Source organism: Schistocerca piceifrons, chromosome 3 (assembly GCF_021461385.2).
Source record: "Schistocerca piceifrons isolate TAMUIC-IGC-003096 chromosome 3, iqSchPice1.1, whole genome shotgun sequence".
NCBI classification, from domain to species: Eukaryota; Metazoa; Arthropoda; class Insecta; order Orthoptera; family Acrididae; genus Schistocerca; species Schistocerca piceifrons.
The window spans coordinates 827548431-827620519 of record NC_060140.1 but is presented as its reverse complement, the minus strand read 5'-3'; the positions used below and the strand labels follow the sequence as shown (position 1 = coordinate 827620519).

Sequence of the window (72089 nt, the reverse complement as noted above, 5' to 3'; positions counted from 1 at the left end):
AAGAGGGATTGTGCCACTTGGACACGAGCGTACATTCCTTGCCAGAGGGTGAAGACAGGACACAAGCCGCTGTTAAGGAGCTTCCCTGTCCCGAAGTGCCATTTTTGCCACACACATACAGATTTAGTGGGGCCACTACCTGAATCTAATGGATTTCATTATATCCTATCAGTCATCGACAGAACGACTCAGTGGGTGGAGGCTGCTCCACTCAGGGACATATCAGCGGAGACAGTGGCGAGATTGTTCAACGACCTATGGATAGTGAGATTTGGCTGCCCTGAGTCACAAAGAACTGATCTGGACAGACAATTCAAATCGACCCTGTTAAAAGAACTGTGCCTCTTCTGCGGCTGCCACTGATTCCATACCACAGCCTACCATCCACAGTTGAATGGTCTAGTGGAACGGTGGTACCACATGCTGAAAACAGCACTGATGTGCCATGATAATGAATGGTCAGAGGCCTTACTCTGGGTGCTGCTGGGTATCAGAATGGCCCACAAAGAGGACCTTGACACTTCACTAGCGGAGATCCTTTACGGTGAAGTGATTAGCGTCCCAGCGGAATTTGTCACACAGACAACAGACGAAGGCAACGAGGACCTCCCAGACATCGTACGACGGCTCAGAGAATGGACACGCAGCATCGAAGTCCCACCGCCATCATGTCACACAACACCCACTGTATTTGTGCACAAAAACCTGAAGACTTACACTCATGTAATGCTATGCACAGACATCATTCAGCTAGTGCTACACCCATCATACAGTGGACTGTATAAATTACTGGGATGGGGATCCAACACATTCGAAATCATGCTAGCCCGAAAACCCACAACTGTGTCCGTCAATACACTGAAGCCAGCATGGACATGGGAGGAGTCGCCGGGAAACAATACCGCCCCTTTGACCTAGCGCCACAACACAACCCCCTTTTCCGTCACAGTCAAAGTCAAATGCTACCTTCCAGAAGATATCACAGTGTCTCTACATGACACAACAATCGTGGTATCTGCCACGTACGAAAAGCAACAGGTGGGCAACAGCATGGTGTCACGATCATTGTACCGCTCCACACTGATACCACAGTCAGTTGATACAGCTGCACTGTTATCTATGCTATCCAGGGCCAGCATCCTACATGTGTCAGTCCCAGACCACAACACATAAAACCGAACACAGGATCAGCCTACATCCCCACCACAGGATCACGTACAACCATCGGCGGGCGACCTAATGAGGGCACCTCCAGTACCACCTACTCAGCCAGTACTGGCATCATGAATAGGCAGACTGCTGCGCCAACCGAGACATCTAGACGAGTACAAGCTAGACAGCATCTCCAGAGACGACCTGCACCACAACTTCAGTATCTCTGGATCTTGGGCAGTGTGTTCTGAGATGCCAAGCATTTAAGTTGTATCTTTCTATATAATGTGTATAAATAAATACTGTGTATGTGAATCGGTAATGCTGACAGTCATTACACATCATAATCACGTTCATTACCAAAATCCTGCACTCATTACAGATAATGCAGCAAGAAATGAGTCTAACTGATGCAATGGCAAACAGGGATGAGGTTCTCCAAACTAAACGTGAATGATGATGTCAGAGTTCCAACTGGATGATGTCCGTGTAGCACGATATAGCGAAAAGGATCCAAATGCAAGTTGCTGTCTGGCTGTCACCAGCCATCCTGTACTACGGTGGCAGACAGCACCCATGGTACAAAGCCGCTGGAGGCATCACACAGCGTGCGTGCTCCATTGGGTCTGCCATGTCTTGTACGGCCACTGTTGGTGTCTGATGGGAGCTTGTAATTTCATTACCAACTTTGATGGCTGTGGGGTGGTATTCATAAGTGATACCACACAAAGAGTTCTGAACAAAGCTGTCAGTCATCATTCTAGAGGGAACTAATTACATGTGGTGGTCTACAGGGTTCCATCTTAAGGTTCTTACCTTTTCTGGTGTATATTAATGGCCTTTCTAGCAATGGAAACTCCAGGTACGAACATCAACAATATTATGAAAAGGATAGACTGCTGCTTAACATAAAGATGTCATATTGAGTTCCTGACAGGCACAATGAAAAGACTATTACATATTTAGTATTTTGCCAGAGCCTCCTTCAGAAGGGCAGAAGGGGGAGGGGGGAAGGGAGGAATGACCTCTATGGCCAGAAAATTTTTGTGGCCAGAGATGGCAGAGTAATGTGTCTATGAGGTGCGCTTGCTTGTGTGAATGTATGTGCGTTTTCATTTCTGAAGAAGACTGTGGCCGAAAGCTAGATGTGTAACAGTGTTAATGGCCTTTCATTAGTAACATTAGCAGGTGCCAAGTTAATTTTATTTACAGATGACACACACTTTGCTATAAGTAGAAAATGAAGTATATTTCTAGACAGTGTGTGTAAGAAGACACAGTAAATGAATTCAATAAAAATACAGAGTTTATTCAAATATGTAACAGCTTACACTCAATGGCGGATGATAATAACGCACAACATTAACATTTGTACCACTAATACCATCCCTCAATGTTAATTATTGGTGGTACAAAAACTAAATTACAAGCTGTAAGTAAGTCTAAGCAAGGCTCTAAATTTTTCAGATTTTATTTTACCTAGTGGCTTCGTGAAATCAGCTTGTTGCTAATTTGGGCTAATGTGCTTTAACACAACTTTCTTAGCCAACAAGTAAAATTTTGACAGCTATAGGAATTTTGCTGGAAAAGCTGAGACAGAAACTGGCCTGAAAATAAGTTCTGAGGAGTGAATAAGCCAGTCTTTGTTGGAAACCTTTAGTTATGTGATGAGCTCGATAAGAAATAATAGTATCTTTCTCATCTCGTTTGTGCCTAAAAATCAATTTGGTGTTATATCATTGCAATAATTTCATTTACACACAAAAATTCATGTATTACCGGTATTTTCTTCCAGGGCTTGAAGCTGACTTGCTATAACATTTTTCAAATTTTCAGTATCACTACAAGACCCTGCTTCAGTGTAGGTGCTGGGGCCATCATTCACTACCCAACTCATAACCCTCCTCTTAATTTGGGTGTTGAATATTCCTCTTGGGGTCTCAGACTGCATGTCATCATCATCTATATTTTCCTCTGCATCCTCAAAAGAATCTTCTCTTTTTTTCTCTGTCTTCACTGATTTCTTGTTCCTCTGTAAGCCACAACCTCAATATTCATTTCTTCTTTCTGACCCGCTGATCCTGAAATTTTATTTATGTTCTCTTCATCACAATAAACAGTATCTGATCCTATTGCACAGGAATATGTTTCCTTCTCCCTTTCAGATATTGCTGGCAGAAAGAAAGTTACATCTTGGTGAATCTCAATTTTCTTTGTGGAAGGTGGAAATACTTTTAAAAAATGCATTTTAATCATCGGGTGTTTTATTTGACCTCTATATCATCAACCGGTATTAGTCTTAGATCGTTACTAGATGTAAGGTAAAACAGATCAATTAAAAATATTTACGATTTTCGTTTTAGGTTGGTACAACATTGAGATTGTCACAGTGAAACCATCCACATGACTATGGTAACTTGTCTTTGAAATACTAATGAACATGTCTCACAATGCTTCAAGTCCAATAGACAGTGTACCATGGAAGTATAAATATTCTGTACCGCTTCACATCATAAACATAACCCATAAATAAACCTATCTTGTTTTTGGGGTTTAGTTGCAAATTTCTTCTTGGAGTGCAAGGACAGACACATGAACCCCAAATACTTTCAAATCTTCTAAGGTTGATTCTTTGTCAAAAGGAGTTTTACCTCTGACAGTACTTGGGATCAGTTTCATTTAGTAAATCAAACTGGTTTAGCCCAAAAATGTTTAGGCATTCCTGAAATCACTGAAGAGCAAGGTGTGCATTTCTCTCTCAGCTCTTCCATTTTTCTGTGGTGTGAACTTGGATCTTCTTTGATGGATTATGCCATTTTTACTCAAAAATGTACCTAAATCAGTATTCAGAAACTACATTCCATTATCACTCCTCAGAACTTATTTTCAGACCAGTTCCTCTCAGCTTTTCCAACAAAATTCCTGATCAAACCTTTAACTTCATCCTTCTGTTTCATAAAGATATTATGCAATAATATGAGTAGTCATACTTCAAAAACAAAAAAATATATTGCTCCTCCAAATGAATGCATCTCGATAGGTCAGCAGACATCTGCCTTAACCAATTCAAGTGGGGCCTAGCTATTGATGAACTGAGAGAGAGGGGTCAGCAAAGTTGTTTACCTGCCAAACACTCATCACAGGCGACGAAGTCGTCAATGAAATTCGCTCCTTTATGTGACAAGAACTTTCACACATGCATAATGCTCTGATGGCACAATTTTTTGATGTCAAATTCTCAAGTTTTCATCATGTTTGGACTAATCTACCAGACAACTATCAATACTGACCAACGAAAAGCCACCAGTGTCATTACCGTCAAGCAGAGAGCATTTTATCTGCAGGGGGCAGAATTACCATTGATAGTTCTGACTGTAATCTGTTCAGGGAAAACAACAATACAGCAGAAGTAAAGCTGTGGGTACCGGGCGTGAGTCGTGCTTCGGTAGCTCAGATGGTAGACCACTTGCCCGCGAAAGGCAAAGGTCCCGAGTTCGAGTCTCGGTCGGGCACACAGTTTTAATCTGCCAGGAAGTTTCATATCAGCGCACACTCCACTGCAGAGTGAAAATCTCATTCTGGGAACAATACAATACATTTTATTGGCACATTTGGATAACACACAAATTTCATCTTCACTGTTCAAAATTCACAGTTCCTTGTTTGACATTAAACACATACCTTTGTCCACAACAGTTCCTACCAAAAACAGATTGAATTTCACTTCAAGTATACGCAGTGCTCCACTAAGTACTGTTTTAATAAATCTAATGCCGTTGCCTGCAAACAGATTTACAGTACTGCACCAAATCATATCAAGAAGTCTACCGACAACCACAGTAACTTTCATTGTTTACTTCTGGGCCATGCTGAACGGAAATGTTTATATCTCTCTGGCAATGACACAACACCTTGGTTATTATTTTCTCTGAAACTGTGTCACCCGCTTGCTTCAATTTAGTGTTGATTTCTTCTATTTTCAACATAACTGTTATTACTGAGCCATCACCAAATTGGAGCAAGAAAACTTTTGCTGAAGTTGGTGAATGCTCAGTGCAGACACACTATCGTACATGGTCTTCAGTTTAGTCCACATGCCAGCTGATGTACATGAAAGTAGGCGAGTGAGCAGTGCCACCTCCATCTACATCACAATGTTCTTGTGCTTTTGCAGCCCTGTTTCTTTCTCAGCTTCTTTCTCTTTCAGGGGCTCAACAGCTGTGCCCCTGATAATATATGAAGAGTCTTTTCCTCAGAATATTTGGAATTCTCACACTGCCTGATTTTCCTTCTAGACAACTGCAAACACTCATGCATAACTGTTCCATTACACCACATCAAAAAATGGCTCTGAGCACTATGCGACTAAACTTCTGAGGTCATCAGTCACCTAGAACTTAGAACTAATTAAACCTAACTAACCTAAGGACATCACACACATCCATGCCCGAGGCAGGATTCGAACCTGCGACGGTAGCGGTCGCACGGTTCCAGAATGTAGCGCCTAGAACCACATGGGCACTCCGGCCGGCTACACCACGTCATCACTATGCTGGAAATGTCAAATTTGCCATTACTCGCAATATCACCAGAAACTCTGCCACTATGCTGAAAAACAGATTTATGTATCTGTGCCCATAACTTATAATCAGGAACAGTAAATGAAGCTTGATAAAGTCTCTATGTACAGAGTTAATTTAACTATGTAATAGCTTACACTCAGTGGCAGGTGACAATAAAGCACACAGGAAAAAAAAAAAAAAACTATACTCCATCTGAATCGTGCTTGGATGGCCCAACAGTACCAATTAACTGCCGTGTCTCCCTCAGCCAATAGGTGTCAGTGGATACAGATACATAGGGGCATGTGGTCAGTACACTGCTCCATTGGCCATTGTCAGATTTTGTGACCCAAGCCGACACTCCTCAGTTGGCCTCACAAGGGCCGAGTGCACCCCAGTTGCCAATAGCACTCAACAGACCTGGGAGGTGACCCATTCAAATGTTAGCCAAGTCTGACAGTACTTAACTTTGGTGATCTGATGGTGACCAGTGTTACCACTATGGCAAAGCTGTTAGCCAATGCACACAGAGGAAAATGGGAGTTAACACAAACTGAAAGGAAAACAGTGCTAGCACCTTAAAACAACATTAATGTTGTACGACTAACACAGTGGTTAATGAAATTTTTATGGACATTAATAAATGATTCTAGGCAGTTCATTGTCACTAATCTTAAAAAGGATACACAATATGCAGCCCAGAGCTTGTAAAAGATTTCCCCACCATAAATAAATCGTAAAACCATTGTGTCTGTCTTTCTCTGAACACGGGAATATCCAAAACTACAAGACGAATTTTCATGGTGTTTTCACAGGTAACTTGAGTATAGTGTGGGGCACCATAGAGGCTAAAGACATCAAGACATTACAAAAATGCCTGTCTGTATGTATGTCCCAAATCGCCTGCAAAACCACCAGACTTATTTCAGCCAAGCTTGGTGCACATCATCAGTTACTGTCTGGAAATTATCACTGTGGGGCTACAAACCACTAGCTTATCAAAGGGGTAGCTGTAGGCCACGATGTGCAAAAAGACCAGATTTTACTCGTCCAATGTCTGAGAACAAGAGCTCATAGTGACTTGCAATGAACTTAACGCATAATTTCAAACCTTTATGAAACTTTTTCTTGCTGACAGCTCCCCAGAAAACGATGAAAGCGAAAAAGTTTATCACTCACTACATTTTCATTGTTCATCTTCACATAAGGCATGATGTTTCAATGTACACTCCTGGAAATGGAAAAAAGAACACATTGACACCGGTGTGTCAGACCCACCATACTTGCTCTGGACACTGCGAGAGGGCTGTACAAGCAATGATCACACGCACGGCACAGCCGACACACCAGGAACCGCGATGTTGGCCGTCGAATGGCGCTAGCTGCGCAGCATTTGTGCACCGCCGCCGTCAGTGTCAGCCAGTTTGCCGTGGCATACGGAGCTCCATCGCAGTCTTTAACACTGGCAGCATGCCGCGACAGCGTGGACGTGAACCGTATGTGCAGTTGACGGACTTTGAGCGAGGGCGTATAGTGGGCATGCGGGAGGCCGGGTGGACGTACCGCCGAATTGCTCAACACGTGGGGCGTGAGGTCTCCACAGTACATCGATGTTGTCGCCAGTGGTCGGCGGAAGGTGCACGTGCCCGTCGACCTGGGACCGGACCGCAGCGATGCACGGATGCACGCCAAGACCGTAGGATCCTACGCAGTGCCGTAGGGGACCGCACCGCCACTTCCCAGCAAATTAGGGACACTGTTGCTCCTGGGGTATCGGCGAGGACCATTCGCAACCGTCTCCATGAAGCTGGGCTACGGTCCCGCACACCGTTAGGCCGTCTTCCGCTCACGCCCCAACATCGTGCAGCCCGCCTCCAGTGGTGTCGCGACAGGCGTGAATGGAGGGACGAATGGAGACGTGTCGTCTTCAGCGATGAGAGTCGCTTCTGCCTTGGTGCCAATGATGGTCGTATGCGTGTTTGGCGCCGTGCAGGTGAGCGCCACAATCAGGACTGCATACGACCGAGGCACACAGGGCCAACACCCGGCATCATGGTGTGGGGAGCGATCTCCTACACTGGCCGTACACCACTGGTGATCGTCGAGGGGACACTGAATAGTGCACGGTACATCCAAATCGTCATCGAACCCATCGTTCTACCATTCCTAGACCGGCAAGGGAACTTGCTGTTCCAACAGGACAATGCACGTCCGCATGTATCCCGTGCCACCCAACGTGCTCTAGAAGGTGTAAGTCAACTACCCTGGCCAGCAAGATCTCCGGATCTGTCCCCCATTGAGCATGTTTGGGACTGGATGAGGCGTCGTCTCACGCGGTCTGCACGTCCAGCACGAACGCTGGTCCAACGGAGGCGCCAGGTGGAAATGGCATGGCAAGCCGTTCCACAGGACTACATCCAGCATCTCTACAATCGTCTCCATGGGAGAATAGCAGCCTGCATTGCTGCGAAAGGTGGATATACACTGTACTAGTGCCGACATTGTGCATGCTCTGTTGCCTGTGTCTATGTGCCTGTGGTTCTGTCAGTGTGATCATGTGATGTATCTGACCCCAGGAATGTGTCAATAAAGTTTCCCCTTCCTGGGACAATGAATTCACGGTGTTCTTATTTCAATTTCCAGGAGTGTATTATTTCTTTACTACTAACTACGTTCGCAACGCATACACCACTGAATGTGCCTGCAAAATTATATCACAGTACAACATATAATTCAGGATATATGGTGTCATAACAGAGATGCGTAAGAAACTGTCACATCATGCATAACATTTAAAGTTATTATTATTAACCCGCTGAATCCATTTTATATTATATGGATGCATTGTAATTGTTCTTTTGGTCATATCGAAAAGAATAGGCAACACACGGCTGTGATATATAGTTTGCAAACTGAAGTTGGAGACAGGAGAAAGAAAGGAAAGGGACTATTGATGTCAGCTGCATCAGGACTTTATGTGGAATCAGCAGCAGCGAATAAACTGTGTGCCAGACTGGGATTTGAACCAATCCTGGTTACTAAGCAATTGTGTTAACCACTGTGCTACCTGGACACAGAGTTCATTGCAACTGCACACACTATCTTGTCAGACATGCAGTTGACCCACACTTCCATGTAACGAGAACTATCCGCAGTCCCTGTCCATGTTCTCCATGCTCACTACTTTGAGATTCCCATAGGATGTCGAATGTAATTGTACATCCGCACTGAAGGTAGTGGATTCATTGCCCATTGAGATGAATCAGTTATATGAGTGTGTAGCATCTGTTCCTTCGGGCTGTGGATAAGTGGGAGTGTGGGTCGGCCAGGGCATGCCAAAATATTGTGTGCACGGCAAACACTGCACCCGGATGGCACATGGTTAACACAGCTGCCTGGTAAGCTGGCTATCCTGGTGTCAAATCCCATTCCGGCATACATTTTCACTCATTACTGTTGATTCCACATAAAGTCCTGATGCAGCCGACCTTGACCTTTCCCTTTCCCTTTCCCTTCTCTCCTCTCCACCTTCAATTTACACGGTATGAACCAATTTCAATGAAATTTGGTAAGGAGATAGCTTGAACCCTGAGGAAGACCATAGGGTACTTTAGAGTGTGTAATACAACGTACTTATTAATTTTAAGAATATTACACCAATTAGGGAAAAATATTTATTCTTTGAAAAAGCTGCTTACTTTTTGACTTTTGAACTATACCATATCTATGAAAACGCTTTTATTGCTCGATATGTGCTACGGGATATAATTCAAAGTAATGAATATAATGCTTAAAGAATCTTCAATGTGTTTAATCCACACTATTTGTTGCACGATGTAAATGTTGTATAACATAGAGCTACTTCAATAGCATGATGCATACGCCTATCCATGCCCTTCCATGTGCACTGCTTGGCAGTGATACTGTGCATGCCAACCCATTGTGCACTGAGACAGCTTCAAAGTGGAGAGAGCAGGTAGCACATCATGAGCTATGCTTACCCAAACAGGAAGGCACATGCGGGCAGCTGATGTTATTGAACATACAGTGGCTTACCATCACTCATCATAACAAAACTGCTAATATGTGATCACAACTAGTTTAAATATGATGACAATCAGATGGAAGAGGTTGACAGTATGAGATTTTCACTCTGCAGCGGAGTGTGCGCTGATATGAAACTTCCTGGCAGATTAAAACTGTGCGCCCGACCGAGACTCGAACTCGGGACCTTTGCCTTTTGCGGGCAAGTGCTCTACCATCCGAGCTACCGAAGCACGACTTACGCCCGGTCCCACAGCTTCACTTCTGCCAGTATCTCATCTCCTACCTTCCAAACTTTACAGAAGCTCTCCTGCGAACCTTGCAGAACTAGCACTCCTGAAAGAAAGGATACTGCGGAGACATGGCTTAGCCACAGCCTGGAGGATGTTTCCAGAATGAGATTTTCACTCTGCAGCACAGTTTTAATCTGCCAGGAAGTTTCATATCAGCGCACACTCTGCTGCAGAGTGAAAATCTCATTCTGGAAACATCCCCCAGGCTGTGGCTAAGCCATGTCTCCGCAGTATCCTTTCTTTCAGGAGTGCTAGTTCTGCAAGGTTTGTAGGAGAGCTTCTGTAAAGTTTGGAAGGTAGGAGACGAGACACTGGCGGAAGTGAAGCTGAGAGACTGGGCATGAGTCGTGCTTCGGTAGCTCAGATGGTAGAACACTTGCCCGCGAAAGGCAAAGGTCCCGAGTTCGAGTCTCGGTCGAGCACACAGTTTTAATCTGCCAGGAAGTTTCGAGGTTGACAGTGTTGAATTCTTGGGATTATAACTTGATAATGGATTCAGTTAGAAGTTCATGCGATAGAACTATTGAAGTACCTACACAAATCTCTATTTGCAATGTGGACTGAACATAACAGCTGATCAAATACATGTAACCATAGATTCCAACAATACCAAATGACAAAAATACAAAACAGCCAAACATGAGTAAAAATCACCTTAGGGAAATATTGTGGAAATTATGCTAATAATGTCCGATGTATTGAAATGTACTGCTGACATTGGTAGGATTATCAGGTGCTTTTGTAATTTGCAAAAATATAATTCAATGTAATTTATCAAACATTATTACCATCATATTTCAATGTAATATTAACCCAAATGTACTTCTATTACATTTTCTTAAACTTTTCACATGATCAAAACTATAGAAACAAGTTTATATGTTAAAACTGTTCTGTTCATGATGAGGGCTTTATCAAACAACAATGTAAACAAAACTAACTTTCTGATAACCAAGACATCACATAATTTTTGTGTATGTCACGAAATTCTATATTTAATTTCATCTCTCAATATACATTAGGAACTCTTTTCATTAACTAGTTTGGATGTAAGTAAAGAAGGAAATAATTTGAGCAGTTGTTAAATTGAACATCTCATATTTTACTAAGGAAACATAAAAATTACTATAACCTTTGTATTTATAAAGATCTACCTGTAAATTACAAGTATTGTGCCATCCGAACTGTCAACTCAGTGTAAAATTTTAATTGTAGCTCAATGTCTGACTGTAAAAATTAACCCATCGTAATGTTTACTATAAATACTGGTAGATTTTTGAAGCCAGCAAATCAGTCTTCCGTCAGATGTTTGTTGTTGGTCCTAACAATGTGACAGTAAAAAGTATTAATTAAAATGGTGTGTCTGTAAACTTTATTATTATACATATCACACATAAAGTCTGCAGATTGGAAGAATTTCAGATTATCTGCAAGAATCAGCTGTTGTGGCAAAGTAGAAGCTAAGTACTTGTACTTTGCTGGATTTACACTCTCGTCTGATGAACTACTCACAACATTAGCTGTTGTTATGAACAGCAATAAATTCTTTTACACTTAAGCAGATTTTGAAACTGCTTTGTGTTATAGGATGTAGTCAGATATAGATGATAAGAAATAAAAAATGCTTACATTAATTCACATACTTCCATTCCACATTATAAGGGATCACCTTTTTGGGTAACTCATCAAGCCAAGAGAAAGTGTTCAAGAGTTCAAAAACGAGTAAAATGCATTATTAGTAGTGTTAACTGAACAACATCCTTCAGACACCTGTTCAAGTCACTGTGGATGCCAACTACAACTTCCTAAATATTTATTTCTTAATGAAATCTGTCAATGTAATCTCTCTCCTCCTCTCTCTATCTAAGCCCACAGCTCAGTACATGGAATCAGTACTAAAAATAGGAATAATGCATATAAGAATTTAAAGTTTGTCACTTTGCTTAAGAAAGAATTCCATTATTCATACATCATTAATAAAATATTTTCAATAACATGGCAGCGCCCAAAAAAAGTTTCTTATCTCCAGTTTCTCTCAAGTAGCATAGCCTAATTGCCACAGTTCTGTCTGACTGACCATCTGAATCAGTCTTTAAAACAGAACTACAAATCACCTCCAGCAATGGCTATAACTCTTCAAAATGGTTCAAATGGCTCTGAGCACTATCGGACTAACATCTGTGGCCATCAGTCCCATAGAACTTAGAACTACTTAAACCTAACTAACCTAAGGACATCACACACATCCATGCTGGAAGCAGGATTTGAACCTGCGACTGTAGCAGTCACGTGGTTCCAGACTGAAGTGCCTAGAACCGCACCGCCACACCGGCCAGCTGCTATACCTCTGCCATGATAGGTAATATACAAGGTGTTCCATTTATCTGACAACTACCTGCGTGGCACAGTAGTTGCTGGACAGCGAGCGCTCTGTTGCCCAGCAATCAGATGCTATGTCACCCGTCTACTGCTGCAGTATGACATGACTACAGTTAAAATATAAGCAAATACATTTTGTACTCACCCATGTCAGGCAACAGAATGCCAGAAGTGCCTGCCATTATTTTCCACGCATTTCTGACATCTCTCAAGAAATTATTAATCACACGATGTAATTCTCTCAGAGATATTGAATTAATTGATTCATGGATATTATCCTTAAGTTCCTCTGTCATGTGAGGATTTGCTGCGTACACTTTGTCCTTCAGTGCATTCCACAAATAAGAATTTCAGAGAGTTAAATCAGGACTTCTGGCGGGCCAGGTAGTGTTACTAATGACTGTTTCATTGAACACATTGTGAATTGTTTACCATAGGAGATCTTGTCAAATCCTGTTGAAAAAATGAGAAGTTTTCAGTTCATTAAGAAATGGTTGCAAAATGTTTTGCAGATATCTTTCACTTGTAACTGGATCATTAAAAAAAAATCGCACCTATTATTCTGTCACTACTAACTGTGCACCTCACTCCTATTTTCTGATCATGAAGGAGTTCATCATGAAGCACAACAGGTTTATCTGTGCTCCAATGTCGACAGTTTTGGGAATTAACATACCCATGTAAATGGAACCAAGCCTCTTCTGAAAACAAAATGAGGTAAGGATCCATTTCACCATCATGCACTTGTTTTAAAACCCATTTGCAAAACTTCATCCTGTGCGCAGTATCACCATGTCAAAGTTCTTCTTCTAATGATTCTTTATAGAGCCTTAGCCCAAGCAGCTTAGCACCTTTTTGTACAGCGGTGAACATTATTTGTGTTGTGAATTTTAAAATTTTCCCGGCGAATTGACTGTTCAAACAAATTTCGGGCTTGCAGCCGGTCGTCGTTCAATACTTCGCACGATATTTCAACTGGGCACCTGCCAGTTGCTCACCTGAAGATGACTGGCAGGTGCCCAGTTGAAATATCGTGCTAAGTATTGAACGACGACCGGCTGCAAGCCCAAAATTTGTTTGAACATTATTTGTGTTTACTGCAAAAGACGTCTACGAGGCTTTTCAGGAGAATTTTCCAGGCAGTGGAGATTCTGTGAGCACGTGTTGTCTTGAACACTATGCATTTCAGGAAATTTATTCATTAATTTGTGAACTGCTTCATGACTCTGAACACAAATACCTGGAAATTTCTGTTCAGAAAATCTGCGAACAGTATAACTGGACTCTGTACACACTTACGAATCATAAATAAACACTTGTTGTGGAATTGAATAATACACTCTTTCCATTGTTGGATTCACAAACTTCAATGTAACACTCTTAATGCCTGTTTCAGTGCTTGAATGACATTGGACAACAAGGCACGTATGTCTGTACAGCCTGGGGACCCTTTCAAATGGCATGCGCAGCTTCCATGCAACGCCCTGGGCAGGCTGTCATCAGATAACTGAAACACCCTGTACTACTAAGAAAGAAATGTGTAAAATTACACTACTTCTGCATGCTGGTCAACAGAGATTCAACCTTTGCTGATCATCTTTTCGCAGAAAACCATTCATCTCATGTAGAATGTGGAGTTTTGCGTTCTGTCAAGAAAAGCAGAAATATGATGCTGCTGGAAATCAACAAACATTCGACATAGAATGCCGGCTTAGTATTAAATGATCAGTCTTGATTTACATTTTCCCTTTTATTAACTTAAGTTTTTGCTACAAATCCTGGATTCAAACTGAAAATCCATCTTATTTCCTCATCAGTTGTTAATTTATCTCCACATAAAAACTTTGTTAACCCCCTTTTTTTTTTTAGATAATGTAATTATTTCCATGTGACCAAAAGGTAAAGTTTTCCTATTAAAGACAGTTATTTCAGTATCTTCTGACAGATAATATCCGTGTAATTACACATCGCGTTTATCTTCGTTTGAGACATTCCGTTGTCACCTGGAGATGGCCCGAAAAGCTGAAAGCCAGTTAGTGAAAAAATAAATATAATTTTGCAGACTTCAGTGCTTTTCCTTTTTAATACATATATTATCGCATGCTTTTAGAACTTTCATCAGCAGTAAGTTTATAGAGAGAAACAGGAAGGTACAGAGTGACAGGTGGAGTCTGGGAGGAGGAGAATAATATTAAAGGGAGATTTACACATAATAGATGGAAGTAGTAGTCATTCTACATCCTATTTTAAAGAGGTACAGCAAGTATTAATAAGTCTTGCTTCAAGTCCTGCATTACTAAAATAGGGCACAGCCAAGCCCAAAAGCAGTAATAATAAACAAACTAGCACTATATAAAAAGATGAGGAAAGAGCAAAAAGAGTTCGACTGTAAGCAGAAAGAAAGACTGGGAGACAAAAAATATGGAAAATACATAAGGAATCATATTTTAGAGGCAAAAGGTAATAATAAGATAGCCATACAAAACGAGAATAAAAGATGTGGAAGATAAAATGACAGAAGGGCAAACAAAGTAGTTAACTTGAGAGCAGAGTGATTGTGAGAGGTGAGTAAATGTTGAAGGATCTCTTCTCATTTATTTAATTCAATTTGTAACTGTAAGTTACCAGATGATAAAATATCCTGGGTTCGCAAAATTATCAAACCATACATTCAGTATGTTGCCCAGAAAAGCAGTTTGTCTTGAGGCCATTACTTCTTACTGAGAAATAAGTGCATTTGGTGCTGAAATGTTAATGGAAAAGGAGAATCTCTCAAAGAATTGGCAAGGGTTCAAAATAAACATAGTCATGTGAAGTGCAGGTAATTCACAATTGACTTATTCTGAGACAAATAAAGGAAACAGAATGGATGCAGGAGTAAACTTCAGTGTACTATAAAAACTCTGCCAATCTAAATGGTATGAGCATGTTAGATTGGATAAACCCAGATAGCCACAAAAATTCCTCAAAATGACTACAAATTGGAAGAGACATGTTGGACAACCAAGGAGAAGACTGTCTGACAAACATAAGAAAGATGTTGCTGAAACTATCTCCTTTAGGATAGGATCAATGAGGAAAGAAAAAGTTTTACAAGGCTCATCACCATCACATGGAAATTGGTGCTGCAAGGTGGCTTTGGTGACCATCATTTAAATACCACAAAGTGATATGAAACTGAACAAACCTGAGAAATGTTTACCATGGAAAGCAAAACTAATTTATGAATAAATTTCGTGAAATGCGAAGTGATCAAGACAAGAAGTGCTCACAGAATCTCATCTCTATGACATTGCATACTGCCTGTAAAATTTATTTGGAGGATTCAGGGCAAGTGTAACTCGCCTGTAAAGGAAACTGCATACAAAATGCTTGTTTGCTGATGCTGTGTTTTGAGTACTTGTCAATAGGCATGACACAAGTCAAACAGAATTTAGGATATGCAAAAGATGCTAAGAGAACTCAAATGGGAATCTCAACACCATTCTCACGAAAAACTCTTGGGTTAATTTACAGAATCGGTATTTGAGGAAGACTGTCTCCGTCGTATATCATGAGTAAAAAACAAAAAAGCACTCCATCTTCAGGCCATGAGTGGCCTACCAGGACCATCCGACCGCCGTGTCATCCTCATCCTCAGTGGAGGATACGGATAGGAAGGGTGTGGGGTCAGCACACCACTCTCCCAGTCGTTATGATGGTATTCTTGACCGAAGCCGCTACTATTCGGTCGAGTAGCTCCTCAACTGGCATCACAAGGCTGAGTGCACCCCGAAAAATGGCAACAGCGCATGGTGGCCTGGTCACCCATCCAAGTGCCGACCACGCCTGGCAGCGCTTAACTTCGGTGACCTCACGAGAACCGGTGTATCCACTACAGCAAGGCCGTTGCCATACCATGTGTAGGGAGCATGAAAATATACTAGGGTGTGTAATGAGATGTACAGGCAGTCACTTTTTGCACATAAAAACCATGGAAAAAATGGGGTTAGGAGAGAAAAAAAAACTAAAACAGCTTTCATTGGAGAGAAACTGTAGAATTACCTAGTCAAAATGGACATTACCTTACTAAATAACAGATTCCTGTTCATTGCAAAAGTGAGGAAAGAGCATAATGAAACAAGACTGTGCACAGACACAGAAACACATGCCAGAATGAACCTCACTCAACAACACATTAAACATTAAACAGTCACCAGGCCACACAAAGGATAGCAAACAAATTTACTTTTGCTTATTTCCACTGAAACCATTTACATAGTTTTAAATTTGCCACAGATACCATTCACTCTCCATCTGGGGTCCAAATACTCTGTCACTGCTTCACAGTCTTCTCACCCAATCACCATTTTTTAACAGGTCATACCTTCAGCAACTCACAAACTAGTAATCTACGTTACTATAGGGTTCAATAACTTATTAGTTGTACACCTTTTTAACTGCAGTTTTCAAAGCTGCCAATAGGTGTGTGTGTGTGTGTGTGTGTGTGTGTGTGAGAGAGAGAGAGAGAGAGAGAGAGAGAGAGAACACAAATACACACTGTAGTTTGGACTAAACATTAAAGAGCAGGTCTACCTGCAACAGGTTGGCTGAGGTAACTACCAGCTGGAAGGAAGGGAAGAATGTGTAAACTCAGACGAAAATATGCTTAGTACGGCACTTTTGTGCTCTAACTAATTTTCAGATTGATGACTGGTTTACTTCTTTTTTACATCTGAATGTTACAATTGCTGGTTATGGCCATCAGTACTTCCTTAATAATATAAATAAAACAATAAGTTCAGAACAGATTAAGGAACAAAATGGAAGACACTGTAAAGAAACGAGATGTGATCAAAAAGTAACAGAAATTCTTTAATTTCACACGCTTTCTACACCTGACTTGCAAATCTCTTTATCTTGTTGGTACACATGTTCCTGATGTCCATTTGCATTTTCAGCTGCTTTGAACATTTAGTTTATTGATGACAGTTGAAAAGGTTGTGTGTGTTTTAGAGTGATGAATGAATTTTTACTTTTGAAAAAGATGGATCAGCAAATTTACATTAAATTTTGCTTGAAAAATGGAATAAAGTGCAGAACTGCATTTGAAATATTCACTGTGGCTTTTAGTGACTTTACTATGAGTTAGACAAGAGTTTATGTGAGGTATATACTTTTCAAAGAGGCCGAGAAGATTTTGAACATAACAGTAGACCTCCCAGCAAATCACTTATGGACAACAATGTGGAAGAAGTAAAGAAAGTGATTTGCAAAACTGCCGAATAACCATCCGAGGGGTTACTGATGATGATTATGTCGAAATATCCTTTGGCTCATGACCAGCAATTTTTTCAGTTCTCTTGGGAATGAAACATGTAGCAGCAAAGTTTGTTCCAAAATTGTTGAATTTTGAGCAAAACTGACATTGCATAGACATCGCTCAGGAATTGCTGAATGAAGTCAACAATGATCCAGAACTTCTAAAGAAGGTTACAATAGGTGATGAAACATGGGTATAGGGGTACAATGTCAAAACCAAGGCCAAATTGTCCCCATGAAAACTACCTGATGAGCCAAGACTGAAAAAAAATTGGCGAGTTCCATCACAGGTGAAGGTTGTTCTTGCTGTTTTCTTCAATTACAATGGGATAGTACATCACAATTTGTTGTTGTATGGTCATATGGTCAATAAGGAATACTTCCTGGAAATTAAGTGTTGTTTGGGTGAAGCAATCCAAAGAAAACGACCAGAAATGTGTGGAACCACTCATGGAAACAGTATCGCGAGAATGCTCCAACTCCCAAGTCACACCTTAATGCTTGTTCATGATTTTTTTGGCAAAAAAACAAAACTGTTATGTTGCCTGAACCACCATATTTCCCAGATATTGTACCATGTGACTTCTTTTTATTCCAGAGTCTGAAGAGAATTATGAAAAGACATGTTTTGCCACAAATGATGAGATAAAAACAGAACTGCTGAATGAGATGAACACCATAATGAAAGTGAGTTTCAGAAGTGCTTCCAAGATTGGACACAGCACTGGCACAAGTGTGTGATATCTGAGGATAATTACTTTGAAGGGGATAAAGTAGTTGTAGAATAACTATTCTTTAAGAAAAACAAGAACTCCCATTTTTTAAAATCACATCTCATACATAATTAACTGACAAACAATTTGCTTCCAGTACTAGTACACTTTTGAGTATCAAGAATAATTAAGCTGCACTTTTAACTCTCAAAACTAAAACAGCATTGATATAAAAATAACATAAATATTTAATAAACTTCTGTATTGAAATTATTTTACTACTTCTGTTTAAAATCAAACTGTATTAAAAAAAAATACAAGCCAAAATAAGAAGTGTATCTCTTAATTTTAGACACTAGATTCTTTTCACAGAACTGAACAGAACTAGAGGGTGAACATAAAATCTAACTGCTACTACGTTATTTATTTCAATTTGTTAAGCACGGAAAGTGTTCAAGAGGATGTCAAACATTTACATTCAGTCATAGTTTGCATTAGATAGCTGTATCACACAACACAACAAAACTGATGAATGGCAGGTCTGAACATGTTTGTAATCATCTAAGAACATTGGATAAATAAAAACTACAAACTGTTACTGCCACCTTTCACAACATTTCTTTAATGCTGCAGTAGAATCGGAGTGATCTGTTACAGTGTCAACTCAGCAGAAATATAAGGCATATAAACAAATATACATATGCTACGATTTCAGGGCAATGAATGAGTTGACACCATTCCAATGTCAGTGTTCCATTTCCAATGCATTCAGTTCAGCCTCAAGAGCCTCCAGGTCTTCATCATCATCAAGGAAAAGACTTTCATTAATAGGAACTGCTGAAGCCTCATTGTCACCTGTGGAAGAAGTCAGTGTTTGTTTAATATATTTTCATTATGAACACATAAATGGGGGCAAAATAAACAAAACTTAGCAAATGGTATAGACCACTGCTAAATAACATGTCAGACAATACCACAGTAACAAAGCAACTGTAGGAGAAACTAGATACAAGCACCAGGGTTACAAGTGGGTATATCAGCAACTAGTCATGGACTTATTCAATCAGAAATAAGGAAATCATCAGGAATGCCCCAGGGAAGAGTGATAGGACTGCTTCTATTCATTATATACACAAATGATCTGATGGTCAGGGTGTGCAGTCATGGGTGGCACTCGCTGATGGTGCAGTGATGTACAGGAAGGTGTCATTGGTAAAGTTAGACAAAATTTCTAGCTTGTGCAATGTATGACAACTATCTCTAAAGGTAGAAAAATTAAAAGAAATGCAGATGAGTAGGAAAAACAAGCCCACAATATACAAATACTGCATTAGTAATGTGCTACTTGACACAGTCATGCCAATTAAATGTCTAGGCATAAAGTTGCAGGCAATGTCAAATGCAGTGAGCACATGAGGATGGTAATGGAAAGGTGAATGGCTGACTTCCGTTTAATGGAAGAATTTTAGGAAATGTTTCCAGAATGAGATTTTCACTCTGCAGCGAAGTGTGCGCTGATATGAAACTTCCTGGCAGATTAAAACTGTGCGCCCGACCGAGACTCGAACTCGGGACCTTTGCCTTTCGCGGGCTAGTGCTCTCAATTTTAGGAAAGTGGTAATTTGTAAAAGAGACAGCGTATAGAACACTAGAGTGAACCATTCTTGAGTACTGCTCAAGTGTTTGGAATCCCCACAAGGTTGGATTAAAGGAAGACATCAAAACAATTCAAAGATGGGCTGCTAGATTTGTTACCAGTAGGTTTTATCAACATGCAAGTATTATAGAGATGCTTTGGAAACAAATGGAAATCCATGGATGGTAGATGGAATTCTTTTTGAGGAACACCATCAAGAATATTTAGCGAACTGACATTTCAACTGATTGCAGAAAGATTCTACAACAGCCAACATATATTTTGCATAGAAATCATGAATATATGAGAAATTCTGGCTTGTACAGAGTCATATAGGCAGTCTCTTTTCCTTGCTCCATTTGCAAGTGGAAAACGAAAGGAAGTGACACGTAGTGGTACAAGGTACCCTCCACCACATACTCTATGGTGGCTTGCAGAGCATGTATTTAGATGTTAATACCCCAGCATCCACTTTTAATGAATATGGAATACATAGAAAAACCTGAATATGGATGAGTGGATGGGGATTTTTTGAATGGAAGAAAATAAGTAAGTAAATAAATAAATAAATGAAGTATTTCTCACAGAAGAGTGTGCTCCACTCTATAATACCTGAAAAGACACCTTGTTAATTTAAAGGAAGGCAAGAAGAGAAAGAAATCACAGTATTCAACGAACAAAATATTCACCAAGACAAGCTGCAGAATGAACAAAAACATTTTATTCACTATCAGTTTTGATCCTACAGATTATCATGCAACATTCAATGTCAATCCAACATACCTAACATAGATAATACTACGTGGTGGTTTATTATAACCAGTGATGAAAGATCATAAGACAGCATGACTATGTGAGTCATATGGTATTGTCAGTCTGCGTGAATCACATCTGAAAGACTGAAACAATACAAGTGTCACAGATGTGATGCTATGTGATATTCCATCAACGGTTATGACTATTACAGAATCCAAAAATTAATATTTTACTATTGATGGCATAGTACTATATTCAGTATGTATACTGTATTGACATTTTACGATGACATGACAATTGTAATTTGTAATAAATCTTTTTTTTTTTGTTCAATCAGTAGTTTATTTCTGAGATGATGATGTTCTTTAAAGTTTTGCAGGCTGTGAGGCACCACCTGCTTATTAGTTCCCCAAGAAATGACGAAATGGTTTTGAGATTGTTATAAAAAAATGTGTCTGGGTACACCTGCTACTAGTCAGTACCCATTAGATGTTCTAGTTTTCTTCACTGTAATACATCTGCCTGTCTTCTGGTGGGGAGGATGCGAGTTCAGTTTGTGAAGTCTTCGTTTCCTGTACGGAGAGGACAGCTGGCCTTTCCTGCCCCCTCACTGGGTACACAAAATTACCAGGCAGGTCCTTATAATGGTTTGCAAGGAAATTTATTACTCCATGAAAGGGGTTGCTTATAAACCTGTGGTTTCACCGACTGGTGAGTATGGTTTGTCAGTCAGGCAGGGACCCTTACCATGTATGATTAATAAAGGAGACAGAAGATACAAAGGAGAGGATCACTGAGATGAACATCCAATTCTATTGGATGAAGCTGCGAAAGGGGTACTGGGCATCACTCAGATGTTTACTGTTAAAATTTATCAATTATATATCCAAGATGATTTGAGCAACATATTACTTCCTCCTACACATTTCTCATGTACAATAAGAGAAATTCGAACAGCTATGGATGCCTGATGATGGTAGTTCTTCAGGCACTTCATTTGCGAGCAGAACGGAAAAGGAGGGAAATGGTAGTTGTTCTTAAAGTACTCTACACTAAGTTTGCTTAAGGAGCACGAACGTAGATCTTTAGCCCAATTACACCTTCCTACTACCATATCTGCCACTTTTACACACTCTCTTCAATTCCCTGTTGATAAGTAGCAAAATCAGCCTTTGTTTCCATGGACTACATTGGAAATACAATTACCTAGTTACCACAGTTTCACACATCAGAGGTGATACATATATTTTACCAGGTAGTTGTGTAACCTACAGAAGAGGACGGTGTACTGAAAAAACATAACTAAAACACAAGGCACTTGGCAGAATTCAATGAATCCTTTAAAAGCTGTGATCTCTTATTTCATAGGCTAACTAGCATGTGGGAATAAACTACTGGATTCACTGTGCTTCAAGTACTCTAAGAATAAAAATTTCTCAGAAATGAAACTTTCATCTTTTCTGTAACTGTCATGCAATTAGGAATGGATACCTATTCTAATTCTCCTTAAACCACAAGCAACCAGCACCTTTTATCATCTACATAAAACAACCAGGATACAAATGGACTTCTGGAATCACCTTAACACTTACTTTACATGAGGTAGCAAATTTAAAGTGTTTTAGTTGATACTGAAAACCAATCCTGGATATTGTTTATTCAATCATAATGGTGTTTCACAGGAGAAAATGATCCTCCTAGCTATTTAGAAAATGGTCAACTCTGACTGAATTATAGCTTGAAATTTTTTGACTACCAAAATGATATAAATTTTGTATAAATTGGACTCAATGATCTATAAATACCTTCATTTATATAACCATTTGTAGATATGTGCTCTGCAGCAGCCTGCTTCAGCCTATCTTCCTTGGCTTGCGTTCCAGTTCCGTCAACCTCTTGTGCTTCCAGTCCCAGGAAATCAAGCCGTATTTCGCGGTACTGCAAAATGTGAGGAATTTTTTAAGTTGCAGCTGTAGCATAATTTGTGTAAAGTAGATCTATTTCTTAAATATTACAGTATAAGGTATATTACAATGGAAATAAAATTGCCAAAGAGCTAAGGATAGTATTACTCTCCCCAAATCACTATGTATACATTAATACTAAAGTCTAGTCTTTAGTAAATCCAACGCCACCTTTAAGTATGAAGTAGTGGAATGCCTGTTAGAGTGACATGCTCTTACTGACTATTACAGTAGTTGTGAAGGCTCCGCAGAAACTCAGTGACATGGCTCTGGTGAAACTATATTACACCCAGCACGCCAGTACTGGATCATGTATTTTTTCAAATCACAAACAAATCTTGGAAAGGCTGAATCTAAAGGAAACAGACATAGGTATGGAAATGGACTGGGAACAGGAGCACTAGGCCTACAGGCTTTTGACAGGGAAAACAAAAGAAACTGTAGATTTGTTGGAAAAAAGAAAACTTGACCATGGTAAGATTCATACAGACAAGGTGAAAGAAACTATAGTACAGTCAGTGAAAAAAGATCCCTGAAGTTTGCAGTGCTGTTGCCAGCTTTCAACTCTGAACCACAGACAGTTGTAGATGAAAACAGTCTGTGGAGCTGTGATGACACTGAGGCACTGCCATTGAGACGTATACAAAATCACATTACACGATTGACTGAGGCAGACACTCAAAGCAGCCGCATCAAATCCATGGTAAATGTCAAGACTATTGTTTTGCCGATTCTACCAAAGAAGGAAAAGAGCTAAGCAAATGTTCCAGCTATACTGGAGTGGAAATGAGTAAGAAAAGAGAAACGAAGCAGGGGTAGTCTGGAGAAATGGACTTAAAGAGGAAGTTATAGGAATAAATTACAGAATGAAGATTACCAGTCAAGGGATGGAGTTTTGATATACTGCAGCTATACACTCCACAAGTTGGTTACCCAATTCCAGAAGAGAGTGAACTTTGAGGAGGAAACGCAAAAACAGATAAATTTCCAGAAAACAACCATCACTGGTGACCTGAATATCTGTTTAGCTCATATACTGTTAGTTTATCATATTATTGTTTAATTGACCTAAGGTTAAACTGTAATTTTGTTCATGCAATTTACCTTGGTAATAAAGATAGCTATTGTTTACAAGCGCGCAGAGTGTGCTGTGCACTCGCTCATCTTACGAAAGTCAGCACGCCTGCTACAAGGTTAATTACTAAACACATTTCTCGAAATTTTTTACATATCATTTTAGTGGACAATGATATTACACAATTTTTATTGCTCTATATGCTTAACTGGTAAAACAGTTTTGTTTTTCTAGGTACTCCCTTACAATAAAGAAACAGTGCTTGAGCAAGTAATCAACACGATTAACTTGACAATGTTTCTATCCGTTATTATTTTTTGTGGATTTGGGTAAAGCATTCATTACACAGTTTGACACTGGGACACAGTATGCCTTTCTGTAATAGGGCTATATCTGTCTGTCGTGCATGTACATCATTTGTCTGTCTTGTATGGTTGCTGTGTACATATTCGGTATGGGTGGCACAAGGGCTGTTACTGTTTAATTTTTCTCTTATAACAACAACATTACCTGTATGATTTGCTCATGTGTGAAAATATTGGATTTCTACAAATGAGAATAAGGGACAGCACTGAGAAGAAAAAGGAGGAACAGCAGCTTATAATTAGGCTGTGAAGGTCAACAACAGAAAATTATTTGAGGTAAAGGAGCAACAGGAGGAACATAATGAGTACAGGCAAGATTTGCTGATAACCTACCAGACGGTGTGACGCAGAGTATTAACCAGTAAGGTGTGGATGCCCAAGAGGACATAGGTTTACAGTAATGCACAACTAACAATGTGAAATGAATGTAAAATGGAAGTAAAACCTATTTACAGCAGATCATGCAACAGTTTGAATAAAGAAGAGAATGGTTTAAAACAAGGGTTGGCACTGCCACCCTTACTTTTTGTGGTTGCCATGAATGACAGAATGGATAAGTGAATAATACTGTGATGACCTCTGCAGACGACCTAGTGATCTGAGGGAATAAAGACTGAATTTGTGTGTGTGTGTGTGTGTGTGTGTCATACACTCACACGTGCGCGCACATTCTTTTTGTTGTGCCTATCTGTGACTCATCATCTCCACTATATGGTGAGTACGAACTATCCTTTTCACACTATTGTTACATTTCATCCTGGGTTTTCCATTGTTGTATTTCATCTTTTGCTTTGTAAACAATAGATTGTCATTTTCAAATGCTTAAATATTTGAATAATTAACTTCACATGCAAAAAGATTCCAACTGTAAAATAACGGGGATTAACAATGAGCACAACTGAAAATGTTAATACAATGATTAAAATGACACGACAAAGGAACAGAAATAAAAAATTTACATTAAAACCAATTAACTGAATAAAAGTAACTGTCAAAATCATTTCAATGAAGATTCAAAAGCAAAAGATTTCAAAGCACCTAACAATATTTGAAACCACAATCTATTGCAGATGATACTATAACCATTAGACTACACAACCAGTTTGTAAAACACTGCTATTTTAAAACAGAGAGCATCACATAAAATTCCAAAAAAATTTTCCATCAGTTACTCGCAAATGATGGTGTGCCAGGGTGAATGGTTGCAGGGTGTAATACCTACAGCATCATTTCCTTTCTTTACATATTTAAAATCTTTATAACCTGATTCAACCTTACTTTCAGAATGATATTCTTTTCAGTTATAAAGTTTGTAGTTTTGATTTATCTCCAAAATCACACAAACAGTTAAATATTCAAAGGCTTGTACAACTTCCTCTCCATTGTAAGTTACTGTACCAGCAGCCACTGAATGTGACAGCTACCAGATATTCTACCTTCCTTTCTGACCATACTATAATATTCCATTCACTATTAACTTGTCATCTCACTTCACTTTCAGTTATTCTCTGATTGTCTCAGGCATTGTTTATACTTCCCTAACATAGAATTATGACATAGGAACGTAAACTTACGAATTAATGGTTGGATACGCTACCAAGAACTTCACCTATCATCAATTTAGTAATTAACAGCTAGACTGACTGAAGCCCTTCCTAATAAATCTTTATCCTGAGATCCAGAAAAATGGGTCAAGTTTTTCTCTACATTTCCTTTAAGTAAACAACTTGACTAATGTGAGATTAATTCAGAAAATTATGTCGTCCTGCTTCACAATTGTGACTTCAATGCTCTGGTTCCATTAGCTTCTCTTTTTAATGAAATTGATAATGCCTGATACATATATTTAGGAGACATTTTGCATCTCCAGGAAAAGAGTGAACTGAGCCTTCTTTAGCAGTCACTGTCTTGAAAAAGCCAGTGGCAGGATGAGGATGATTCATTCTTATTAGAGCAGTCTTTCATCACCTCACAGAGTATTTTCTTATACAAGACCTTGACACTGAATGGGACTGAACTCTAGAACTTTACATTAGTAGCTCAAGATGCTAACTTTTACACTACAGTGATCACAATATGAATTAATAAAGAAAGGGACTAGGCAGTGATGGAGTGTCACGAGATACTGTCTGGCTGGTTTGCAGGGACCTATCTGATTGTAGATACATTACTGACAGAATAACTCTCCATATTTTGAAAACACTCAAACCTTTTTAACCATACAAACAATCCCATGTTAAAGCCCCAATAACAGCCTCAGTTTTAAAAAAGACACAAGTTGTTCTATAATCTGAAAGTAGAAAGTATGCACAACACACAAATAATAAACATAGCCCCCCCCCCCCCCCAATGTATATATATGCGTTTTCCTTCACACAGTGTAAGTAGTACAATTTCTTTTCAATTTGTATTATTATTGGATCATACTTAATCCAAACAGCATCTGTGGTAAAAGAAAGGAGTATGAGAAAAGTATGGGACAACTTAAGCTACATTACACAAACTAATTAGTCTTACCTCAATATTTCTCTGTTCATCCTCTTCTTGCAAATTATAACTGTCAAATGCTTCATCACCTTCTTCACATTGATCAGCCGCTGCGAGCTCAGGGTTGAAATAAAACATCTCTCTTCCCGACATCTATAAAATAAAAACAGTTTATGTGACATGCAACAGAAAGAACAATCACTTTTTTTTCCCCACTGGATTAATAAAACAGTATTAGCTGCACTTAAATGTCACTGACATGAAGTAAATGTTCTACCGTAACACAGCTCTGTGAGCAGGAGGCTTAATTTTTTTTTTTTTTTTTTGTTTTACTTGTATAAATTCTGTGTTGTTATATATAAAGAATTACTCACTGTATCAAATACAGTGGACTTTAAAGTCATGGTTAAAAACAAACCTCAGAAACTTTGTCGCAAGCAGTTTTTAAACTGCCTGTCACTACAACAGGATTTTGTCAAATGTTGCCTTTCATAAAATTTATTTGATCAAATCTAGTACGTTACCTTAGATTTTATCATAGAAAGTGACAGTCTCCTGTTTACTACAAGTGGCTGGGATGTATAAACATACTGCGAAATGACTGTGTGTGGCATATGTGTTGTGGAGAAGCCTGGTGAACATGCAAAGGTGATCACATTTTGTTTCATAGTGGTGCTATGATTATGGAAAGGTGTTTTACAATCTGGAATAATTTTTCTTTTTAGGCAGGGAGATGGAAATCCACTCTCTCTCTCTCTCTCTCTCTCTCTCTCTCTCTCTCTCTCTCTCTCTCTCTCTCTCTCTCTCTTCAAAACAAATTAAAATAGTCCGCACTGGCAACTCGTATATGAAGTCAAAACCATAAAAGATGTAGGCAAGTTCATTGCCACCACTGATGTTCATTTGTTCATTGAATAGGGAAGCAAAGAATTAAACAATGGGAAATCCAGGATGGAATGTAACAATATTATGAAAAGGAAACTGCCACTCACCATATACCGGAGATACTGAGTCACAGATAGGCAGTCTTTTTGTTGTGCCTGTCTGCCACTCAGCATCTCTGCTATATGGTGAGTGGTAACTTTCCTTTTCATAATATTGAAGCAAAGAATTACTGTTACTTGTCAAGAACAGAAAATCAGCAGCACACAATTCATTGATGATGCAGCAGTAGTGGCCGAGAGTGAACAGGAATTGAGTTTTTTGGTAACTGTAATGGGATAACTACTAGCTGTAGGTTAAGAAATGTAGGTAAAGAAGAAACTTTCACAGGTGGGCATGGTATAGGACTACATGTTGGAGCCGGGAAAGACGAACTTGACAGGTACATACAATGCGTATAAGCAAGAACAAAACCTTAAGGTCTTTTATAAGGAATATCCAGCAGCTCATGTCCAAGAATGAAAAAAATCATGCCTATTTTTGAATTTACTAAAATGAGTCTGAAATCTGTGAAGAAATTTGAGAAAACTACAACCAGAATTTAAAAAATTTACTATTACTTAGCAAGCAAGCAGATATACTCACAATCAGTTATTATTATGGGTTAACATTAGCAGGAGGGGGGAGATCTTAGTTTAACTGCAATTCATATTTGTATAGGGAAAATCACTGCCCTGTTTAGTGACTGGCAAGTATGAAACTAACAGCATTTAAAATAGCAACTTCTCAGTTAATATCATGCAGTTCTTCTGTTACTACACACCAGCAATTCTGAAGGAACTATGATGAAATATTTGATGACATTGTGATAACCCTTGTTGCACCACGTCAAAGAAATAAGATGAATATTTGATCAAATTTCTTTGCCAAAGAAATCTGACAGTGTAATACCTCCCTTAGTGTCGTAAGCCAGAAATTTGATAAAACTGTGATAGTATGTACAAGTGGTAAAAATCAAGGCCCTGAAAGGAGTATTGATACTAATGATGAGAAATAATTGCATAAGAGACAAAAAAATACAGGCCAGGATGGTCTTCAGGGCACAGAGCAGATGAGGGCTCAACTACAGTGAGAGGCGACTCCCCCACATATGACCCCTCTGCCAACAAAGGGATAAGACAGTTAGGGAATAAAAAAATCCTCCTAGCTGGATGGAGACAAGATCTGTAATAGTGAAGGGGAAAAGACTGAAAACATAATGAACAGCAGCAGGACAAGCAACAGTAAAACAAGATGAGAGAAATGATCACATCGGAAGGTGGGTATGCACAGTCGACAGCAGAGATGTCCCCCTCCCCCAGCCCCTCCTAGCTCAGCATGTGGCAGGAAGTGACCCTGTCACAACGTTCCCTCACCCATCCCTGTATAGTCAAAGGGTTCAAGATGGGAACAGAATCCACTCTCTCAGAGGAAGCATTAAAAACTTATTTAACTGTCCTTTCATAATCAGATAGTGTAAAGGATACATAATCTTTAAGGTACTGCCTTCATTGGAGTGTTAAGCAGCACACACGCTAGACCAAGAAACAAAAGCCATTGGATCTGGGCAAATGTTTGTTGCCAATGCATTTATGTTTGGCCTCTCATCCTCACCAGAGTAAGGGGTTGTGAAAAAGTAATTTGACCATGTGTAAGCACAGTTGGCTCCGATAACTTGTCAACAGTGCTTCCATTTTGTTATCATTTTAAAGCAGCATTCTAATTACAATTTTACTGGCAGATGTTATGAGAAAGAGGAGGGTTTAGCAGTTGTCACATTTGCAATATTTATTTTACTGCAACAATCTGGTCATTAGGAAAAGAAGAAGAAGAAACAATACTGATCCATGACCTCTCTCAAAGAGTAGAAACAGTGTAGAGGGACAAAATTAACTGACCTTAAAGCAGACTTTGAATATGGACTATTTCATATTTTTTTCTGAACGAAAGCTACAGATAGCAAATTGTTATTGAATTGTGTACACCTTAACTTTCCTACGATGACACCTCTTTTAGGGGAGCTGTACCTGCACCAGAAACATTAATGGGCACTCTCATTTTTGTTTGTTTCCCTTTGCCATACACGGAAAAAAAAAAAAAAAATGACGATAAAAATTACATATCTTTTTCACATTGTGGAGATTACTTTATAGCAGCTCACTTATTTCCCTGCAGGAGTCTAACGTTTTCAGTTTGTTTTTATAATCCCAGATCTTAGGGTCCCATAAACATTCATATTCATGTTCATGTCAAAACTATCAGCTTTAATGCTGTCCATATTCCACTATGTACTCCAGTATTTTTAAACACAATTAATACACACCAATCAGACATAAAAAAAACACTAACAAACCAATGAACATTCAACCTGGTGGCCATACTAGCAGAGAGGTCCCACAGTCAACCCACCACCAAAGCTCTGATGTTACCGCCGGCAATCGGGATTGCAACCAAGACCAGCAGTCACTTTGTTGGCTCCGATTTGCTGCCTGTACACACTGAACAAATCTCAACCGACAAAGAGGATGGTTGCCATCCACTGGCCTAGAGTGTTTGCACCTTTATCTGCGGGGGGCACTCCCAACGCAGTAATATAAGGTGCAGCACAAGAATGTCTAACTGTATCAAAGAGTAATTAAAGAAAGAGCAAGAAGAGGTGATCAGGACAGCTGCTGGAGGAGGTAGGGTTGATCAGCCCCCCACCCCAAGCCCAACATACAGCAGACACTCCATTGCCAACCAGTTTAACCTCAACCCAAAAACAGTTTAAAAATGTTAGATTTGAGAATAGAAAGAACTTTCTGAGGGGCAAAGAAAGAGTTAAATTGTCCATATGTTGTGTCTTATCATCAGAGGCAAACAAATCAGAGGCCATTCTTTTATCTTTGGAGCCAGAGGGGGAGATCAGTCCACTAGGATCTGAGCTACTGTCTGTACCGACGAATTTAATCTGGGAGGAATGGGAGGAGAATAGGGGGTAGAGGGCAGAGGCAGTAGCTCACTAGACTCTCCATCTCTGCACCAGAGAAACCACAGCCAGGATCATCAAAGCATATGTTAGGTGATTAGTCAGCTATTTAGCCAAAGGCTAGCCAGTTCCTTCTCCAGTATATCCACATGAGACCTAGAGAAAGAGAGCTCAGCAGGCAGTACAACTGTCAGAGACAAGGTCGTGAACATCATATATCTTAGGGTGAAAAGAGTAACAACAATATTAGCTCAAAGACTGTTCATTGCATTATAGCAAATTAAAATGAGGTCGAGGGAAGCCTGTTTAATAGAACATAGAACTCTGTTAATACCTATCAACTTTGTTGTAAAAATACTTCATGTTCCCAGCAGTCAATGTTACTCCTGACTGTTGGGAGACATCCTGTCCTACCAATGGATTTAGGACATCAGTGTGAATGATAGCAGCACTCTGATGCTCTTGAAAAACTGAGAAGAACAGAGCCAAAAGGCCATGGGGGCAACTGAAACGTAAAGTGAGTGAAACACATTGGTCCTAATTTGTTCTAGGGCAAGTGCCAGAGGGTCAAAATCCACTGTATGAAAAAAAAGAGTTAAATAGGTCACACAATTAGCAAACTGTCGTATGGTGAATGCGTAAGTGAGCAAGAGCTGATACTGTTGGAATTGAAGAGAGAAGATCTGCCTATGGGACTAATATGAAAAGTACCTGGAAACATACACTTACTCCATGCTGATGTACTGGGTCCAATAATTTCAAAGCTGAAAGAACACTGAGCTGTAAACCTGGCAAACATAGTCCAGGTGGGATCAGACAAAGGCCCGGTAAATATTGGAGTGTTGTGATCACCACCCCACAAGGTACAGGCAAAGCAGTACTTATGTTTGTTTCACCTTTGTGATTTCCCTTTCGAAAGATATCCGTTCCTCTTCAACTAAACTGTCCACTGCGGTATTCAGTACTGCAGTATTTACACCCTTAGAGAATTTCAAATTAATCTCATTATTGATCAGTGCTTCGGTATTCCTCTTCTTTCCACAAAGATTCTCCAGGGCAAGTCTCTTAAACTTCAGTCTACTCTTCAACATCATTAAATTGTGCTGTGCCTGGGCACGGTAAACTAAGTTTTGGAGAATGGTAACCAATGAAACTGATTTCTTGGACAGCAACTTAGATTGTGGAACAGAAAGCGAGCGAGTAGCCCTGGGACTTGCAGTTTGAGGTTCCTCCAGCCATTGGCTGGTGTTCGGTTCCTCCAGCCACTGGCAGGTGTTGGGTCTGTGGTCTGTAGTAGATTTCTAGCTAGAGGGAGCCCTGTCATCAGTGGACGACAGAGGGGGATGCTGCTTTTACAGCCAGGTGCAGGGAGGGAATGGAGGGACACAGCACTCAATAGCCTGGCCAGAGTAGTGGCATAACTGATATAATTCGGACATAATATACACAATGGTACTTTTTCTGAGCTACAAAACATTAGATGCTACTGAAGACCTCAGGTTCCTGAATTTTGTGTTTCTTAATTAATGTACTACACTTTCTTATTACACTCACTGCTGTATTTGAAGTGTAACTTGTTCAATAGCACCGTAGATTATTGCTTTATACTCTACTAGAGTAGCTGGTAAGCATGGTGCAAACATGGTTCTGTGTCATTTGGAGAGAGAAGTTTGATTATGGGTCGCACTTAGAGGGTGTGGGCATGGAGGCCGGTGAGGCAAGACGGCAGGGAGTGAGTGGTCAGTGGCAGATCACTCTATGTGGACCTATCAGTTTCAAGCGGCTGGCAGTTACGAGACGCCACAAGGGTTTATCCAGTTCCAGCACACAGCTTTAAGACAATGCTTTATCCAAGTTTGCATTGATTACATGCAAGCACAGATTAGTACAACAAAGTATGATACACCAAATGAAAGAGGAGTTTGATATGAATTAGTCAAGATTTTGACACGATTTATATGAATTTTACATCAAAAGATATTAAACGAACAAATCTGCAACATGTGCAATTTACTGAATAATTTATAACTTTTGAACCAATGCAGATACAGAGCAGTGCGAGTGCTTATTTTAAAGGTCTCATCGAAATGCAATGACTGACACACTTGTATAATTTGCAGCATTAATATTTCACTGGTAAAACACCAATTTCATTAATTGGTTGCTAATAATGAATTAAAACAGCAAGGCAGTGTATGATAGTGGGTGTCATTATACACATTTCACGATGATTAGTTTTCAATACTTGTAATTATTATATGTTGTCTTTGTTTATTAATAATTTTTTCATAGTTTTGCCCGTATTTGTTTAATCTTTGTATATATGTAAATTCTGATCAGTGTATCAAAAAGAGTGCTTCAAATCTGTATGGAAACTGTGCCTTAAAAAGAACTGTGATATTACTTTGCAGCACAAGTGGACAAAAGCTATTTGCGCACTCTGCAAAGATAAATGCAAAACATTAAAACATTAATTCTGGGTGAACTATTGCACCTACAAATTTGTGTAATGTAGGTTTTTTGATGAGAATCTGAGTGCGCATATAATGGTGCAAACAGAATTAAGACTGCTCTTCTATGTAAAAGTTGTGCAATGACGTGGTCAATGGAAAGCAGTTACTTAACACAGCTTCGAGAATTTCAGATTGAGAGTATTTAAGCGTAGCTGATAGAGCTCCAAAAGAGTTCTGTGCACCTTAGCTGACACTGGACTTGTGTTATCAATGTGACACTTTGGTGATAATTTTGTGGCTCCAGAAGTGTTTTACTTCACTGAATTCCGCGTGTGTGCGCAAGTGGAAGATAAACTTTTAAATGAAGAATCTGGATTTAGGATATTTTCGGTGTGGAACACAGTAGAAACTTGTGTTTTTTCATGTGTTGTGTCTTTTGGTGACTGTTTTTGGAAGCAAATGAGAGTTTGCTGCAAAAATCATAGCTGTGGGATTGTTTCAATTTGGATGCCACCACACTAAGCAGCTGAAATGCTACTGTTGGCCTGTTTATTTCTGATCATTCCAAACTGTGTTTTGGGACGCCAATGGGACTTAGTTTCTAATCGATTTGCTGAATATCAATCGATGTCCTTCAGCCTTCAACAACTTTTAATACAATTTATTGCGTGTTTCGTATCGCTACTGGGGGCTCGAGCAATAATTAAAATGGCACCTAACTGTTTGGAAGATAGCACCAGTGAACTGTATTCAGTTATGAACAAAATTTGTGAATTTTAAGGAACTTAACACATGCATTCAATTCGTTGTTTGACTTCAGTCTCCTAAACTGTACCCTGTTTAACATCAGGTCCGATGAATGTTGAGGCCATTCAACTGGTTCATCTAGACCAATAAATTTATCTGGAAAGGGGTCATTGAGGAAATCTCAGATGTTGGTGAGACAGTGCAGTGGGGTTACCAAACTGGAGTAAATGGATGCTGTATTCTTGGTTAGCCTCATCAATCAGTGGAATTAAAAAGTGATCCAACGTATCTAAATACACATTCTGGCCTGAGCTGCATGAGTTGGTTGTTGTTGTGAGTGTGTGTGTGTGTGTGTGTGTGTGTGTGTGTAGCATGCTTGCCTGTGTATATGAATGGTGTGTGTTTCTCTTTTGCTGATGAAGGTTGTGGCTGAAAGCTTTGTGCAAGTTCTTTTCATCTGTGCCTATATGCAACATAACATGTCTTCTCTACAGTATGTAGAGTCTCTATGTTTTCCTTTTCCTTATGTCGAGAACAGTAGGCATTTGCTTTACTTCCATACATTAGTCACTCTAATCCTGTAACTGACTATGCCCTACCTATTCACGGAATGTATGGCCAGATCATATAATTTTATTTATTGACTGGTAATATGTTGTTTAAACTTTTCTGTGGGAGACATATCACAATGTATGTAAAGCCCTCTAGTGTAAGTCCTTATGATCGGTGCACGCCAACATAATATCCTGGTGGCCAACCCAACAGAGGGCGCTGATCATTGATCAGTCTTTTTTCAGCTGTCATATAGACATTTATCTTTATAGGTAATTTATAGGTTGCTACACGCAATGCATTACATGTATCAATTTTTGACCATAAATTCACCATAAAAGGGTTGGACCTATTATCTTTATATATTTATGTTTAATAATTTTATATGGGTAATTGTATTCGTCTTTTACTGCATCACACTTTGTTTCTATGATAGTTATCAATATTGAAAAGTCCGTTACATGTATTTTACCTAATGTGTTTTTATCAGATTATGTTTTTTGCATAAATGATGATTACATCTAAGCTCACAGTAGCAACACCTAGGTAGGATGTAGGCAAACTGGTAGCTACTGTACTTCAGTAGCAAGTAGCAATAATGACTCTGGATAATGTGGCCTATTCTACAACTTATTTTAGAACTATGTGACAATGCTGTGCTGACTATATTTATATGTTTTGAAGATGCCATTATGGCCTTATCACTTTAGGACATGGTTAGAAAAGGTGCGTTTTACCGTATTTTATCTGTACATTTCCCTGGTTGTATGATAGTATATTGTGATATGTATTGCTGTACTGCATTGTATTGAAAGTGACACTGCTCACTAGGTGCATATATTTGTATATTGTTGATCTGAGGATGGTCATTACGGACTGAAACTGGTCATCATCAAAAGAATTGATATTGTGATCAAAGACTGGAATAAAAAACATTTTCCTACCTTGTTAAGTCACTACTCTGTTGATTGCATTCCCTTGGGAAAACAAAGTGCTGTAAATTTTGTTCTTGCTCAATGCGCAAAAGGTGGTAACTTTTGGGCTATCATGAAGATGTTCCCAGGTTTGTTGTGCATTTTCATTGCCCCAAATCCTACACATGTGTTATTAACTTTAGCACTTAAGTGAAAAGTTGGCTCATCACTAAAGATGTTTCCAATGAAACCTTTATCTTCATCCAATCATCCAATGTAACATTCCCCACAAAAGCCTTTCCATGCAATCTTATCAGTGTCTTTCAGCTCTTGCAGCACTGTTAATTTGTACAGTTTGAGACGCAAATGTCTTTTTAACATACAGCAGCCACATGTGGGACACTCAGCGTATGAGAAACGCGGCAAGTTGATTTCGTAAGTTGGTTAACAATGTTCTAACTCACTTGCCCTACAATTACGTGGCCATACTGAGGACTTATTTTTTTTTATGACTTATCGACCAATCAATCAGTTTCAATAAAACACTACCTTAATGGTAGTCCTATTGGGATGATCTTTAGTGTACTGGGTGCAAAAACTATATTGCATAGTTGTCATAGCCTTCGATTTCTCAAACCAAAGCATGTAGCAAGCACAATCTGATCAGTGAAGGCAGCCATCTTTGCTACAATCATCACTAGCATTTGTAACAACGCGATTCGTACTAGTGTACGGTGTCCATCACAACTTTACCTACTTTCCTACAAAATTTGGTTCAAGACTATAGTTGAATGTTGGGTAAAGTCATTTTAAAAATGCCCTGTAATTCTGTTTTAGGACAACCTATTACTGACTATATTTTAATATAATTTTTCGTATTGACAAATACCAAAGAGCTTGTCACACTGTCAAATTATGTGTGCAAATCTAGATAAGCAGCAGTGTTATCAACCATGTAAAATGATCCAAAGAATGTATGAAAACAAATTCTATAGGTATGAACTACAATAAAACCCTACTGCTGTCACAGGAAATTTTCATTTTGAATTTAAAATGGAGGAAAATGCTAATGCTTTGATAACTGAAGTACAGTAACAAAAGATTGAAATAACAACTTACACCAATCTGGCGTCCAGCTTTGAAGTCTATTCTTTTCTTCTCTTCCTCTTTCAATGCAGCTTCCTTCTTTTCCTTCAGTTTACGTTTCTTCCAAGTGGTAAAAGTTTGTAAAGTTATTTTCGTTAAAGGTGCACCAAGTGCTGCTCTCTCTCGCTCTATCAGATCTTCTAACGAAATCTCATCTTTTTTGTCTTCTTTCTTTTTATCTTTCTTCAATACGAAACCTGGTGGCAGTGCATGCCTATAAATGCAGCCTGTGCCATTTGGACACTGCCAAAACCATCCGTATTTGCTCTTCTCCAGGGCATCTATGAAGTACTTACATATCTGCAAGAGGAATTAAATGTGCAACATGAACACTAGCACAAATATAGACAACTAAGCAACTAAGAAACTATGCAAAATTGTCCAGCAAGATAAACACAGGGAGTTGAACCCTAAATGATAATTCACTCAATTCCACATATGTACACAGATCTCATCCCTCAACTTGAAGTCTTAATTTCCTCATCAAATAACATCTGCCAACATTCTAATTCCTTTAATAGTTATAGCTTTAAAAACTTAAAAAGGGAAGAAAAAGTAGTATCACAATATTTTGACCCCCCCCCCCCCAAGCAATCACAACATAACTATGACACAGTAATTTAAAAGTACTGATAACTAAGAATACTAGAGTGCCGCGTACAATAGTTGTATTATATGCAACCAAGCAAGAATGATTATTCTACCATTAGTGTGGTTCGCATTTTTCAAGGTCTTCTTTGTGCTAGTCTGGTTCTGTTACATGAAAATAATAAGTTGCATGTAATTTGAACACCAAACAAAAATGAGAAGCCACATCCCTAGGTCCCTAATTTGGTGGTGGCGGGATGGGGTGCAAATATAACTCATTTATTTTTACCTAAAAAAAACCACTGAAGTAGCTGATTAACCAATTACTTTCAGCTAAATAAAAATTTTTACTGTATTAAGTTTAATAATTCAATCTAAAACTGTACATCTCAGAGGCAAAAATGATGAGAAAATTAAAATCTCTTCTAAAAAACCAAAGTCTTTGATAACTTCTCTTTTTTATACCTAAAAGCTTATGATGATACTCAGATAAAATGTGAAGCAGATACGACTTCTGTTTGTCGTCTTTTACAAATAATTTATTGTAGCCCACAATGGGCTTGATGCCTCTTTCTGCCTTATTGTTTACAAATTCTAGTTTATTGGTGTGGAATGTTGACCAAATCTTCATTCTCATTCCACTGCAAAGTATATGCTTTAAGAAACTCACCACTCACGTCAAATCTGGTGGAAAATGTCTTGTTTTATCAGAAATATAATGCATCCATTTCATTGATTTTTTGTACAGCTACACAAGCTACATAAAAGTTGACAACACCTAGACAGCCACACCATCAACCACCATCACTCTTCTACAAACTGAGCTTGGCCAACCTCCTTAACATCCCCTAGCCTTCAATACTGCCTCCACTCCAACGATAACACATAATCCCTAGAACCATTCACAATAGTTAAGTGTTCTCAACTTCTCATCTAAAGCACTCTCCTTTTCTGAATTATCTGTATCATCCTTACTGAATCCCAAAACCGTACCAAAAGTAACGCTGACATTGAACCTTGTCTTGAACAGCTCCGACAGTGATCCTAACTTGATCCATTACCACTACCTCAAAAACATTCCTTCCAAGAATTCCTCACATCCAACACTGCTTCACAACCATTCTTCAGGTCCCTACAACATGACGATAACCTGTGCTCTGCAGAACTCCAGGCTCTTTGTTATCTAAACAATGGTGACTCCATCATTATCATCCCAGGGGACTAGGGATCTACCACTGACATACTTGACCGACCAATGGGGCTATGTAGGTGGAGATCTATGCCAGCTGTCTGGCACCTCTACATAGCATCTGCCATCAAGATCCCATCCCTGTGATTAAAACTGTAGTCCCTACTTTTTACCCCAGGTCCCTCACAAGCACTAAAGCCTCAATCCATTAGGACTAACACTCAATCCATAGAACTTACCCAACCCAAACCACACCCACCCCACTTTTTAACTTCTTCCGCAGATCCACAAACAATTACCCTGGCCACCCCACTGTTGCTAGCTTCAAAAGTATATCTGCTTTAGTTGATCAACACCTGCAACCCATAGTAGAAGGACTTTCCTCCTACATTAAAGACAACAACCATTTATTAAATCGCCTGATTGTCACCATTGATGCCACTTCCCTCTATACCAATATCCCTGATGTACATGATTGTCTGCTGCTGAACATTTTCTCAGTCACAGGCCACCCAATTCTAAACCTATAATGTCCTTCCTGCTCATCTTAATCAACTTTAGACAAAGGTGGTTTGAAAAGTTCTCGGAATCACCAAGAGAGGTCAGCACTAGCACAACGAGCTGTTCACGTGATATTCACTGAACTGTTGCTGTAAACATGTGCCATGTCAGTGCTCTTGGAAGAGAGCTGTGGCAGTGACGTGGCTCTGTTATTTCTCCCGCATAGTGATTTGTGAAGATGGGGAAGGGAGCGAAAATAATAATAATAATAATAATAATAATAATAATATTGAGATTCGAGCAGTGAGTAAGTTCTTTGTAAAGAAAGGTATATAAAAAAAAGGACATTCATGCCAATTTCCAGAATACACTGGAGGACTCTGCTACTTCATATTCAACTGTTTCCAAGAGGACAAATGAATTTAAATTTGGTCGGGAGAGCTTAGATGATGATCTGGGCAGTGGTCGGCCAAGATGTGTCACTACTCCAGAAATCATTACAAAAGTGTGCAAAATGATCATGGAGGATCACCAATTGAAAGCGCATGACATTGCTCATGCTTGCCAGGTGTTATTTGAAAGGGTGTATCACATTTTAACTGAAGAATTAGGGGGGCGGGGGGAAACAACAACAAAAAAAAAACAGCAAGATGGGTGCCATGACTTCTGATGACGGATCAAAAACACACGAGAAGGGACGGAGCGGAACAATGTTTGGTCCATTTTATCAGAAATGAACAGGATTTTTTGTGCCGGTTTGTTACCACAGATGAAACTTGGGTGCACTACTTTACCCCAGAGACAAAACAGTCAAAAGACAATTCCTTTGGCAGGAAAGGCCATGACATCAGTGTTCTGGGACGCGAAGAGGATTCTGTTTGTAGTTTATCTCCCCACTGGGCAAACAATTACTGGAGAATACTATGCTGACCTCCTGGACAAACTGCAACAAAAGATACGCAAAAAAAGGCCAGGTTTAGCAAGGAAGAGTCATCTTCCATCAAGCCAATGCGCACCTGCACAAGTGCTGTTGCCATGGCAAAATTACATGAACTAAGGTATGAATTGTTGCCACACCGGCCTTATTCACCTGATATAGCTCCACCAGATTTCCATCTCTTCCGAAAACTGGAAATTTTTCTTGGTGGATGGAGATTCACTTCAAGTGAACAATTGATAGCCAGAGTTGACAACTATTTTGCAGGCCTGGAGGAAACTCATTTTTGAGATGGGATCAAGGTACTGGTACATCGTTTAACTAAGTGCATTAATCTACAAGGAGACTACATTGAAAAATAAAGTTTCAGTGATGAAGCACTTTTTTTCAATTCCATTACGAGAACTTTTCAAACCACCCTCGTACTTACCTATAACTACTTTACCTTTGAGGGACAGACAGACAGATCAGCGGCAGAGCCATGGGAACCCGGATGGCTCCTTCCTATGCCAAGATCTTTTCATAGGTTACTTGGAGGGGGCTTTCCTGGGACCCATCTGCCTTCAGCCCCTGATATGGTTTAGACACATTGATGACATCTTTGTCATATGGACTCATGACCTTTCAAAATTCTTCGAATCTCTTAATTCAATTTCTCAATTAAATTTCACATGGCTCTATTCCAAATTCCATGTCACACTCCTTGACATTGATTTCATCACCACCAGAGCAGCTACGAACATCTGTTCACATAAGACCTACTAGCAAACAACAATATTACATTTTGATAGTTGCCATCCTCTCCATGTCAAATGATCCCTCCCATAAAGCCTTGGCATTCGAGGCAAATATATCTTTCCAGATGCAGAGCCTTTACAGCAATACATTACCATTCTCATATCACAGCATTCACTGGATGCAATTAACACACAAGCCTAATTCAAAAGCAGATTTCCCGGGCACACATCCTGGTACTGCTGATCACTAAAAACTTAGGAATACACCACTTGTCAATCAGTATTATCCTCGTCTTGAATGTATTATTCATCTACTCTGACCTTCCTCAAATCATGCACTGAAATGAGGTCCATTCAGTCTGACACTTTGCCCGTCACATCTCAATTAGCTTTCTGTCACCCTCCCAATCCCTGCAATATTCCCATCAGACCCTATGCTCCTTCTGGCCCAATCTCCATAACTTATGCCTCCTACTCCTGTGACTGTCCCCACTGTAAGACTTGCCGAATGCACCCTCCTACCATCAACTATACCAGCCCTGTAACTGGCAAAATATATACCATCACAGGGAGATTCAATGTGGGATGACACAGGTCATATACTAACTGTTATGTCAACACTGTACAGCCTTTTACATTGGCATGACTACCACTAAGCTATCTGTTAGAATCAACAGGCATAGACAGAGGATGTATACTGACAACACACAATATCCTGTTGCAGATGTCATCTACATTCTTCCCCCTAGACACTAATTTCTTAAAACTCTGCAGTCGGAAACTGGCACTACAATATGTCCTTGGTTCTCGTCACCCACATTGCATTAATTTATGTTAATTTGTTTGGTCTACGCATTTCTACACAGTAACTGTTTCTTTCTTCACTCCCCTTTAGTTTCCAGTACACTTAGCTTTCCACTCTTACTAACTCGTGCTCAGTGTTTTGGGAGTAACCGATGCCTTGTGTATTACCCTGTCTTCTGCCTTAAGCTCTCAGGTTTTCAACTAACACCTTGTGCAGACCCCAACAGTCAGTCATCTCATCCCATCCAGTAAGTCTCCCTGACCCAGGGCTCTGTAACTCTATCCATTTCCATAAATCCCTCCAGTTCTTTTCTTCCATCCCTCTTCTTTCCTCTTCAACCATTCTGCTAGAAGAAGAAGCCACTGACTCTGAATGCTTCTGAATTTTAATATCTTTTCTGTGTGTCACCCTGCCGCCACTTGGGGAGTAAATTTTTTATCTAATCCCTCGCATTATATTTTCAAAAGATAACAAACTGATATTTATAAAGACTGGAAGCATGGCAAAACAAATATATATTGCTTTGGCTGCAGGGACTGAAAACAGTGCTCTCACTCACTCACTCACTCTCTCACACACACACACACACACACACACACACACACACACACACACACACACACAAACTATTAATGAAATTATAAATAGCACAATTCGAATTACCTCCTTGTGGTGTTAATTCAAATGTATCACTGAACACAAACACTTTGAAGCACTACATTACTTTTGCCATCCACCATGCATGACAGATAGCCCCTGCAGCAGGGAAAGATACTTTCCGAAATGGTGCTTTCCTAGAAGATAACTATTATCTCTAGATATTCCCTATAAATGTCTCGATGTTGCTGTTCTCTCAAACTGCCTCAAAAACCTGCTATGCACTTGACAGATATTATTTGTCTTATCTTGATACCCACACCTCTCATGCCTCAAAATTTTCTGGCAGTATACTGACAAAGCACTCACAATAGAAAATAAATGTGATTGTGACTGTTTTTATGAAATAAAAAAAGATAAAAATCAGTTCTTTAATACAAGGGGCATTTAAAATGAAATGAGCAACTGGCCTAATTACAGAAACACTACATGTACATTAGTAGTATTGACCCTGGCTGTTGAGAAACTTGGTCCACTGTGACAAAGCAGTGAATGGCTGTCTCATAAAATTCCCGGGGCTACGATGTGAACTAATTCTGCACGTGCAGCTGGACATTGTCATCTGGGACGAATCGTTTTGCCCCTCACAGCCTTTGTAAGGGGACCAAAAATGGCATAATCACAGGAAGAGAGGTCCGGACTGTATGGAGGGTGGCCGAGAACCTTCCATTTGAATTTCTGCAGGAGTGCCGTGACTATGTTGGCCATATGACTTTGCATTGTCGTGGAGTAGAATGACCCCAAGGGTGAGATTGCCTGGTTGTTTTGATTTGATCACTTGGTGAAGGATGGTCAAGATTTGCGGGTAACGCTGGGCATTCACTGTTGTCCTGTGCTGCAGGAAGTGAATCAGAAGGCGGCCATCTTGATCAAAGAAGAATGTCAGCATAACCTTTCCCACACTTGTGAGGATGACGACGTCCAGCTGTACGTGCGGAACAGGTTCACATCGCAGCCCCGGGAACTTTATACAATTCAGATACTGTTTCTCAACCCTTGAATCAGATTTAGTGTTCTTGCTACACAAATAGCCACTTCCCTCACACACAGATACACAATTAACTCACATGTCCACAAACTGTGAAAACCACCTTTAATGTCTGATAGATGGCAGTCGGCTGCCAGTTTCATGAAAGTAATACTTGATTAAATAAATTTTCTTCCATAAATGAACTGAAGACAAAAGTATTGTCCTTGCTATGACAGCTCCCTTCCTTCGAAAGCTAAAGACTACTGGGAAGTTCCAGGATGGGCTGCAAAAGGGAAAAGCTAAATTTGCTCGGCAGTTTCTCTACATCTCGGGTCACTGACCCATCACATTTTTCAACCAATTTGACATGAAGTCACATTCAGTTAAAGAGACAGAGAGAAACAACATGCCTACCATACATTAGGTATGAATTAGTTTATCTTACAGAAATAACATTTTGTGAAGCTGATGGTTTTATTTTTATGGATTCTAAAATTCTGAAGGCCCAGGGGCACCACTTTGACTTATCCTACTGAGCCAAAAACTCACACAGCTCACTTACACATGGAGTGGAATCAAACTGAGGATTGGACGAAGAAAAATTATGAAACATTGAAAAATGAGCCATATAAGAGCTACCCTATAGTGTCATCTTAGGGCTTATTAGCTGCTCCTCCCACATTTCCATTACTCCTCTTCTCCTCCTCAACAAATGTCCAAACTTAACACTTGGCAATATTCTTCTTCAGAGTTCATCAGCAATAGACGTTTTCTCAAATACTCATTAATTATTTCAGTTTAATATTCCACATTGATGGTCAAGTCACCAGAGATTGAGGATTAACTCAAAAGAGTGAAAAATGTGGTAAGGAACAAGCCACAGTGTCATCTAAGGTAACATCTCAATATCACTGAAAAGTTTGTTCTTAAATCATAACCAGATATTGTTTCCTGTGGCGAAAGCTATGTCCAAAGTCAGCAAACCACTCTTTGGTGTGTGGTGGACTGTACTTTGGGTACTTTTTGTTCATGAAGATTTGTGAAAAGAATGGATTTCACGAGCTTAGATTTCTATAATGGTCATCTCATTTTGCGAGCTGTAAATGGCAGGAAGCAAAATGTTAATTGACTCTTCTCAGAACATACATTGTGGAATTTTAATTGTAAATCTCTTCATCATGAAGAATACCTCTTCTGTAGTGTTTGTACTGAGGTTGGTCAGGTAACACTGTCTAACTCTTACACTTACTCAATGAACGCGAGATGAAACACGACACTGTTCTTTATATCATCTCTGTCTTCTCTGTTAATCCGACCTGGCGAGTGTCCCAGACTGACATGAAAAACCCAAGAACCAGTGAACAAAGGTTTTGCAACCTACCCATTTTGTGGGAACATTCTCCCTAGGTTATTAAAAATCTCAGCCTCAGACATACCTTCCATACAAGTTTTACGTAGGTGTTCCACTTTAAACTCTTCTGAATGCATTCTCCCACATATTTTACAGCTGTGACTTGTTTCCAGTGATAATCTTCATTTAGACAATCAAACAACACTGTGTCTTTTTGTCTATTTACTTGCAGTACATTATAACTAATAGTCAGACCCTGCACGAATTGTTCATGTTCTATACTACTACTACTTGCATTTTACTATAGTTGTCTAGCGCTGTGGGTTTGCTGTTTGCTATACATAATAAAACCGTTTGTGAACCATATCACGAAGCCTCTGGAAGTATAAAAAACAAACAAACAAACAAAAGCGCAAGCCACCCCCCCCCCCCCCCCGCACACACACATACATACACGTATGTTTCACATTCGACAGCTACAGCCTATTAAGAAGGGATAGCAGAGATCTGTTTGACAGGAAGTCCCAAATCCCATTAAAAACTAGTCCAACATTCCACAACCTCTTATGTTGCTCACTTGGTTGCAGTCTGCAACCCCAATTAATACTTTCCAGAAGTAAGTAGCTGCACCAACAACCTGTATGTTGTGTATGTGGAGTGAACTGTGTTTCACCAGATCACTCTTTGCGGAATTCATGTTGATAACGGCATCAACAAAAGCAAAACGAAGATAATGGAATGTAGTCGAATTAAGTCGGGTGATGCTGTGGGAATTATATTAGGAAATTAGACACTTAAAAGTAGTAAAGGAGTTTTGCTATTTGGGGAGCAAAATAACTGACGATGGTCGAAGTACAGAGGATATAAAATGTAGACTGGCAATGGCAAGGAAAGCGTTTCTGAAGAAGAAAAATTTGTTAATATCGAGTATAGATTTAAATATCAGGAAGTCGTTTCTGAAAGTATTTGTATGGAGTGTAGCCATGTATGGAAGTGAAACGTGGACGATAAATAGCTTAGACAAGAAGAGAATAGAAGCTTTCGAAATGTGGTGCTACAGGAGAATAGGTAGATCACATAACTAATGAGGAGGTATTGAATAGAACTGGGGAGAAGAGGAGCTTGTGGCACAACTTGACTAGAAGAAGGGATTGGTTGGCAGGACATGTTCTGAGACATCGAGGGATCACCAATTTAGTACTGGAGGGCAGCATGGAGGGTAAAATTCGTAGAGGGAGACCAAGAGATGAATACACTAAGCAGATTCAGAAGGATGTCGGCTGCAGTGGGTACTGGGAGATGAAGAAGCTTGCACAGGATAGAGTAGCATGGAGAGCTGCATCAAACCAGTCTCTGGACTGAAGACCACAACAACAACAATGGCAGAAGACATTTGCAACCTCCAGGAAAGGTCATAATATACAAACATAAACCTTACTCCTCTGTTCTTCTACAGATTGATGTCAGTGATATGAGCCTACAGTCACACACAGTCACAACCATTCTAGAAGAACAAAGTCTTTCACAGCGGCGCTGTTGTATAAAACATTGTCGGCCTTCTTACCACGTCATTTCACGGTAAAACTTCGAACTTTAGACGATTACCTCCATTGTCTTCATCAGGAACAATTGACTATCAAAACTGCTGCTGTTGTGGTCTTATGTAGCTCATAAGACAGCTTCTGATTGGTTGGTAGGTATGTCATGCTGTTACAGATGGTGTCAACATCTGCACTGGTTGTGCTCCTGCTACCGCCATAGCGTTAACATTAGGATGAATCTCTCTGGCTCTTCTCTGCATCGGGAGCTCACTTCCAAGAATTGCTATGATTATGACCACTGTCTTGGTTGAAGATTTTCTCAGAAATTCTTATTTCTGTGCTTTAATTACAGTCCCAGTATGTAGGAGCCTGGGAAAAACTTTTGTTTTGTCAAACAGTGTTTTATGTTTGCTTGTGAGGCTGTGCACAGGGGTCAGAAATAGTGTGGATGGACCTCTGAAGAAGGTAAAGGAGATGCTACGCCCTGTTAAGGGCAGCCTCTGCCTCCAGATCCCTGGGATTTATAACATCCCTTGTGACTGAACAAGCAATTACATCGTTAAGTGCATCTGCACCATTTTCGACCTCTGTGCAGAACGTCGTTGACATATTAAAAACCAATAACTGGAGAAATCTGCAGTTGCTTAACACAGCCTCACAAACATAGAACTGTTTGACAAAACAGAAGTTTTATCGCAGGCTCCTACAAACTGGGACTCCGTAATTAAATAGTCTGCGGAAACAAGAATGTGTGAGAAAATCTTCAAACGTGACAGTAGATGTAATCTTAGTAGGGCATAGAAGTGAGCTCCTGATCGAAAGGAGAGCCTGAGATGTTTGTTGTAAAGTTTATGCTAAGGCGGGAGTGATGGCACCACCAGCGCAAGTGCTAACACCATCTGTGACAGGTTTATGTAATTACTGACCAATCAGAAACCGTCCTATGGGCTATAGAAGGCCACCACAGCAATAATTTTGACAGTCAGCTGCCCCTGAGGAAAAAGATGGAAGTAATTGTTGATAGATCTTCAACCAAGACAGTGGACGTAATCGTAGAAATGCTTGGAAGTGAGCTCCCGATGCAGAGAAGAGCCAGAGAGATTCATCCCAATGTTTACGCTATGGCGGGTGCAGGAGCACAACCACTGCAGATGTTGACACCATTTATGACAGCATGACATACCTACCAACCAATCAGAAGCTGTCTTATGGGCTACATAAGACCACAACATCAGCTGTTGTGATAATCAGTTGCTCCTGATGAAGACAATGGAGGTAATCATCGAAAGTTCAAAGTTTTACCCTGAAATGACGTTGTAAGAAGTCAGACAATGTTTCATACAACAGCGCCGTTGTGAAAGACTTTGTTCTTCTAGAATGATTGTTGAACAGATGTATGTGACTGTAGGCCCATATCACTGATATCAATCTGTTGACGAACAGAGGAATAAGTTTTATGTTAGTATATTATGACCTTTCCTAGAGACTGAAAATGTCTTCTGCCATAATCCACATGAATTCCTCAAAGAGTGATCTGGTGAAACACAGCTCACTCTGCACATACGCAGCATACAGGTTGCTGGTGTAGCTACTTCTGGAATGTATTAATTGGAGTTCCAGACTGTCACAAAGTGAACAACATAAGAGGTTGCAGAATATTGGTCTAGCTGTGTGATTGGATTTGGGACTTCCTTTCCGACAGATCTCTGCTCACCCTTCTTATTAGGAAGAAGTTGTTCAAGAATGTTTTAAACAACCCTACTAGAAAATAGGGATGACCTGGACCCTTTTCAATTTATCTTGGTAACTCATGGATTTCCAGCTGGAGTGACAAAGCTTGCAACTAGATTTCACACTTTTTGCAAGCAGATGCTGGTCTGACATCTAATGTTCCCTCCTATATGCTGAACACCTATATTTAAACACACACTATTTGCCCATATGCAATAAACTAATGCTAGAACTGGAGTGATTTTTTCACATAATCAACATCAGATCATACAAAGATCCCATCGTACCAAAAGCCTTTCAATCTTTTTTTTCCCTCTAGGAGACTTTAGCTCAAATTAAATCCCTCTATCTCATTGTCTCACACACAGAAACTAATAATGCATGAAAGCATCGCCGAGAGGAGTGATGTTACAGCAATGAATGAAGAAAGATCCATTTGAATTCTATGCATGGGATAAGTTAAAATATACTGATAATGAGATACAGTGTTCATATTTACAGAATGCAGCCAACAGCTTACAGTAATGACACATTTGTGATTATTAGCTTACCCTCACTGTTAGACCAAGACTGATGTTGGCAACTAAGTTCAACTCTTTTCAGCCACTCGTTGCACAACAGGGCACCGACTGATAATTTTGTGCATCTCATGTTTGTCCTTATCATTACTTTTTCTTTCTTCTTACTGATAATCATGCATACCAGTGTGGTACATTCTACCTTCCTATATCTATAGCAGAAATCTCCATACCACCTGAAAAACTTTTTCACCAGGGAAAACTGCTTCCATGATCCAGCCCAAAAATAACTTAATTCACCTAACCATAGCAACATGGATTTAATCATGCATGGGCCCCTCCCCACTATCTGTAATCTTACTAATTAGCTCTGCTCACCTTAGCTCCCCCACCCCCTTGAGATGCAGGTGGGGTGTATTGAAACCTCACCTCCCAATATCCCAACTGGCACCAATGCAATGTATATCCAATTACAGTCATCAATTCAGTTTTCAGCTCTTTATTAACTCACTGCACAGCATTGTCAAGGCAATATTGTTCAGGTACTGATCACCTCAACCATGTGCACATTTGGATTAATAGTTAAGAAAGCAATTATGTTCCAGTTATTACATATACATCTTGTCCCTCCCCAAGATTTACCCACCCTACACAACCTAGTACTATTATCTAACAATCTGTAGTTAAATTCTTGCATACGACCCTGAATGTTGTGTCACCTGATTAAGCACTGTACTCTGTTTGAAAAAGCTGCATACCTGATAGTTTCATCCAATTTCTTCAGTGAACAACTATGAGACTTAAAATTAAAAATAAAGGAACAGAAACTTACAAATTGTTTAGGACTCACCGAAACGCAGAAGTGCTGCATTATCAGTAGGTACACAAACAAATAGTACAGAGCTTGTATAGTTCTCTCTCTCTCTCTCTCTCTCTCTCTCTCTCTCTCTCTCTCTCTCTCTCTCTCACACACACACACACACACACACACACACACACACACACACACACAGTTACAGGAGCGAAGGATGTGCTGTAGAGATAGCTCCCATCTGCGCAGCTCAGAAAAGCTGGTGGTGGTGGGGAGGATCCAGATGGCACAGGTTGTGAACTAGCCACTGACATCCCATCATCCCATATGTCATACTCTGCTGCATCTTGTGCCACTGGGTGGTCCACCTTGTTTTTGGCAACAACAGTTTGGTGGTGGCCATTCATTCTAGTTGCTAGCTGGTTGGTTGTCATACCATGTGCACACCAGTGTGTGTGTGTGTGTGTGTGTGTGTGTGTGTGTGTGTGTGTGTGTGTGTGTGAGGGGGGGCACATGCGTATGTGCCTTTTTCCTACAGCTACAAAAAGGAAGCACATTCTGAAAGCCAGCCAAGCTCTGGACCTTTTGCTTGTGTACCTATCAATGATGCAGCACTTCTGCCTTTCGTTGTCTCCTTGATTCCCAAAAAATTCTGAGCAAGGAAAAGAAACTACATTTCCACCAGAAAAATACTGACATGATGTAAATGCTTGAGTGTTATTTTAATTACTTACAATATCAGTTGGAGGCATTTTCCTTTCTTGTTCACCGTGCTTTTTTTCAACAACCTCTTTCAGTTTTTCTTCATCCCAATTCTCCATTGTATCTTCATCATCACGCATGTCTACATACATACTACGCTTCTCTGCTTTACGTTCTAATGATAAATCGTGGGAAAATTTACATTTATCTCCCTTTGTACACTGGCCTTGCTTAAAAAATGCACACAACACAGACTTGGGATCTATACCTGAAATTTTAAAAAATATCTCAATGAATAAACAAGATTTCAAACAGTTCTCAGTTGGTTCATTATTGTTAAAACTTTACCTTTCTCAACTTTCTGTGTTGAGACTGGTTTAAATAACATATTCATTTCTTTCTGTTCCTTCAGTTTCTTTTCTTTTTCTTGTTTCTTGAGTTCATCATTCTTCTTCGCAGCACCAGCATTTTTAACTTGATGCTGCACTTGTTGGATAAACTTTTGCTGTTTTGCACCTTTTTTATTTTTTAGACCGAATGTTTTATCCTGCAAGAAAGAGAGCAAATTTACTTTTTGTATAAAATGTGTTTATTACTTTAAATTGATTTTTATTCGATGAGAATAAAGGGCAAACAAACCAAACTAGCTTTTGATTCATGGTTTGGACTCTTGCTAAAGATTATTATTTTTGCCTTTGCCTTGCATAATTAATAAAACTGGACATCCCATATATCAACCACAGGCAGTATATCGTGTCTTATTTCATCCAAATGAATTGCGGAATAACGGATGATTATTGAACATGTAAGTGAAGAAAGAGCTAAAAGTCAATGCAGTTGCCTTTCTTGGCAAAACTACTGTATTAAAAAGTATTTTTAAATCATTTGCCTGATAAGCACTGAAAATAGACTACTTCAAGATGAAGAGAATTTTTCATGCTACAATAACCTAAAGCACAAAATAAGCTCTTTTCTGGAGCAGACGACAACAATAAGAGCTGCTACACAGAGAGAAAGTGATAAAAATGGCAGTAGTTTATGGACAAGTAGGCCGAAGTGTTATCCTGTGATGGTTCAACACCACTGCAGGATATATATTTAGAATTATATTAATACCTTCAGCTGCTAACGGGCATTGATCTATATCAACAGGGACAGGTGAAAATGTGTGCCCCGACCAGGATCTTCTGCTTACATGGCGCACACACACACACTATCCATCTGAGCCACCGAGGGCACAGAGGATAGTGTGACTGCAGGGACTATCCCGCACACGCCTCCCGAGAGACCCACATTCTCACCTCATATGTCCACACACTACATTCGTAGTGTCCCACCCCAACACACTCATTACTCGTGGAAGATATTCTTACCAAGTCCCGTAAGAGTTCGGGGAATACGTGTGCATCTGCACATGTCCAAAAGAACAGACACCATACCCATATAAGTATACCTAGAAGTAGATGGACTTTAACAACATGCTACCAAAAACACAGGAAACACTTAAGATTTTAACCACAGAACCATGTTGACATTGTTGGTAAAGTTAAAAGTATACCGACTACTAATATAGAGCGAGGTAACATCTTAACGAATTATGAGTAGCCAAGTCAAACAATAATGTGAGTTTTGCACAGGTTTTGCTACAAAATGAGAAATCCAGATTTGCTAGTGCTGTAGAACTAAGCTAGTTTCTTCATAGTTGTGAGATGGCTTGTTTGTGCAAGCCCAGTAGATATTATCGGAAGATGGTGGTATACTGCTAATGTAGCAGAATATAAAGGGTAATGATAAGATGGTCATGTTGTTATCAGAATTTACACAGTGGTTGTAGTATACAGAAGATAGTTTCTAAAGTTAACAAAGTCGACCAATCATATTTCTAGGTTAAACTGAGAATTCATCAACAAAATACTTTAAAAAATGAAATAAAGCTGTCCAACACCAAGTATGATTTGAACACTGTTTTCTTTAAGAAAGGTGATAAGAGAGATGACAATAACTACCGACCTGTTTCACTGCTGCCATCATTTTCCAAAATTTTCGAGAATGTGATGTATTCTAGAACAGCATCTCATCTCAGTAACAACAATATCCTCAGTAAATCAAAATCTGGATATCTGAAGGGTTGCTCTACTGAGAATGCCATTTACATGTTTACTCAGTAGATTTCTCAAGCATTAAATAATAAAATAGTACCAGTTGGTATTTTCTGGACCTATGAGAGGCATCCAACTGTATGACAATATTCTCCTATGTAAACTGAAGTTTTATGGGACTGATGGTGTAGCTAACAAATGAATAATGACACAGCGCATGAAAAGAATTCAGAAATTTGTAGTTAGTAATTCACCAACATTACACAATTCCAAAGGGGGAGAAATCATGTATGGGGTTCCGAAGACTCAATCGTAGGTCCACTGTTGTTGTTCATATATGTAAATGATCTTCCATCTAGTATCCAACAAGCAGAATTAATCTACATTGGAGATGACGCTAGTATCCTAAATAATCAAAGCATACATACAGAAACAGAAAAGTGGTAAATGAAGCTCTTAAAAGTATTACTGACTGATTTTCTGCGAAAGTCTCATTCTCAATTTCAAAAACTCACACCATATTCAATTCTGCACATCTTGGGGTACTACACCAATGATAAGTGTAACACATAGCAAGGAATTACAAAATTCTTAGGTGTCCATATTGATGAGAATTTAAATTGGAAACAGCATATTTAGGAACTTGTAAAACAACTGACCTCAGCCACATTAGTACTTAAAATCATTGCAAAATTTTGGGCCAGAAAAATCTGTAAATTGACATAATTTGTTTATTTTCAGTCAATTATTATCTTTATCTTCTAAATTAATCTTCCAGACACTTGTTTAAGGATTTGAGCATTCTGACTACTGCTTCACAGTATATTTATTCCGTCCTGAAGTTCATTGTAAATGATGCAATACAGTTCAGAAGGAACAATGAAAACCAGAAGCAAAAATGACATTAATTGCTCCACATTAAGATTTTAGCACAAAAATGGGTGCACACTGCCGCAAACACAAAATTTTTGATCGCTTACTCAATGATGTAACATGTCTGACACCAAAGAAAGGTTGCATGTCTACTCAAAGAGTCCATGTCACCTAGTGATTGAACTGGCTCATGAGGGTCAACAAAGGCGTCCAATCCTGGCCCTTTGGCTTTGACCCGTGACGTAAGGGTGTTGTTGTGTTTGATGTCACACAGTTTAGTTTATGAGTGTGTTGTGTTTATAGATGTCATTTTCTTGCGATGGGTGGTGCCTTCTAGTGGTGTGTTTGTGGTTTGTGTGTTGTATTGGGTTCATTTTGGTATTGCTGTTCGTCCTGCAAGGTATTGGTTTTGACTGTACTACGACAAGAATTGGTTTCAGTGAGTGAACAATTTAGTTTTAGTTGTATCTAAGTTATTGTACTGCTGTTTGCTGTATGCCGTGTGTTAATTTGTTTAATTTAATTTGTAGCTGCTTTCGTTAGGTATGGATATGACGGATAAATTCAACAGTGCTCGTCTTCGTGAGGACATGGGGGACAATGCGTAGTCCCTTATAAAATTTTTGCAACTGTAAGGGCTGCTGGCAGAAGTGGTTAGGTGCAGCGTGTGTCAGCAGGAAATGTGGTTGGCAAAAGTTCCTGCATCTTGGTCCAGGGACAGCTAAATGTGGCGGTGCCATAGGAATAACCTACGGCGCTCCATAAGGCGTTGTACCTGGTTCGAGAGGTCTAGGTTGGGTATCCGAGAGATTGTGTTGATGACGTATTATTTTTGTTACAGATCCTCTCACGGTTTTTGTGTGCAGGAGACTGGTATGAGTAGAGAACAGTTCTTGACTGGTTTTCATTTTGTAGGGAAGCGTGTTCGGAGTATATTTACTACAGGGGTAAGTTGGGTGGGCCCGGGGTGGTGGTGGAGGTTGACAAGTTGCAGTTTGGGAATAAGTAGTATGGGAGGGGTAAGTCCCTAGTTGGTTTATGGGTTTGGGGGGGGGGGGGGCTTGTAGCTGGGGGTGGTATTTCAGAGTGCATTTTTAGGGTTTTGGAGGGGTGGACGAAAAGGGAATTGGTGGGATTAATTGAGGAGCTTATTGAAGAAGGCAGTACAGTAGTTTCAGATGCTTTTTCATCTTATAGGGAGTTGGGCGAGGGGGGGTATCAGCAATTAGTAGCTAACCATAGTTTGGAATTCAAAAATTATGAGACTGGGGCTTGTACAAATATGACAGAGGTTTTGGGGGGCAGTTAAGTCAGTGTTTTGGTATCGTGAGCTACTGTTGAGCAATGCAGACCAAGGGATATGTTCAATTTTGCTTGTCTAGGTGTTGGTTTTGTGGTCCCAATAGTAGTGGCGGGGGTGTAATTTTTTGGAGGACTGACAATTGCAACTGAGCTATATAGGTGATGGGGAGCGACCGATTCCAGAGGATATTGCGTGTAATGGAATTTGAGAATTTTGTGTTGTCGATTTATTTCATCATTTTGTATCATTTGGTATGGTGGTCTGTGTTAATATGTGTTTAAATTTAGTTTGTCCCCACCCAAAAACCCACAATTTCCCAGCTTGTCCCATTAGTTTGATTATATTTTTGGAGGAAGATGTGTGTGTTGGTTTTTCGATCTATTTTCGTCTTTGTTGTCATGTTTACGTAATTACGTCATAGGTGCCACATTGGAGTCGCAGTGAACGGCTGTTTCCGCCATATTGGTGAAGTCATGGGTCAAAGTAGACGGGTGGATTCCGACGCTTCTGTATTCCCGATGATGATGATGATGGTGATGAACAATAGGGCCTTAACTAAGCACTGATAGATCAATGGTCTCCCAATAATTATATTTTATTCACATATCACACAGGTTGTACACTGTCTATTAGCACACCCACAGGGTCTAACACAGATGAACAATTTGTCTTCGACAATAATTTCAATATCTCTTATAGGCACCACCAACTGCATTGCAGTCTTGCAAGTGTTTACAATATTATAAAAATAAAAAATAACAAAGTTTTGAACATGGACGCTCGGTTCAGTGACCGTTTATAAATTAAAATTGAAACAAATGAGCCCTCTGTCATAATTTTTAGTCTAAAGCCCTTTTGGCCTGTTATTTATTTTCATGCGACATGTAATACTGTCTCTGTCTTGTATTGTTAGTCAGTACTAACACTTTTATATAAAAAAATTTCTTTTTCCATAAATGTGTAATTATGCTATAGGTCACTTTAAACGTTTAAATTCTGATGAAGGCACTCTTAGAAGTGTTGACAGCTGGTTAATGAGACTAAAAATTGTGACAGAGGGCTCATTTGTTTCAATTTTAAAATAAACAGAAATAATTTCCATAATGAATATTTCATTCTACAGTGGAGTCTGCCTTTGCCTCTAACAGGTTCAAGCCTGTAAAAGTGTTGCCCACAGAAAAAAAAAATTCTGGGATAGTGCCTCATTCCAGTAAAGAATTTTAATCTGCCACAAAGTTTCACAAAATAACATTTTGTTTACTGAAAATCGTAAAACCTGAAATGAGATTGACTTATTGGAATAACAGAAGGCAGGAGCTGCTAGAGACATGCATAAAAGAAGCTGGAAAAGTAGCTTCAGATATTTATTTTTACTGATTTTGTTGTATTGACAATATCTGTGACAAGATTAATTTGTGGCCGAAACCATGATTTATAAGGATTAAGCTTTCGCAGGCAGTGCCTTGCAACTACACAGCAACAAGTAAATGCCTTGCAGTCAGACTCAGAGCAATGTATAACTGCTTACTTACATACCTTCTGAGCTCCAGCAAAAGAAAGTAAACTGGATTTGGGTCACAATAAGGCACACAATTTTAACGTATATTAAAAGGATCCCTGCAGTTTGAGATTAAGTCAGTAGCAAAACATTAACTCAGTAAAACTATTGAAAGTTATGGTCAATTTTAACTTCCTATGAAGACGCTAGTCCAGTGGCAGAGCAGGGGAGCCTCTAAGAAGCTATGGAGAATAACTAGTGACTAGTTGAAGGAAGTTGTCAGAAATAACTAGTGGCTAGTTGAAGGAAGTTGTCACACAGTGGGGAATGCACAAGCTGAATGACTGATAGTGCACTGCTAGTGAAATACAGGGATCTGAGTGAGTCACAGCCTGGCACAGAATTATATTATCTCAGAAGTAACCAATAAACAGGCCCTGATCTCTCAGGATTTGTATCGCTGGGATAACTACAAAGTAAAATATTGAAGGTATGCTGATCCTTCATTAGCAGTGTCATTGGTTACTTGTTTAACATATCTTTTCATGTAAGTTTTTTTCCCAGGCAAGCTTGAATATTCAGTATAAAGGCCTCTGCACACACAAAAGAGAGACAATGATTATGTTCATAAGTTTAACTATATTATCACTACTTTAACTGCTATATCTGTTGATACACTGTGTACATCGAGGAGTACTTTTATTTCTACAGGCACATATTAACAGATTCGAAATTCAATTTCAGACCTGGCCTGTAAATTGTGTCGGTATTTTCCTTCCGCTTTCTTAAATTATATATTTCATCTCAGGTCACACAAATGGTATCATTACCAGTTTCAACTTATTACCAAGTCATCAGTAGATGGTTTCATTATTTCATATCATAACTCATCACCTGAACAGGACCACAATCTCAGTACCTCTCTGGACTTGTTTTGCTGATTTGGTTATACATCAAAACCAGTAATGACAGGTCTACCATTTGCGTGACTTTAGATTAAAATATGTAACAAAAATTTACAGTATGATCACTGTTTTTCACCTAAGGCACCGTAAACTGATCCGTTACTTTCCTCCAGGAGTGCTAGTCTGCAAGGTTTGCAGTAGAGCTTCTGTGAAGTTTGGAAGGTAGGAGATGAGGTACAAGCAAAATTTAAAGCTGTTAGGACAGGTTGCAAGTCATGCTTGGGTAGCTCAGATTGTGGAGCACTTGCCCACTAAAGGCAAAGGTCCTGAGTTCAAGTCTTAGTCCGGCACACAATTTTAATATGCCAGGAAGTTTCATGATCGTTACTGGTCTGCAGAGGAACTAATATTGGCTAACAAAGAACGACATAAAGGACTGTTTCACTTAGACATAACTTATTTGCTTAACACACCCACAAATGCTAACATAATGAATGGGCATCACTATTGTGATATTCTGCAACAGCAAATTTCACCACGGATTTGATCTACGCAACATTTCATAAATAGTTTAAGAAATTGCTTTCTGTGGAAGCAGTAGGTGTATAGCAAATAAAAAGTAGACCGGGAGGGGGGAGGAGGAAGATGTAGACGACGATATAAAACCAATAAGACTATGAATAATCTAAAAATCATAAATCTAGATCCTCCAGCCACACATAACTGATCTTAGGCGTAAGTCCTTTTGTTTAATGTACAACACCCCACCGACAATGATGTCACTAGAGGAAGCACAGTTGTAATTGGGCACCATTTGTCACATGTTCCACAGCTCATCTGAACGAATCACTTACTGAATTGATATGGAAAGAGTAAGTTACAGGTAACGTACACATGACTAGTATTAAAGTTAGTCAACACATTGTTACTTTTAGTCCTACTCGTGCAACTAAACTTAGTTAATATTATTATTATTATTATTTTACTGGCTATCAGATTTCACCTACACATTCGACGTCAATGGAATAGAAATAGACACGGAGAAATTACTTTCAATTAGATTTACGACTTGCTTCGCTACCTGTCGGGCATTTTACGTTACTGGGCAAATGATTCCATATTTTTGTTGCTGCATGCTCAAATCCTTTCTGAGCAACTGACAGCTTTAACAATGGGTAATAAAGGTCGTTGTATAGGAATCAAAGTTAGTCGTGCTCCTTTCGGAAAAACTACACTCACGTAAGAGATTTAGAGAAAAGACAAAAATCTTTAATTTGATGGTGCGACGGCAATTTCACACCAAACTGTTCAAATGCGATGCGGATACATTAACCACTTGGCCTACGTCATTTTGTTGGGCTGGATCATGTGGACGTGCAGTTGTTTCAACAAATTTTTATCGTGACTCTTAACGTAACTTTGCCCTTTGAAAAATTTTACATGATCGAAAAAAAATCATTTTTTACTGCGGTTTCGATTCCATACAAAAACTTCAATATTGCAACCGATCACGTAAGCTACTTGCACATCTGAGAATACAAGGACATGCCTACTAGAATGACATGTTGCCTAGTACGGCAATATAGTGTTATTGCAGACATACTTCAAGTCTGAGAACTTTTCTGGTGATTCAAGGATAATGATACCTTACGAAAATACAATTTCCCGAATCCAAATTGGGAGTAATATGTTACGCCGCCACATTTGAAAAAATTGGCACGTCGTTTATCTGTTCTACTATATAAAAATCACTCAAAACACAACGTATGTCAAGCATAATGTAAATAAATAAAACGAATCTCCAATTATTTTAGCCAGATATGCTCTAAAGGTAATAAATAAACACAATAAAACAGCTGTTATAGGTTAACAGGTAAAACTCGATTTTCGTGCACAGCATAATCATACATACTTCTATAACTTTCTCCTTCTTCTTTTCGACCGTCTTTTTACTAGGTTGGGCGGGTTTGGCTTTAGGTGGCATTGCATTAAAGATTTGTAAACACCAACATCCACAAATTCGAGCAAGTGTAACTACACTGCAAAGCACACCACATGCACAGAATATATTCACTATTCAGTCACCCAAATCCATCTGTCGCGACTGAATGCACAACGATTGCTGTATCACTATATCGATTATATAGAAAAAGTTATCGTTGGAACAGAAGTGCACACTGCACGTCTTGTACACGACAGTTGACGGTGGTAGTTCTTTTTGACTTAATAAAACGCTTTTTGTCCCATTGAGGCAGAAAGGAAAATCGTGATGGAGGAAAGCACAAGAACAATAAAGACGTGGACGCGGAACCAGTCTGCATGTATGTTATCCCGAAGAAGTGAAAAATCGACAATGATATGATACAGATACAATTAAAAATTTCTTGGAAAACTCAGATTAGAGACTGATAAAACAGTGACAACTAAAACATCTGTCACGTTATAATATTCACAATGGAATGCTGCTCACATGAAAATCATACAGCCTAGGTCGATAATGCGTAATACAAGTGCGCACTATCTTTCTGAACTCAACATCCTTCTCGTCATAAGGGGATGCCCACTCAGTTTCCTTAGACAGAGAGTTGGGACGGCGTGGAAATTTAACAGTGGGATAGAAACATGGCCATATAGTTCGAAAATGGCTTGCAAATGTCGATGGTATTGGTAAGGGGACTTTACAAGATATGACCTGCATCTCAACGTGCAGATGGAACGACGTAGAGATTTAACAGTCGGATAGAAACATGGGCATATAGTCCGAAAATGGCCTGCAAATGTTGATGGCATTGGTAAATGGGGCTTCACAAGATATGACTTGCATCTCATTAGGAAAGGAAGGCGTAAATTGGCTGGGATGATAGTAAAATCTTTCAGGGGGGAGGGGACTGAAACTCATGGGAGTACTACTTTTTTAGGCTAATATCAGTGTCCAATCATCGAATATTGATTGAAATTAATCTTAATGAGAAGCTCAGACAGGCAGGTATTAGAAATGTTAAAATATCACAAGATTCTCATGAAAGAACAGTGTAAAATAATGCTTGTTAATGACAAGATTCTCACAAAACCACAATGAAAAGTAATGTTAATATATTGCATCAGAATATCAGGGGATTACTAAACAAAGTAGATGAGCTTCTTGTTTGTTTAGAAGATTTAGAAACTGAGGGTGGAACAGATGATGTACTATGCCTCTCTGAACATCATATAACTACAGATGTGGGAAAGGTAAATCTAGGTGGGTATAAGAGTTCAGCACATGTAGGTAAAGGCACTATGGAGAGAGGAGGTGTTGCTACATATGTTAACATTTATCATAGTGTGAAAACTTCAGAAACTAAAAATTCTGTGTTCAGCAACTTATAACAACATGTGCATGTGAGCTTCAACTAAGTAATGGTACTTTTATAATTCCAGATGTGTATATGTCCCCATTGGGAAATTTTCAGCCATTTATTACAAACTCGGATTCTTTGTTGTGCTATCTGGCAGACAGAGGGAAGGAAATTATTGTTTGTAGGAATTTCAATGTAGATTTTCTGAAAGAGTCCAATAGAAAGCTTGACCTTTAAGTACTATTTGGTTCTTTCAATTTGATGTCAGTTACTGGTTTTTCTACTCCAGTAGTACAGGAAAGCAGCACACTGGTGGAAAATGTTTATATACCAAGATAAATTTCATCAAATAAAAACTTTTCCTGTTAAAAATATTCTTTCTGATCATGACACACAGCTAGTTTCAGTATCTGACTTACCTCCATACAGTAATGTAAACCAGTCCTCCAAAATAGTGCATTCAGTTAACAATTAACAACCGAAAATTTTAGGGAAAGCCTGCAACAGTTAGACTACGGTCAGATGTACAGGGAAACTGATACTAATTTGAAATTTAACATATTTCTTGAAACTTTTGTGAGTATATTTGAAAATAGTTTCCCTAAGAAAACAGTGAAACATTAGTGTAAGAATCTATCTAAAAAGCCATGGCTTACTAAAGGGATAAAAATGTCTTCTAAACAGAAAAGTGAAATATATGTTATAGCTAGAAGGCGCAATGATCCAGAAACAAACATTATAACAGCTACTGCACTGAATTAAGAAAAATTATTAGCAAGACCAGAAATATGTGCATTATGTCTGAGATTAGCATCTCTGATAATAAAAGTAAAACAATTTGGAATATTGTTGAAAGGGAAACAGGGCAACTGAAAGTACAGTAAGACTTTGTTTCAAACACAGTCAATGAAAAGTTTTTTAACAAAAAATTGGAAGTAGACAATATTCTTAATAACCATTATTTAAGGGTAGAGAAAATAGGATTCAGCTATTTAGTTGAAAATGCAAGGCTGTATATGGAAGAGGCCATACCTATGCAGTTTGATAAAACTGAAATTCAACCACCATCCTACTGAAAGTAGGAAAACAATACTCAAAAGTAAAAGCTCACACAAAATTAATGATATTTCCAACAGAGTACTAAAAGCTTGTTTCCAACAGATAAGTAGGATTCACAGACACACTGAAACAGGGCATTTTCCCAGATAGACTGAAATACGTTATTGTGAAACCATTGCATAAAAAAGGGGATAGGTCTGATGCTAACAACTACCACTCAACCCCACTTCTGACAGCTTTATCCAAAATTCTTGAAACAGTAATGTATTCAAGAGTAGCTTCACATATTTGCAAAAATGAAGTAATTACAAAATGTCAGTTTGCTTTTCAGAAAGGTTTTCCAACAGAAAATGCTGTATATGCTTTCACTGATCAAATATTAAATGCATTGAATAACTGAACATCACCCATTGGGATAATTTGTGATCTCTCAAAGACTTTTGATCGTGTAAATTATGAAAGTCTTCTAGATAAGCTTAAGTATTGTGGCATGAGTGATAAAGTGCACAAATAGTTTAGTTCATATTTAACTGGAAGAACACAGAAGGTTGAAATTAACAGTAGGTACAGATAGTCTGCAAAAATAAGCTGAGTCCTCTAACTGGCGAAGTATCAAGAATGGTGTCCCACAGGATTCAATCTCAGGTTCCATATTGTTCTTAATATATATATATATATATATATATATATATATATATATATATATATATATATATTAATGACTTGCCACTCTATATTCATGTAAATGCAACTCTAGTTCTTTTTGTTGGTGATACACATACAGTAATCATATCCAACAAACAAGAATCACCTGAGGAAATTGTAAATAATGTCTTTCAGAAAATTATTAAGCAGTTCTCTGCAAATGTCCTGTTGCTAAACGTTGAGAAAACATAGTGTATGTAGTTCTGTTGAGTAAATGACATAACACCATTGATAAATATAGACTATGAACAGAACTCTGCTGCTAAGGTAGAATATTCAAAATTTCTGGATGTGTGCATGCTTTCATATGGCATCATATTTTGGAGTATTCATCATTAAGAGGAAAAGTATTCATTGCACAAAAGCGTGTAATCAGAATAATAGCTGGAGTCCAGGTTACAGACATTTATTTAAGGAACTCGGGATATCACAGTACCTTTGCAATACATATATTCACTTATGAAATTTGTTTTACTAACACATACCAGTTCAAAAATAACAGCAAAGTGCATAGCTACAACACTAGAAGAAAGGATGATCTTCACTATTCTGGGTTAAATATGACTTTGACACAGGAAGGGGTGAATTATGCTGCCACAAAAATATTTGTTCATTTTCAAAATAGCATTAAAAGTCTGACAGATAGCCAACCAACATTTAAAGAGTAATGAAAAGTATTTCTGAATGACAACTCCCTCTACTCTAGATGAATTTTTAGATATGATGTAGTAACTGTAGAAAAATTAATTATTTTGTGTAAAGAAGACTTATGTTAAAGTGACACATTCCAGATTGTTACGAAATGTCATATTCGTGATCTATGGAACAAGTATTAATTTTACAATTTGTGACATAGTTGAGAATACAATCAGTGATCCAGGTACTGTCAAATATTTTTTATTCCACTCTTTCGTCACAATAAAAAGTCCTTTGATAATGACCAGTTTCAGTCAGTAATGACCATCTTCAGGTCTAAATATAAAAAATATGCAACTAGTGGGCAGTCTATATTTCAAAACAATCTTTCATAGGTAATTTATAATTTACTATCGGCAGTGTATTATGTACATTTTATTTTCGATCATAAATTCACCATGAAAGTGCCAAAACCTATTATATTTCCTTTAAATGATTTTATATGCTACCATATTCGTCTTTTATTTTATCACAATAGGTTTCTATAACACTTAACAAAATATAAAAGTCTGCTACATGTATTTTACCTAATGTATTTTCATCTTATTGTGATATTTTACCTACTGTATTTTCATCATACTATGGTTCTTATGTAAATGAGGAATACATCTAAGCACACAGTAGCGACATCTATGACGCATATAGGCAAATGTATTTCTGGCAGCTACGGCACTTCAGTATGCGTTGTACAGTAACACCAGTTGCAAAATGACTGTGTGGAGATGTGGCGTATCTTACATCATACTTTAGTTATAAGTGACGATGGTTTGCTGTGTGTATTTATATGTTTTGATGATACCAGTATGGCTTTATAATATTAGGACATGATGTAAAGCAGGTACACTTTACTTTATTTTATCTGTACATTCCCAGTATGTATGAGAGTATGTCGTGATATGGAATACTGTATTGTATATTTTTTACGTTGTAGACCCAACGATGGTTATTACTGACTGAAAGCAGTCATCATTGAACGACTTTATATTGTGATCAAAGGCTGAAAAAAATGACAAGTATTAATGTATGTATGTATGCATGTATTTGGTGTGTACAGTGATAAATGCTGAGAGGTTAAAGGAGCAATGCATAATTATTTTTCACAATATCAAACTGACTTGTTCCAACAATGTTCAAACATAATGACATCATATGTTGAGTTCAACCAAGTGAAGCAGCGCATTTTCACACACACACACACACACACACACACACAAATATATATATATATATATATATATATATATATATATATATATATATATATATGGTGTTCAGAAATTCCCATTAAAAACTTCTAGGACTTGTACACAACATTTAGAACAGGAATTCATGTTCATAACATAACAAAACATCAATTTATCACTTCAGCACATTTGTTTGTATAAACACTTAAACATTACATTCTGTATGTACAATATCCTCAGATCTTTTTTGTTATGGAATAATGTAAACATGTAAAGCTTAAGTGTTTATAGAAACAAATGTACTTAAGTGATAAATGTATATTCCATTATGTTTACTTTCGAATTGTTACCTAATAACTGTACTGTGCCACACCTAATTCAATTCCTGACACAGAAATGAATGAGTTAAACATCTGAATTGAAACCTTCACAGAAACAAAATAACACATTTCTAGATATGGGTTCCTGTTCAAAATATTATGTACTTTCTCCCCTCTACAGGTCCTAGAGGCCTGTAACAGGAATTTCCAAGCAATGTGTACATGACTTATGGTTTTGCTTGTAATAAACTGACAAATCCTGTGTTTTTGTAAAACGATCATTGGGCGAATAATTTACTAATAAAAATCAAATTTCCATATGTCCTATGGCACATTTGAGGAACATCTTGCAAAACAATAACAATGAGAATCATGCCCACTGACAGCAGATGTACAGACAATAGCTACTAACCAGACTTCTGCTGTAGAATTCAGAACTAGTTGTGAACGCTGCACTTCTGGGATAAATGTCACAAAGCAAAAAGCGAACCCGAGTGGTGAAAACAAACATTCAGTGATGGATGTAGGCCCCTATTTAGTGTGTGTTGGATGTTGTGTATCCAACACAGACAGAAACCATTCTATTGCATATCGAAAACTGCTTTACTAAGACAATGATTTTATGAAAACAGATAATCAATCTTATCAATGCAGGAAGAAATAAAATTACAGTAGAAATGCATTCAGTAGCTGCTGTAAAACAGTCAGATATATTTAAAGCTTTTACCTAATAATGTCATACATCCTTACATAACTCACTTCATGATGTCAAACCAAAGAATGAAAGGAAATGTTGACATTTCACTGAATGATAATTAAATTAATTGCAGCCTGCCTGACTGGCCACACAGTCTAAGACGCTGCTCCTAGAGCGGGAAGGTGTGCTGGTCTCTGCCACGAATCCGTCCTGTTTATTAGTGTCGAGGAACAGTGTGCTGCCCACCCTTTGGACGGTTTTTAAAGCGCTTCCGCATCTGCCACAGCAAATGCAGGCTGGTTTCCCTTATTCCGCCTCAGTCACACTATGTCGGCGATTGCTGCACAAACACTGTCTCCATATACAAATACACCGTAATTACTCTACCATGCAAACATTTGGGGTTACAGTCATCTGGTATGAGACGTTCCTGGGCGTGGGGGAAGGGGGGGGGGTGTCCACTGGGGGCCAAACCACACAATATCCCTGGATTCCACATTGGGACGAAACATCTTTGTCGTTTCTAGGTTCCCAGTTCAACACACAATACAATACACCCACAAATTAATTCCGGTAAAGAAATAATAAGCGTTAGATGGTTACCAAAAAAGTAGGAATCACTGGATCAGAACGAATTAGGCAACCAGTTTGAATTTGAACCTTTAAATCATCATGTGAAGCAGTATATTTGTCCTTCTCTTCCGTACTGCAACTGTTTACAATTGGATCAAACAAGGTCCCAATGCTGTGGATAACCTTCATAGCACAACTGTATAGGTATGCACCTCTACAAGCAGTTTACCTCACAGGACGAACTATGTTGCCTTCATTGCCACAGAAAAAACCTCCCAGCTGACAGTAAGTCTTCTGAAATTCAATTTCCAGTAGAAAGTAGAATTCCTCCATTCATTCGCTTAGATTAGATCAGATTCAGTTTATGTTCCATAGACCCAAAAATGAGATGATTCTCCTGGGTATGGAACAAGTCAGAAAGCATAACAGAAAAAACATGTAACTTCTGAATATCATTCTGACTACCCTGATCACTTGTCAGGAGAAAGTCAAAATGTCTGAACACATTAACATAAACTGAAAGTGCTCGTTTTTACAGAATTAATACAATGTCGAAATGAAGCACAGTTATGCTCTTTTAGTTAATTTATAATGCAGGAAATACCTAATTTAGCTGTTGTGACAAAGTGCTGTCAAAACTAAACTCTAACACATTTTAACTTAAGCTTGTCTATTAAGATATTCATCTATAGAGCAGAAGGACTTGCCTACCAAAAAGTCTTTCAAACTCTGTTTAAAATGTGCTTTATCTGAAACTAAGTTTTTAATGGGTACTGGCACTTTATTGAAAATGTGTGTTGCCAAATATTGGACCTCTTTTTGGACCAAGGTAAGTGGTTTTAGATCTTTATGTAGATTTTCCTCATTCCTACTATTGATACTATGTGTGATCCTTGAGTTTCGCCTGGCGTATTTGATAATCAAAACATCCACGGGTGTACTGCCGGTCTACAGTGTCCAACGGACACAAAATTTCAGCGATCGTACATGTCGCCATCATCAGGTGAACTGATGGACTGAGCTCCTGTGAACGTGCCGGCACGGAGATCCGTACACTATGGCGCATGGAGTATGATGCACGAGGATTCTGGTACAGACGTCGAGATACTGGGACAGCGTTGTTAGAGAGGCCATCGAAATTCGCACCAATGACGACCTCATAAACCGTGACTGTGGCTATAATCTCAGCAAGGCTTGGGAACCAGCGATTGGTTTAATCAAGAGTAAATCGAGCAAACATATAGTTGTGACGACCACAGCGGACAGAGCCATCACTCCGACGTCATCTCAGACGCCGTCGCAATCTGTTCCACCGTGCGACAGTGGCGCGGGGCGCGGACAGCGGAGGGAGCGCGCCGCGGGCGGAGGGTATTTAAATCGGCCCCCACCGCGACCGAACCCAGTTCCCTTTGAGCAGCCATAGCGTACGGATCTCTGTGCCGGCACGTTCACAGGAGCTCAGTCCGTCGGTTCACCTGATGATGGCGACATGTATGATTGCCGAAATATTGTGCCCGTTGGACACTGTAGACCGGCAGTACACCCATGGATATTTTGATTATTGATACTATGTATTTAGCTATTGCTTGGGAATATAACCACTTTAATTTTAAAAAAAACGGCTAAAAGCCATAAACTCAAAATTCAGATGCCAAAAAGAATATTTAGAAGGCAGAAGGCCTCACATTAAGTAAGTTCTATAATGTGGCTGAAGACCCAAAAATCTAACACTTGAAAAGCAACAACCTTAATTTAAAGATGGCTGAAGGCCGATGATTTAAGACTCAAGCTAAAATTAAATAAAAAAAACACAAGGCAGAAGGCCTTATCTTCAATTAGGCTGAAGACCCCAAACAGTCTGATGCTCGAAATAGAAAGATCGTTAATTTAAAAACAGCTGAAGGCCCCATGACTTAAAACTCAAGGTAAAATAAATTTAAACAACGAAGCCATGTCTTAAATTAGGATGAAGGCCCCAAACTATCTAACACAGGGCTTCACAACATACGTGCTCGCGGAGTAAGCTGTGAGCAGCAAGGCGCGAGCACGGAGCAGCGCGAGCACGCTAACCCCACTACCGGACCAGAGCAGAGAGTGGGGAGAGTCACGTGGGGTACACAACAGCTGCCGCCAGTCGATGTAAATCCGCGGCCACCTGCAGGGATATCACTCACGAATTATTACTGCGACAAATGAAACAAATAAAGGAGAATGTACACGTGTCACATAATTTTATTAGCTAAGTGCATGTCTCTACCATCTGTAGACACTGAAACTAAAGAATTCCATGACAATCCTATATTTTCGACACTTTCTTCAACACTACTTAAAATATCACCTCCGGTTGTAGTGTTCTTCATGGCTACTACATTGAGGAGCTCCTCCCTCACCTGAAGATCTCTATTAACACCTCTAATAAATATGGCAAGCTGCACTGTTCCAGTCATATCAACACTTTCGTCCAGAGCTAGAGAATACGCCATAAAATCTTTACTGATATTTGCAAGCTGGCTCTGGACGTCGTCTGCCATGTCCCGTATGCGACGCATAATAGTCATGTTAGATAATGTTACAATCTGAAACTGTTCAACTTGAGATGGACACAAATGTTCCGCTGCAACTACCAAACATTCTTTTATTAAATCACCATTAGTTAAGGGGCGCAGAAACTTTGCTAAAAGCAAAGCAGTTTTGTAACCCTCTCTGACAGCTGCCTCAGTTGATTTTTCTTCGTCGTCCAGATCTTCTTCGGATAGCTTCCTTTTAAGTTTAATAACTTCCTGTGCACGATCTGGTCAATCACATTTTCCATGTCCGTAGTCTTTCGCGTGGTACGACATATAATGTCGCTGAAAATTAAATTTCGTAAAAGAATTCAGCGTCTTGTGACATACTTAACATTCTGCAACACCATCTTTTCAGTAAACAGATACAATTCCTCCCAATGGGGGTTGAACTGCGAAAGCATGGTTGGGGTTACACAACGGCGACTTTACATGATTCTTAACCAGCGAAGTGACTGTTAAGTGCTGATTGTAGTACTTTAAACGTTACACAGTCGGCGCGAATTCAATAGGCACGCTGCGGCCCTGTTCAAACGTGCGCGCGCATTTCCCCTCCCTCCCCTCCCCTCCCTACTCCGTGACCTTTCAGCTGCTCGCAAGCATGTGCCTGGGCAGACGCGAGTACTCGCGCTCAAAATTGGCCAGTTGTTAAGCCCTGATCTAACACTTGACAAGCAAGGAACTTTAATTTTAAAATGGCTGAGGGTCCTTGACTTAAAACACAACTAAAATAATTTTTATTAGGCAGAAGGACCAAGACTTTATCTTTAAACAATATATTAATCAGGCTGAAGGCTCATTACTTAAAACAATTCATCTTTAAGTCAAAACCATTGGCTATGAGGTATACAAATACACACGACAGAAATAAGAAAAGGCAGTGCAACTAACGGCACTCAGAAGTTTCGGGGTCAGCCAGCACTTGAAATACTAACATTCACTTAGGTGAGGCAGGCAGTCGGCCCAACCAGTCTCGATCCGACGACAACCCAACCAACAGACAGTCAACGGACCCACCGACAACGTAACTTGCCCTCCACTCGACCAGCACACAACTGGGAGTTCAATGAAAGCGTAAAAGGCGTGTACACCCACAACAAAGCATACATTAAGCTGTGGAACTACACACCAAGCAACAACACGATGAGGAAAGGACGCTGCCTAAATTTACGCCAACGGCCAGGGCAGGTAACTGGAATGTTAATGGCCACAATGCAGAAAATTCCGCTGGTGCACTTCAATTGCAAATGACCAAATACAGTTAGTCTCCACCAGACAATGGCTAAACCTTTGCCAATTCGAACACACATGTTCTTGCTCGCGGGAATGTCCCGACAGCCAACAACAAGAACCATATGGCACAATGTGAACAGTCTTGACTTGCTAGTAAATTAAACCCAAACTCAACTTTCGTGTCCAGGATTGGTGAGCCACGGACCTCGTAGTGATGGGAATGGCCCCACACACTGCAACACTGTGTAGAGACTGCCAGCGGGCCCAGCCAAACTACACACCCCGGAGATATCCTTGCTGCTCCACGCCAACCGACTGACTCCACACATCAGCACAGAGACAGCACTAAAATAACTGAGCAGTCGGCGTCACAAGCTACACACAGTTTCACGAACACTTGCAGGAATGACTAGACAATATTAACGGCAGCAACTGTGCAATAACAATGACTAATCACGAGTCGGCACACGCAGGTGACACATAAGTGATCGCCAGCCAACATACACGTAATCTGACAAGGCGACCGACCAACGAACAACCAAGGTCGTCTGCTCTCAAGTGATATGTATTGGCAACCATCGGGCGAGTCATGGCTGTCCGGACCTCACTGCAGCGACACCCTGACTGAACTCCTGCTGCATCAGGTCCAAACTGCACTGCTACCACCTCCCAACTCACTGTGTGTGTGTGTGTGTGTGTGTGTGTGTGTGTGTAAGTACAGTATAACTTCTGCACAATTTCAGTGCAGTAATGTGTTCATTGTAAATAAGTGTGTGAAGTACAATCTAACTTTTGCACCATTTCAGTGCAGTAATGTGTTCATTGTAAATAAGTATTATAGTAGTTCTATTACATTGTTATTAACTTATAAATAAAAAAACTTTTTTATTTTAAGTTCAGTGCATTAGTGTTTGTAAAATGATTCTTTCATATAGTGTTCATTAAAAAAAATGACGATCATTCCACTTGTGACCGGTGGAAGGTACATTTGCTTATTTGTTTCAGCTGTAAATATTTGTCATGTATTATTGTTTTTCTGACATGTTCTACATCCTTGAGGACCTCCACACTACAGATCAATTGGAATGAAAGTAAATCTAATCTAATCTATCATTGCTCTGTTACGTCAGATCTTGGTGAGATGCTTCAAAGCCACTTTCCCTAGTGTGATGTGCCTTCTCATCTCATCCTTCTTATCTTATCATCACAAGGGGTCGTATGAATAAAAACGAGAACATTCTCCAGAGTTGATACTCAGAGCAAAAACAAATTTTCAAGGAAAGTTCTCAATGAGTTGTATGAATAAAATGGAGAACATACTTTATACTCAGAAGTTAGGAGAAAGTTCTCTAGATGGCATGACTAAAGCGAGTCTGAGAATATACTTCACCTGAGTATGTTCTCAGTGTGGGTTGAAGGGTGGGAGAAGTTGCTCAAAGCAAAGAATATTCTCCGATTTATTATGAATAAAACCCGAGAAGTTTCTCACAAGCGGAGAACATTCTCTGTTTTTGTGAGTGAGCTCCTTTGTATACTTCGAGCTGAGTAAGTTGTGTTGTGGTTAAGTGTTACCGAGTGTTTCTAGTGAAAATGGCGAAATTTATGTTTCTTGAAAGGCAAAAAAAGATATACATAGTATGCAGGAACACAGAAGAAAGGAACTGTAGAAGTTTTTGTAGATTTAACAGCGAAAACATTATTCGGCTGGAGAATCACTTTCTTCCGGAAAATCACGAAAGAAGAGGAGGCGCCCTTTCCAATGAATGCAAAATGAAGACATTTTTGCGCTATTTAGCGGATCCAGGCTTTTAGATTAGTGTAGGAGAAGACTTGGGAATACACCAGACTACAGTATCACTAACATTTTCATATGTTCTGCAACAGGTTAACAGGAAAGCACCGTTGTGGATCCGATTTCCGAGAAACGTTAACGAACTAGAAGCAGCTAAAGTTAAATGGCAACCGAGATTTAAGTTTCCATGTTCAGTAGGGGCCCTAGACTGCACTCACATACCTATAATGAAACCTTCTGCACATGGAGACGAATACGTTAATCTAAAGGGCTTTCCATCTATAAATGTACAGGCGACATGTGATAAAAGTGAAATGTTTACGAGTGTTGATGCTTCATGGCCGCAGTCTGTACATGATGGTAGGATATGGAGGAACTCAGATGTGTATCGTATATTGCGAGAGAACCAGTGCAACACCCTAATTTTAAGAGACGAAGGATATGTCATTGCACTGTGTTTAATGACACTGTTTCAAAATCCCGAAACACCTGATGGGAGGGCGTACAACAGACTTAAAACTAAGGAAAGGGTGATAATCGAATGGAGCTTTGGACAGGTAAAAAGGCGTTTCCCAATTCTGCAAAATAAAATAAGGCTTCCCCAAACAAAAATCCCTAGTGTGATAATGCCCTGTTTTGTTTTGGGTAATGTAGCAAAACATATAGGGGATGAGGATTTTGAGGCACCTAGTGATGATGACAACAAACTTCCAGTACTGGGAGAAAAGGAAGCAGCAAATGTACATGCACGTGGAACAAATAGAAAATGGGAAATTGTTAATGTAATACATCAACTGTAGTGTATGGGAGTCTGTTAAAACATTGCACAATTAATCTCAATTTGTGTATTTTTTGTAAGCACAATAATTTTCCCTGATGAAAATAAAACACAGTGCTCTGATGTTACATAATAAAATGCTGTTTAGTGTTTTTCTTCATTCTCTGTTATCGATTTTACTTTCAATAAAAATTGTTTAACATGTAACTATTCAAACTGGAACAGAATTTTCAGATACTACAGTAAATAGCTTTGGACACAACAGATTAACTTAAATTGCTGGAACCTTAATGTAATTTTTGTACTGTAACTGCAGCAGATTGCTGGCGACAATTTTTGCTTTACTTTACAAGAAATTGTTTCAGGGATGTGGTGAAAGTATTTGCCAGGTGCTACAGTAAATAAGTGCGCAACTGTCTAACTTGTACCATTTAAAATAGAAAGAAGTTACTCTTTTTGCTTTACTTTACCAAAAAATGTTTCAAGGGTGTGGTGAAGATATTTGCCAGGTGCTACAGTAAATAAGTGCACAAACTAACTTGCACAATTTCAAATAGAAACAAGTTACACTTTTTGCTTTACTTTACCAAAAATTGTTTCAGGGATGTGTTGAAGGTATTTGTCATGTGCTACAGTAAATAAGTGCACAACTGTCTAACCTGTACCATTTAAACTAGAAACAAGTTACTCTTGTTGCCTTACCAAATATTGTTTCAAGGACATGGTGAACCTACTGGCCTGACACAATGATAAATAAGTGCATACACTTTTTAACATTTCAAATTGTATTATGTTACTCTCATTGTTTCATTGAAAAGAAATTTGCACTGAATAATTTTTGCAAGAGGATATGGAATTTGGTAAATGAGGAATGTAAATGAACATTCACTTAAAAACATGTTTTTATTAATAAAAATCGATGCTGTAATACGACAGACACTACAGAGTTTGTTCTATTTTTTATCTTCACACATAAATTTCTGCTGCTTTCTTTTCAGTATGTCTA

General features: G+C 39.1%; 2 protein-coding genes across 2 annotated transcripts; one reads left to right on the top strand and one right to left on the bottom strand.

Annotated features, from left to right (window-relative positions):
- Nucleotides 1–19039: 19039 nt before the first annotated feature.
- LOC124787835 (zinc finger CCCH domain-containing protein 15 homolog) lies at nucleotides 19040–58233 on the bottom strand. Its single transcript, XM_047254776.1, has 7 exons — nucleotides 58057–58233; nucleotides 49815–50013; nucleotides 49499–49734; nucleotides 36402–36728; nucleotides 26758–26880; nucleotides 22642–22774; nucleotides 19040–19299 (listed from the first exon to the last, which is right to left on the bottom strand). The coding sequence occupies exons 1-7, from the start codon at nucleotides 58126–58128 to the stop codon at nucleotides 19190–19192; spliced, it is 1200 nt and encodes a 399-aa protein (XP_047110732.1). The 5' UTR covers nucleotides 58129–58233; the 3' UTR covers nucleotides 19040–19189.
- Nucleotides 58234–70532: 12299 nt separating this feature from the next.
- Nucleotides 70533–71105, top strand: LOC124789092 (putative nuclease HARBI1). The gene has a single exon (XM_047256382.1). It carries the CDS (start codon nucleotides 70533–70535, stop codon nucleotides 71103–71105), a length of 573 nt encoding a protein of 190 aa, XP_047112338.1.
- The last annotated feature ends 984 nt before the right edge of the window (nucleotides 71106–72089 follow it).

Bases quoted from the DNA above. Each gene is read 5' to 3' on its own strand.
- LOC124787835 (XM_047254776.1), bottom strand. From the start codon at position 58,128: ATGCCACCTAAAGCCAAACCCGCCCAACCTAGTAAAAAGACGGTCGAA. The intron at 50,014-58,056 runs GTATGTATGATT...TCTTTCTTGCAG, and splicing joins AGAAGGAGAAAGTTATAGAA to GATAAAACATTCGGTCTAAA. The intron at 49,735-49,814 runs GTAAAGTTTTAA...TTAAAATTTCAG, and splicing joins AACACAGAAAGTTGAGAAAG to GTATAGATCCCAAGTCTGTG.
- LOC124789092 (XM_047256382.1), top strand. From the start codon at position 70,533: ATGAAACCTTCTGCACATGGAGACGAATACGTTAATCTAAAGGGCTTT.